Source organism: Oreochromis niloticus, linkage group LG13 (genome assembly GCF_001858045.2).
Source record: "Oreochromis niloticus isolate F11D_XX linkage group LG13, O_niloticus_UMD_NMBU, whole genome shotgun sequence".
In the NCBI taxonomy this organism is placed as follows: domain Eukaryota; kingdom Metazoa; phylum Chordata; class Actinopteri; order Cichliformes; family Cichlidae; genus Oreochromis; species Oreochromis niloticus.
Window position 1 is genome coordinate 5,626,159 of NC_031978.2, and position 72,089 is coordinate 5,698,247.

Here is a 72,089-nt window from a genome sequence, read left to right on the forward strand (position 1 = left end):
ATACTGTACAACACATCCCTTTTTTAAACTCAAATGATATTCCAATTCCTTAACCAAATGAAATACACTGTATAAATGAAATAATTCCCTTTCAAATTATATTAAAGAACCCAACTTATGTTATCACCTTTTGGTAAGTGACTCACTAATATACACTCCAAAACACGTTATATAAATCCACTAAACATACAATATTCACACATGGGCCCCACACACGCTCACATTCACACTTGTTGCAGGCCTGTTTGCTGCTCACGCCGGACGATGGAGAAAAATCCTCTTCTCCCCAGTAAGAGCACAAAAGTCTGACTTACAGTTCCGTTGCTCGGTAGGTCGCCGTTCACCAGTCCCACACTAAATCCACTCCCTGCGGACCCGATGCTGTCTCTGCTACAGCGTGTTAGCCAGTCACTGTCCAGCTCTCCGACAGTCCTGCCTCCGTGGCGCAGCCAAGCAGTCCGGGCTAGCCTTTAGCCTCGGTGGTCATGGCTGGAAACACAGTTTTCCACGGTGGTGCGACCGTTGAAACAAAAAGTCACTTCACCCACACTCTGTTGCGAAGATCTCACACGGCTAGCTTTCTAGTCACACACTCTTTTGTGCTAGTTAACCTCAGTAAAACTCTCACTTTGGTTCAGCTAACCTCGTGCATCTCTCCATGCTGTTCTCTTCTGTGAACTGTGAACACCTTATGTGGCGTTCAAGTCCATGGGAATTATGAGTATCTACTCCCAAATTCCCATCCGGGCTACATTAGTATCGGTTCATGGTATCGGTTGACTTTTACGAGTACGAGTACGCACACATTTTACAGTATCGGCCCGATACCCGATACCAGTATCGGGATCGGTGCATCCCTAGTATTGTGTGAACTGTTTTCCCAATAAAAGGCAGCGAGAGGAGGCAGTCGTTGGGGTCATTTTGTGGTAGATACCGAGGAGGCCTCCCTTGCAAGTAAATCGATCGATCGCTGACTGTCTTGTTTTCTTCATGATGAATAAGTCTCTAAACCAGCGGGGCTTGTGGAAACACAGACCCAACAAGTGATGTTTTATTTTTGTGAAAAAGTGAAAGATACCGCTCAGTTCGTGGGTTAAAACAGAAAATTATACTTTTAGCATTCTCATGAGGTATTGGGCGGGGTTAAATCAACAAACCAAGGACTTCTTGACAAATAAAAGAATTATCACGTCTGTGTAAAGTCTATTCATATAAACTTTAACGCTCAGCATACCACATTCTCAACAAGTAATTTTCAGTTAATTTTCAGACATCCTACAAAAATACTATTTGCTCTGATTGTTGCACAAAAAGTGTGCCTGCTGGAAACAAAAATACACCTTTCTGAGTACATTACCAAAAACTATTGTCTTTTTTATTATTATTATAAAACACATTTCTGCAGCTGAAAGACAAGAATATGGGATACTGTTTGGCCATGATTTTGACAGGGGGAACAGATTGTGGCAGGGTCAGCCTGATATATTCTGTAGGGAATAACTACGTTGGCATGATACCAGCACAACTGCAGCTTTGTCACAGTTCTGGGTCATTTTGACCCAGCTTTTTCTGTTTCTGTTTTGTTTTTCTAAATTATGATTTGTTTGGGGTTTAGAGTTGTGCTGGCTTGATTTTGTATTAAGAGTTATTCTTGGTTTTGTTCTCTTTACGTCATTTGTTATTCTGACCTCTAGTTTAAGTCACTGTCTTCTCTGTTTCTTGGGTTATATTCTTCTATCTGTCAGTGTCATGTTTGCGTTTTTTGTGATTTGTTTCTTATTTCCTGTTTTATTTTGATAGTCCCAGTCCTATGTCAGTGTATTCAGTTTTACCTGCCCCTGTCTCATTAGCCCTAATCTCTCCCAGCTGTGTCTCCCTCCTGTTTCCCATTCCCTGATTAATCCCCGGTGTATATAAGCCCTGTGTTTGCCTTTGCTCTCTGTTGTGTTGTACCGTCTACATGCTGTGTGTTTGTCATGTTCCAGTATTCCAGCACTTCTGTTCAGAGATTTTATTTTGAGGAGTTTTTCCAGCAATAAGTGTGCTTTGAGTTTACTGGGCTTAAGCCCGGGTCATTTTTTCAGAAGCATGGGGTCTTTTGGAGTGTAATTTGTTTGTTAGATGCCTGACTGACAACTGTATAAAACAAAAGCATCACACGAAGCACAGAGCGCAACGCCGTAAATTCCCCCTAATTTTGGTATGATCCGAGCTCAGGCACTAGACGACTGAGCACAGCACCCATGTAAGCGAGGGGGGAGAAGCTGCTGCCTGCGAGTTTGCTGCAGACAGAGGAGAGCTTAAGTTTGACCAGGTACCAAAGCAAATCATTCGTACTGAACTAATAATGTAAATATGACGGTGTATCACAAATGATTGATATCAAACTGATCACTTGGTTGCGTTACTTGCTCTTCGAGTGAATCAACAAATGGATAAATAAAAAGCCGAACAACAACATGCTGATTTTTTAGAGAGTCTTAGCTTACATTTCATATTTTCAGTTGTTACCCTCCACGGCTAAACAAACTCTCTAAATCGGTTTCAATTGTGTACTGATGAACACAACAATGGACATAAGGAGCTTCTTTCAAAGAAAAAACTCAGGTAGATGATATTTTATATATTATGCTTTGTATGTTGTTCAGTATATTTCTATGCAAAACAAGAGGAATTTCAATACACAGCAGTATATTCACAGCTGAAACCAGATATTTACATACACTTTAGGGAGAAAACATAAAACAGTAAACTTGTTTTGTTTTAGATAAATAAATGTTGAAATATCTTTTGAATTAGTTAAATGTCAGAATAAAAAGAGGGAGCTGTCTATTTTAATCACTTTCATCAAATTTAGGAGTACATATACACTAAGTTTATTGTTAATTAATAAGAAAACTCCAGACGATTCCATTCTGGGCTTAAGAAGCGTCTGATAGGTTAGTAGAGTCCATGTGAGTAAATTGGTGGCACACCTGTGGATGCATATAAGGCAAAACACAGAGCCTGTTTCTTTGACATGGGAAAAATCAAGAGATATCAACCAAAACACCAGGAAAAGAATCGTGGAGCTCCATAAGTGTGGCTCAATTTTGAATACAATTTGGTGCCATTTGCAATTAAGAAATACAGATTGTTTCTCTCTTTACTCTTAAAGTTAACAAATATGTTTTTTTATATTTATCAATTTAAAAAAATAAACATTTAGTCTGATTTGATGTTACAATTAAAAAAGTGTTTGTGTTTTTTCTGAAGAGTATGTAAATATCTGGTTTCAACTGTATGTTTGATGATGTTGGTGTTTGGCTTGATTGTCAGCACAAAGAGGGAGAGAGAGGAACAGAGATGGAACAAGAGCAGGTGAGACACACATGTTAGTCAAATGGTTGTTTGCCAAAACTCATCAGAACATGTATCTAGTGCCTGTTTCTTTTTAGATACCATTTGTTACTTTTCAAATTCTATATTTATTAAGTTATGCAGGCTTGTTTGCACAACAAGGCTAAATAATTATATAAACTTTTCTGAATCTAAATAGTGTACTTCGGTAGAATTAAAAAATAAGTGTAGTGCAGGTCTATGGTGATTTTTAGTGCTACTATCATCTAGTTTTGATTCTGGTTCTGTTTTGGTTAAGTCCTAAGTAGTCCTGATTTTGAACTGTTGTAGTCCTGTTTTAATTCCGGATCAGTTCTGGGTCTGGTTGAATTGGGGTTTAGTCCACGTGTCTTGATACAGCCCCGAATTTGTTCTGCCTTGCTGCTTAATTAAAAAACTAGTTTAAGGTGTCCTGCATATGTGATATTTATTTTTCCCTATATGAAGTCATTCTTTTTTGAACAAAAAGCCTAATAATCTTTCAGTCATTTCTACCTTCACTTAATTTCCTTTCGCTGCTCAGCTCTCATACAGTGGCTCAGCTATGCTCAAATCCCTCCATATTGTGGCCAATCACATGCGAGGATATAGGATAATATCATTATGTGAAAAACAGAGAAGGTGAGAGACGCAACAGTCAAGTGGAGCGTGCGTCTGTCCTCTCAGTAAGTGAGTGACACAGACAGCGGTGAGGAGGGCTGTGCGAAAGCAAAAACACATGCCTGACACCCGTAAACGAAGCAGCATCTGGCTGCAGTTTAAAGACTTTTTTTGTCTCGACTTGGTCTCGGTCTTGGTCTCGTCTCAACTTGGTCTTGGTCTTGTCTTGGTCTCGGATTAGGCGGTCTTGACTACAAGTCTATGACCCAGCTCGGCAAAGGATGTGCTGGCCGGCCTGCCGGACTTGGAGCTGCTCAGCCCATCGGAGCCATCACCGAGGAGGAAGCAACGGCCGCGTCACCGGTGCATCACCCCACAGCCGGACTCCAGGATGTCAAAGCAGCCGGCTGTGGTGAGTGAAAAGGACACTTTTTCTGTTTCTTTGGACCTTGGGACTATTTATTCTGGGGCTATGTTTTTTGTATCAGCTGCCAAGCCAGAAACTCAGTTAGCTGCCCAGCTGTCCCCAGTTCAGTCTCCTGCTGCTCAATCATCCACTAATTCACCAGCTCCACCTTCACCACAGCTGCCACTACAATCTATAGCTCAGTCGACCTCAGTTCACTCTCCTGTTCGGTCGACCTCAGTTCACTCTCCTGTGTTGCCAGCACCTCAGCCGTTAGTACAGCCTGTACCTCAGCCATTAGAACGGTCTGTACCTCAGCCATTAGCTCCATCCCCTGCTTAGCAGCTAACAGTGCAACCTGCAGTTCAGTTGTCAGCTCAGGTTGCAGCTCCACCGTCTATTCAGCCACCATCTCCACCCACTCTTTTTTAGGAGGAGGATAGCCCCACACAGAGTTTTGCTGTGCCTCAAGACCTGGCCAACTTAGAGACTTTTATTCTCTCCAGGGTCTCAACAGAGGCTGAATATCAGCATTCAGTTAACTCTGGACCCCTGGACCAGAGGATCATATGATTGTTGGGTTTTTCTCTGTATCTATTATTGCACGATCTACTGTACAATATAAAGCACCTTGAGGCGACTGCTGTTGTGATTTGGCGCTATATAAATAAAACTGAATTAAATTGAATTGAATTGGACATAAAGAAGCCAACAGAGCTGTCTCAGAAACTGGTCCCTGCTGAGAGCTCAGAGGAGTTAACTCTGCCACCTCCGTTCAGCTAAGGACTGCATCTTGCTGTTACTGCCTAAACAGAACCACTGTCCTGCGCAGCTCCAACCAGCTTCGGTCCTGCCAGAGATCTCCGTGCCTGCTGGTTCTAATCAGTCTCTGCCAGAGGTCCCCGCACCTGCTGGTTCTGTTCTGTACTCTCCAAAGACTCCATGCCTGCTGGCCCTGAGCCTGTCTTCGCTGGAGGTTCCGAGGGGCCCGTTCAGCTGCCTTGTCTCTGCTGGAGGACCCGAGGGGTTGGTTCAGCCGTCTGTCCTCGCTGAGCGGCCAGAGGAGCCGCTTCAACCGTCCATCACCGCTGAGCGGCCAGAGTAGCCGCTTCAGCCATCCGTCATTGATGAAGGGGCGGAGGAATTGCTTCAGCACCTTGTGGTCGCTGATGGCTCTGAATCCAATCTGCCACCTCTTGCGTTGCCTGCAGTGCCTCCATCAGGGGCTTCCACGCCATTGCCTGCAGCGCCACCACCCGCAGCTTCCATGCTGCCGCCTGGTTCCGCAGCTGCCACGCTGCCGCCTGCTCCTGCCTCGTCTGGTCCTGCGGTTGCTACACCGTTGTCTGATCCAACTCGGCCTGAACCACCTCACCTCTGCCAGCCACTTTCCAGGCCTCTAGCTGCACGTCATCGCCGTCGAGGGCGGCCCCCTGAACGAGGTTGCCGCCGCCACTGCCTGCCGCGTGGTCTGCCTTCGGACCTGCTCTATCGCCGCTGCCGTCAGCGTGGTCGGACACCTGAACTGCCTCGTTGCCGCCGCAGCCTTCCCTGCGGTCAGCCTCCGGACCTGCCTCGTCGCCGCTGCAGCCTTCCCCACGGTTGGCCTCCAGATCTGCTTCGTCACCGCCGCTGCCTTGCGCGCGGTCGGCCTCCGGACATGCCTCGTTGCCACCGCTCCCTTCCGTGCGGTCAGCCTCCAGACCTGTTTTGTCTCTGTTGCTGGCCTCCAGGTGGGCCACCTGAACTGCTCGGACTCCTGTGCTGTCAGCCCCCAGGTCGGCCTCCTGAACAGTCTCAGTGGACTCTAGTTTGGTTAAGCTCTGTCTGTCTGTCAGTGTCAAGTTTGCGTTTTTGTGATTTGTTTCTTATTTCCTGTTTCTTATTTTGATAGTCCCAGTCCTATGCCAGTGTATTCAGTTTTACCTGCCCCTGTCTCATTAGCCCTAATCTCTCCCAGCTGTGTCTCCCTCGTGTTTCCCATTCCCTGATTACTCCCCGGTGTATATAAGCCCTGTGTTTGCCTTTGCTCTCTTTCGCGTTGTACCCTCTGCATGCTTTGTGTTTGTCATGTTCCAGTATTCCAGCACCTTTGTTCAGAGTTTTTGTTCCGTTTTTGTGAGTTTTATTTTGAGGAGTTTTTTCAGCAATAAAGCTGCACTTTGAGTTTAACCTCCCTGTTTGAGTCCTGCTCTTGGGTCCACCTTCTTGCCTGCCTGCCACACAGCCCACCATTACAAGCTTATGGACATCTTAAAAAAAACAACAACGAATAAGCCCTGACTATGGTACACGCTTTGCGCCCTTCATCTATTTTTATGCAACATTTCCTGGTGATTAATCCATGAATAGAATTGCCTTTCATGCTTTACATTCCAGGCTCAAATCGGTTTGACGTTTGGCCGTGGCTTGAAATAATACCCTCAATTCTGTGAAACTAAAAGTAGCAAGCCTGTTCTGAAAATGTAAAGAGTAGAAAGTAAATATTTGTTTTAAAATATAGGGAGGAAAAGTCAAAAGTAGTCAGTAAAATAAATGCTCAAGTAAAGTACAGCCTAATTGAAAATTCTGCTTCATTACTTTCCACCTCTGTACTTTTAGTCCATGTCAGTTCATGAGCAGCAAACAGACATGGGGATTTACAAAAAATATCAGATGAGATAAATACATTACAAATTCTAATTTTTCACCAATTTTGTTTAATACTAATTAATTATATACATTAAGATTTCTGATGCTTTGTTAATTATTTGCTCTACAAACCAACAGTATTTATAAATGCTTTAGTATTTACAAAGATAATAATAAGTTGCACCAACCTCTATAAATTTGATCCATCCCAGATATATTCTACTACGTCTTAGATGCTCTACCCAGTGAACAATGAAACAACTGCTTGGTTGAGTTTCAGTTTTTCATCTCAACCATAATGAGACACACTTGTGCCAATACAAGAAAGGTTTGGTTGGGTGGTTGGTTTGCATCAATAGACACTAAACAGTTTTTAATGTTAACAAACTAGTGATAGAACCAATGATTCAGAGGAAAATAACTGCACACATCAGTTTATAGGTGTCACTTGTACTAATCATGGGTGCAACAACTATTAAGAAAGGGTATACTGTCCACTTTCCCTCTTTCTCTTTTTTTGTTATGTTACTCAGCAGCTTGTTTGTTCACTGTACATTTCACCAGAATCATTCACAATGATTATTGATTGCTGCCCTTGTTACCCCCTCACAACCCTGAACTGGAAAAGCAGGAGAACATCGATGTCATCTTATTTTTTCTACTGGATATTTTAAACATGTGTTCCACTTTTTTCCTACCTCAAACATTTTTAATGTTAAGTGTAAACTATGCTGTGAAAGTGGGTATTTTACACTCATATGCAAATCTACTGTATTCATATGTATTATTCTTTTAATCTTTATTATTAGCATTTTGCATAAATTTTCCTGGTGCTTATTTTAATCAGTTATAATTACCAGGATATTTAATTGCTGCTTATTACATAGAAACACCAGGAGGTGAGCGGAGCTCACGGGCACGTTACTGCAACACCCTCTGGCTTCTGCTCCACGGCTGCTGGGTGACCCCTCATTTGGGACTCCCATCAGCTCTTTCTGGGAGAGTGGCATGGTTGCCCCCCCATTGGTCTTCCTTGGTCTCTTGTGCTCTGAGGTTCTCTGGATGTCTGGAGCCTGGATCTCCTCCATTCCTGCTTCATGCCCTGGAGGACGGGTCTATGACTCCCCACACCCTTTAGCAGATCGTTACATGAAGGAACCTTTTGAATACAAGCGTGCTCGTGCTCACAGGTGTACACACAGTTGCTCACAGATACAAACTACACCCTTTTTGGCTCCTACCTCAAAGCACACTGTGTGCTGTCGATCTTACATGCTGCACAATAATATTCAATATTTAGTATTTACTGTTATATACACATAGAAAAAAAGAAGAGAAAACGAGCAAAAAATAACAATATAATAAACAACATCATTGCAATAATCTATTTATGTATTTTTTGTCATCTACCTCTTTTTTGTTTTGTGTTCTTTATCACAGTTCCTCTTCCGCGCTGTTTTTCTTTCCCTGCCTCTCTTTCTTTCTCCCTTTCCCTTCCCCCAGTCATATCTGTCCCGTATGTAACAACTGAAAATAAAATGAAATAAACAATAAAAACTAAGGTCAATCAAATGGACCAATACGGCAAGGCCGGGATGGTCCACTTGGTAAAGTAAATCCGTTGGGCATCTTCCTTAGCCTTTAGACAATAATTCTGATGGCAAAAGATCCAAACGGGACAGGCAAAAAAGAAAAAAAACAAACCACCAGGAGGTGTTTCCTGGCAGTCATCACTATTCTTTACAGTTTTTTTTTTTAAGGTTTTTAACATGGTTATTAATATGTTATTAAATAGAAATGGGCAGTTTTGCAGTAGTGTGTTAAGTTTGCATTTTGCAGCTCTGTTTGCTGCCTATTGCACAGAAACCACTACAGGTACTTGAGTGTTAATAACTTAGAAATTACCACATCATTACATTTGTATTTCTGCCTTGTTACTGTACTATTACTACTTTATTACTGAGCTGAATTTCCACATTATTACTCCCAGTTTTGGGGCTCTTATTATCCAATTACATAAATTTCAGTGCAATATTACTCAAATGTAACCACTGTTGCTACCACGATATTACTTGGATTTTAAGTGGTTATTACTTTGGTAATTGAGTGGTAATAACTTAAACATTACAAAATTATTACATTCATCTTTCTGCCTCATTACTCTACTATTACCACATTATTACCGAATAGAAAATGTTACCAAACTTTTTTTGGCACTACTGTGTTGTATTTCGAGTGCATGTGTTTTAACTCATTGTATTTCTGCTTTTGTGAATGCTTATTCTGATTTGCCATGTGTCTTTTGAAGTCAGATAAGGAACAGATATCAGGGAATGTTATATTACCTTCATAGTACAGCCCTGGCTGCAAATTACATTTGTAAGACTACATCATTCTGAAAATATTCATAAATCAGATAAATCCAGCCTAACATTTGCCCACACTTGCCACCAGACTTATATTGCATACTTTCACTTTTAGTATACCACCACTATGACCTGAATGATCAACATGCCTTGTTCAACAAAACATTTCCTGTCAAATGGGCCAAAAAAGGCCTACATAAATATTCTTGGGAATTTTATATTGTAAAACTGTGGCACGGAACATGATCTTGCTACGATGAATATTTTCATATGCTCACTACATGTTAACATATGGGCAAAATTATAGACTGTGGATTAAAGATTCCTTTACACTATAATCAGATTAATTTTTTCAAGCAACAAGTAAAGTAAGGGATTACTATTGCAAAAAAAGTAATTAGATTACCTTTTTAATTAGATCACTGTTACGCAGCTGCGTTAATGTGTTACTAAACCGTGATTTTGTTTGCGAGAGTGCCGCATGACAATGACGTAAGTTCATGCGACGTTTGTGGTAATAGATCTGTTGTGAAGCTCAACAATGGATAATATATCGAGTGCGGGAGAGAGTACGACTGTGCAGCGTTTAAAGTGTGGAAGTACTGACCTTACTTTGAGTTTGATTCCGTAAAAAGAGACTAAAACATTACCGTCCGCCGTACACTGCTTGGGAAGAAACCGTATTACATTGAAAAAAACCCTAAACTTCTGAGCAAGTACTTAGCACACTGCCACAGGAATATGCTCCATTTCTGTTGCTGGCCTCCTGGTCAGACCCCTGAACTGGCCTGTTATAGACTTTTGTGCCAGCGACTGTGTTCTATTCCTTGAAGACTTCCTCCGTGTATTTAAGCCCTGTGTTTCTTTGTGTCTGTGTCGCGTCGTACCCACAGATTTGCCTGTGTGTTTCTGTGCTCAGTGTCGTTGTTCAGTTCATGTTTTGTTTTCTGCCAGCAATAAAGCTGAGGTTTTTGAGTTGTATTCAGTCTCCGAGTCCTGCATTTGGATCCTCATCTCCGCCTGCCCCGCATACAGAGCCCTGAAAGAACGACGGGACCACAAAATGGATCCAGCAGACTCACGTTTTGCCTCAAAGGAGGAGTATCTCGTGCAGCTGAGGGATTATTGCCAGCGCATACTAAACACTGTGGATTGCTTCAAGAGGGAACTGGAGGTAGTGTTTTTTGATCACTATTTGTTGTCCACTACCTCCACTGTCAGTTTTATGGACATAAAAAGATTAAAACAAATAATAATTGATCTGAGAGCGAGGCTCAGCTTTGAACTGTTTGGCATGGGCGGTTCAGGGAAGGACAATTCAGCTGCCCTCCTGGAAGCCCTCACCGCTTGGTATTCTAGGCATCAGCGGCCTTTCCTGTCACATTTATTGCCAAATCGCTCGATCCTCCCTTAAGGATTGTATTCTCACCCAACTACAGGGAGTGCAGAATTATTAGGCAAGTTGTATTTTTGAGGAATAATTTTATTATTGAACAACAACCATGTTCTCAATGAACCCAAAAAACTCATTAATATCAAAGCTGAATGTTTTTGGAAGTAGTTTTTAGTTTGTTTTTAGTTTTAGCTATTTTAGGGGGATATCTGTGTGTGCAGGTGACTATTACTGTGCATAATTATTAGGCAACTTAACAAAAAACAAATATATACCCATTTCAATTCTTTATTTTTACCAGTGAAACCAATATAACATCTCCACATTCACAAATATACATTTCTGACATTCAAAAACAAAACAAAAACAAATCAGCGACCAATATAGCCACCTTTCTTTGCAAGGACACTCAAAAGCCTGCCATCCATGGATTCTGTCAGTGTTTTGATCTGTTCACCATCAACATTGCGTGCAGCAGCAACCACAGCCTCCCAGACACTGTTCAGACAGGTGTACTGTTTTCCCTCCTTGTAAATCTCACATTTGATGATGGACCACAGGTTCTCAATGAGTTCAGATCAGGTGAACAAGGAGGCCATGTCATTAGTTTTTCTTCTTTTATACCCTTTCTTGCCAGCCACGCTGTGGAGTACTTGGACGCGTGTGATGGAGCATTGTCCTGCATGAAAATCATGTTTTTCTTGAAGGATGCAGACTTCTTCCTGTACCACTGCTTGAAGAAGGTGTCTTCCAGAAACTGGCAGTAGGACTGGGAGTTGAGCTTGACTCCATCCTCAACCCGAAAAGGCCCCACAAGCTCATCTTTGATGATACCAGCCCAAACCAGTACTCCACCTCCACCTTGCTGGCGTCTGAGTCGGACTGGAGCTCTCTGCCCTTTACCAATCCAGCCACGGGCCCATCCATCTGGCCCATCAAGACTCACTCTCATTTCATCAGTCCATAAAACCTTAGAAAAATCAGTCTTGAGATATTTCTTGGCCCAGTCTTGACGTTTCAGCTTGTGTGTCTTGTTCAGTGGTGGTCGTCTTTCAGCCTTTCTTACCTTGGCCATGTCTCTGAGTATTGCACACCTTGTGCTTTTGGGCACTCCAGTGATGTTGCAGCTCTGAAATATGGCCAAACTGGTGGCAAGTGGCATCTTGGCAGCTGCACGCTTGACTTTTCTCAGTTCATGGGCAGTTATTTTGCGCCTTGGTTTTTCCACACGCTTCTTGCGACCCTGTTGACTATTTTGAATGAAACGCTTGATTGTTCGATGATCACGCTTCAGAAGCTTTGCAATTTTAAGACTGCTGCATCCCTCTGCAAGATATCTCACTATTTTTGACTTTTCTGAGCCTGTCAAGTCCTTCTTTTGACCCATTTTGCCAAAGGAAAGGAAGTTGCCTAATAATTATGCACACCTGATATAGGGTGTTGATGTCATTAGACCACACCCCTTCTCATTACAGAGATGCACATCACCTAATATGCTTAATTGGTAGTAGGCTTTCGAGCCTATACAGCTTGGAGTAAGACAACATGCATGAAGAGGATGATGTGGACAAAATACTCATTTGCCTAATAATTTTGCACTCCCTATACACCTCCACTCTCTCCTGTGACATTGGTGGAGGCAGCTGTCATGGGACCTGCAGCACAGTTAATGGACACACACAGAGCCCTGACAATTTTTCAGAATCCTGGCAATCCACCTGCTGCCCTGTGGGCCAGTATGATTCCCTTTCTATAAGTTATGCCCTTTATTGTCACATACTGTGCAAGGTCGACCTCTAGAATGTAGTGGTGGGTGGAATGACCCAAATATCGATTGTACTGATACCAAGTCGGCATCGGTATCAGATCAATACTTGCCTGGTGAGATCAATTCTTTACTTCAAGTTCTGCTCTTGTCTGCAATGCTGTGCTTTCGGCAAATATAAAACAGCCAGGTCGCCGGACTCGCCACTCCTGTGTCAGCGCAGAGCAGGCACACTTTGCTCCCCCTCCCCCCTCTTGTGTTTAGGTGCTGCGCTGTCACGTGACTTGGACGCTTTGGGGGTTGTTAAGTTGCTTACATATTAATTATATTTTCACCAGTTGTTTTTGTTATTGAGGATTTTAATTGTAATTTTTGTATTATAGTTTCTCAACAGTACTTGTTTTTATTTGTTTACTGGTTTGTGTGCACTTTAAGATTTTTCTAAAAAGAAACAAAAAACTTGATAACTAAGCCACCAAGGCAGATTCTATGGCATTTTCATGCTTTGCAGCATCATTTATTCTTACATTAATCACATGGTTGCTGTAACAATACATTCAATGGCTGCAGCTCTCTTGCTGCCAGCTGTACATCACCACCAACGACAACAACACAAGCAGAGCACAGGTTTTAAGCTGGCAAGGCGTGATTATAGATGCCGTGCAAGTGAGTCCATCTCACCTGCAGTGGTATCTCAGATCACGCCCCACCACAATATTAAAGCATTTTCTATTTAATTATAAACTTTTCCCTAATTATGTTCTGGGTTTTAACCATTTAATAATACAAAAGAAAACATCACAAAAAAATACGTAAGGTCATTTCAATGATGCATCCACCTTATTTATTGAAAAGTATCAGTATCAGCGATACTGGCCTGTATTTACTTGGTATCGGATTGATACCGAAATGTGCAGTATCGCACACCACTACTAGAATGTCAGGGAATCTCTGCCCTAATGACTTCAGCTATCTCCTCTTTAAGCAAATCCACTGGAAAAGTTGATACAACTGAGACCTCTAGTTCAGACTTGCCAAGAGATGGGAAGCTCAGATGGTAAGCTATCGTCATCTGCACATAATATGTATAGAGGTAGCACAAAATCATACAGAAAGTGGCACACATCACAAGAGAGTACTTGTAGAAGGGGTTAACAACACACAGCGTGGCTGCCTATGGTAACCTGCAAGCATTTAGGGTTTAGCTGTGCCTGACTAAGACGGATATTTTCATTTAGATGTTTCTGAAACAAAAAAGGCAGAGTGAATGGAGTTTTGTTTCAGAAAATAAAGGGGGAAGGTAAATAATAGGAGACACACAAATAGAAAATGTATTAACCTTACTAACACACAAACACATGTAATGAAGCTCATGAGGATCAAACACCATTTTAAGCATGCGGTTCTGTTACCATCATCTTGTCCGGGTCACTGTATTATTTTTTTGTTATTTTTATTATTTCCATTTATTATTTCATTTTTATTAATTCTATTTTTATTATTTTGTTATTACTGTTGCATCATAATCATATAACAAGCATTTGCATTGACGCATTTATTGAAGTATTGATATTGTATTCATAGGGTTAAACATATTGGCACCCAATTAATTAGCCTTTAGTACAGGTCCAGTTAGAACCACTTTAATCAGAATCAGAATCAGAAAGGGTTTTATTGCCAAATGTTGAGCAGGTTTACAACATTAGGAAATTGCTGCGGTACTTAGTGCAAACATAATGTTATACAACGCTTAAATAGACATAAAAATAAGAATTAAAAGTGCTAAGAGGATAGATATGTACATGAGTGCAGGTGGTGATCAGTGCCAGACATGGAATGATGCAGTGAACACAGTGTAGGGTCATGTGTTATTGGTGGGAACAGTCATATGGTTATTGTTCATGAGTCCAACAGCAGAGGGGAAGAAACTGTTCTTATGGCGAGACGTTCTGGTGCGAATGGACCGGAGCCTCCTGCCTGAGGGGAGCAGGTCAAACAGACCTGTTTAAACTGTTGAGTTGAATCTATAATTCTAAAGGCTTTTGAATGTTTTTATATTCTTACACTGGAGTCCAAACTTCAGTGTGTGAAAGACTGAGTTGCAGGCTGACAGGAAACTACATGTTTGCAGGGCATGCTTTCTGCAGAAGTGAAACCGAAAGCAGAGTCTGTGTGCAAGTTATTTTGAGCAGGTTATGAATAACCAGGTTATTCTTTATTATCTTTATTCATTTATATCTTTTGATTAAGCTTTTAGTAGAGGTTCTTGATTAAAACATTTATTCAACATATTACATATATAGTTCCAGTTAGGTTATTACATGTAAGGATGAGCCTCTGTTCTGGTGAAAGGTCAGAAGTGCAACGGGTGAGATGAGAGAGCATTTAAGGACGAGACACACATACAGTTAGTGGGTTCATTTATAGGTAAGAGTTTAATCATGTTTTGCTTGCTACTGCAAAGTGTGCCTGCAAAAGTACCGTTTATTGCAGAACGTGGGCCTGATGTTCCAGAGAGATAAGCAAGCGTCCGGTGACAACAGTAAGACACCTGGGATGGACGAGGCGATGTTCTTTTAATTGTGTCACAAGTTGTCAAATAGAACATTTGTGGTTTTGAAACTGATGCATGTGACTGACGTAGAGAGGGCGTCAGTAAAAATATACCTTGACGGGATAAAACTAATGCTGTGTCGTTGTTGAGATGAGATTTTGATGCTGTCTGCGCACAGGGTCAGCTCATTCTCCCACGCGTGTGTTTCATTAAAATCATCGTTTGACTCCACCTGGCAGGGTCAGTGTGTTTTTCCGATTTCCTCCATCTCTCCTTGACCTAAAATGAACCTTAACAGTTAAGAAGTGATACATAAACTAGTGAATTAGTATTATTTGGGGGAAGATGATTGAATGATAGCAGGGGTGAACAGAATGCTGCAGCAAGGGTTTAAATGAGTGAAACTAGCAGATTTTTTGTTTTTATTTCTGATGTATGCGGGAGGTTTTACCATGGTACACACGTGGTGACAAAGGAAGAAACTGATTATTTAATAGAATATTGCAGTTGTGTGAATTTGGTTGATGAAAGTTTGGGGGATTTAATAAGCTGATGTGTGGTTTTTGTTTTTGTTTTTGTTTGTTTTGTTTTTTTTACCAAGTTTTTGATTTGGTGTGTTTCACTTTTTAGAGGAAGAATATTTTGAGACAAGTCATAAGACCAGGCTTCTATTTTTTTACTTTTCATTTTGATCTGTTATTTATTCATTTTTTTGAACAGTGCGATGAAGGTTTTGTTTGGTAATCTCTCTTCTCTGGAGAAAGTCACTTATTGAGGCGGCAATCAGAAAGTGAGTCCCTGTCTAAAAGGATTCAGCGAGGTAATCCAGTCTAAATTATTTTTTTCTTTTTTGAAATGACGTCATATTGCTGGTAGTGAGAAACGTAATGCGACGAGAGATTCTGCTATCAGCAATAAAAAATGGGGAACTGACGGACTGACAAAAGTTTGACTGACTTGACACCAGTATGTAAGATTGCACCTCCACCCAGATGTGACAACAGGGTGAATGTATGCATGTATGTTTCTTTTTGCAGGAGCAGAAAGATGACAGTAACATCCTAGGTTGCATGAGCTTTGGGCTGTGCCAACTTAACCTTTTAATTGCTACTTTCTGTGTCTGTTAATTTACCAGCAGTGTGTCCATGACCTTGTATTGCTCACAAAGAAACCAAGGGTATACTGTATACTTTCACTCTTTCTCTTAAGCAGTAAGTGGTTCTTTGTTGTTTGACTAGCTGCAAAGGTCTGCAAAAAAACCAGAGGAAATAAATCACAAAAGAGTGTTTCTGGAGAAACAAAATTGTGATAGAACAGAAGGGTAAGTGACAAGCTAATAGTGAAAAGCTGGCATGCATATAAACATGCAAACATGTATGTATGTATGTATGATATTAAATGAATTTGATTAAGACACACACTACCTTTGCTTGGTCATTCTCAGCCACCGTGGGAGACATGTTCTAGTTTGACCTCGGGACTCCCAGGCCATAATCAGCACCAATGGCTGTAGAAAAGGTTTACAACCTGGCTGCACTTCCTCCTATTGTACAAAAAGGAAACCAAAACTTCCTGCTTGTGGGAACTGCAATGTTGAACTTTTGGGACCAGTCTGCACAGTAGTGATGCAGTGTCTGCGTTATGCTCTTGCCCATACACCTGCTGAGCCTGACTGCAAACATGCCCCCCTACAGTTTTTACGTAGCCCGGCTGCTTCAGTTTATCTGCTGATGGGTTTACCACAACTGACGACTTGTTAGGTAAATACAATCACGTCGCTATTATGAAGCAGACACACAGCCTAACATCTTATAGTTCTACAACATCTAAAATCACTTGGTGCTACTTGCTGTAGGGGAGGCTGGATCTTTGGATGGTTAGGGAGCAATGATGAAGGTGGTGCAGGACGGTAATCCACTTTCTATCCCACTTGAAATATTTGTACCATATCATGTATTGTCATCCATCACAAACTGTGCTGTGAAAGAGGGTCATCTACACTCCTATGTGAATCTAATGTATTCATATGTTTTATTCTTTTAAACTTTATTATTAGCATTTTGCATCCAGTTTGTATCCAGTTCATTACAGACTTCCTGATGTATATATTAATAAGTTCTCATTATCTTAGAATTAAATTCCTGCTTATTGAAACTGCCTTAGATGTCTCCTGGCAGTCATCACTATTCTTTAAGTTTGTTTTAAAGGGTTATTAATATGTTATTAAACAGAAACAGGCAGTTTTTGCGATTTGCAGTGCTGTTTCCCAGTAATAACTTAGACATTACCACATTATTACATTCCTGTTACCCTACTATTACCACTTATTTACCAAGCTGTAAAAGAAAGTGCTACCATACTTTTTTATATGGCACTATTGTTTGATTCTTTTGAAGTCAGACAAGGAGCAGATATCAGCAGTGTTGGGACTAACGCGTTATTAAGTAACGCGTTACAGTAACTACGTTATTATTGTGGTAACGAGCACGGTAACTAGTTATTATGCCAAAATCAGGAACGCGTTACTCGTTACTGGGATTTAGATAGGCTCGTTATTCGTTACTTCATGTGGTGGCTATCGCGGAGCTTCCACAGATTCAGTAACATTAGCAAGTAGGTGGATGAGAGAAAGTGGAGGCAAGAGGAGAGACCCGAAGCGGCCGCCTGTCCGAGAGTGTCAGGTGAACGGAACTTCAGGTAAGAAGTTATGACCTGCAGTCTATCTGGGTCAGATATAAACCAAGTTTCAGTGGAGTTTATTTTCGTTATGCTGACTTTTTCGTACTGCGTGCTAGCTAGCATGACGGAGTTTCTATACAGCTGGGTGGGTGCTATGTTACTGATGTTGAACTTTATTTTGTTCATAAGATTAATTATTAGAGTTGCCAACCGTGCCCTAAAAAACGGAATCGTCTCGTATTCAGAGAAAACATTACGCGTTTCGTACTGAGGTGAAAAGGAACAGTTTGTCCCGGACTTCAGCTACAATGAAAAAGACACAAAGCTGGAGTCATTCTGTGTTTACGCTGTCAGCTGCCTCTTCTTCTCTCATTCTCTCCTCTCCTGTTTCTACTTCAATCATGAAACTGATCAATGATCAGCTGATCGGCTTTTCTGTCTTATTTGTTTATCGCCCACTTTGCGCCAGAAAGAGGAAACCAGCGGATGTCGCGTTAAACAAGAGCAGCACGTTTAAGCTTGATCAGCTGTTGTTAGAATTTATTTAATATTAATTTCTAGTATCAGCTGATGTTTGCTGGAGCCACAGCTGTAAAAGCTGCTGGTCATGATATCGGTTTGGATATGTGGTGAGAGGGAAACATGAAGATGAAACCAGGAGATGTTCTTACTGAATCATCAGAGCTGAACAGGTGATGGAGAAACAGGTTTACCTTTTAGGTGACATGAATGAGTTGAAGGGAAGTTATGAGCTGTTTCTGAGAGACAAATAACACCAGGATCCTTTTCTAAGTAGCTGACAGCTGGTAACTGTGCAGGGGCGGATCTAGCAAAGTGATGCCAGGGGGCCAGGTAGGGCATTAACAGGGAAAGGGGGGCACAAAGAAATACTTTTCATTCTTATTCTCATTTAAAATGTCTTGCTTTTAATAAATAATTATCTGAGTCTTACAACAAACGATTGATAGATTGATACATATATACCATCAGAACGGTGTACATCACTGTCACAACAGCGTTTGTTTTCATTCAAAGGCTTTATGATTTTTTCCTATAATGGTGAGCCGGTCTCTAGTCAAAATGCCCGGGACGATTGTTTTGTCCCAGTCCAGCCCTGTATGCAGCTCATCTGCAGTCTGGTGTTACCTACATCTTCCTATTCAGAAGGCAGAATTTCCAAGTTCTGAGTACAATCAAAAGCACCACGACTGCAGTTTTTGTGTTGGATGTAAAAAGCAGGCTAGAATCATGGCGGCAGTCGACGATGGTCCAGGCGTGGGATTTCTCTCGTGGAAATGTGCACATTATTTTTTCCTTTCTATTGGTAGGTGGCACAGTGCACTTGTGGCAAGTAAGCAAGCTAGAAGACTGGCAGTCTGGCTGGGTATCCAGTTACAGAAGCAACACATTAACAAGAGAAGTCTGAGTAAAACCAAAGTTACTTTCCCTAGTAACTAGTTACTTTGAAAGTAACGAGTAACTTGAAGTAACTGAGTTACTTTTGATGGAAGTAACTAGTAATGTAATTAAGTTACTAATTTAAAGTAACTTACCCAACACTGGATATCAGGGAATGTTAAAGTCCCTTTATAGTACAGCCCTGGCTGCAAAGTAAATTTCTCAGACCACATCAATCTGAAAATATTCATACAGCAGATAAATCCAGCGTAACATTCTCCCACACTTGCCATCAGAGTTATATTGCATACTTTTACTTCTAGTATACCACCACTATGACCTGAATGATAAACAAAACAAAATTGTATTGTCCATGACCTTGTATTGCTTACAATGCAGAGGTCACTGTGAGAAAGTGTCTATACACCTGCGCTGCGCTAACATCTACATTACTTTTCTACAGCAGAGGGTTAATCATGCGATTTGATCATTAGATTTACAGCAGGACACACCACTGGTTAATGTTTTTTTTCTACCATCTAGCTAAACATATGCAGTAGGCACTGAAAGTGTTGAATGATGACTGAGACGTGAAATTAAAGTTGTTTACTTGTTTGTCTTCACCAATGTACATTCTTACGCTAAGTCCAGATGAACAGAATCAACCTTTTGGGATTTACTTACCTGGATGATTGAGCATGCATCAAGACATTTTAACCCACTTTGGCAAGGACTGCCTAATGCTTGTACGTCAGTATAAGCAAACAGCACGTAAGATAGCTGATTACAGGAACCACCTGAGATTCAGTCTCAGATGCAGACAAAACAGGATTACTCCTAAATGTCTGCAAATGAGCTCTTCTTCTGAGCAACAAACATCCCCCAGGAGGCACAGCACCAGCTTCTCAATGAACAGGTGCGACAAACAAATTTTGCCATCAACGTGCTAAAATCCAAAGAGGAGCAGATCCAACAGATACTTACAATGCTTCTAGATTAGAATACTCTTAAAAACGTGTTTGAATTCACTGAACATGCTTGTCTAGCACAGCATGAGAAGTCTAAGACCAGACAACAAAGGAAGTTTGACTTACTTGTTGTGCATCGGAAACCACAGCAAAATACAGAGAGTTTCCCCAGCAGCAAGAAGAGAGAAAGATGCCCCACCGAGGATGTTGACAAGTGGGTGAATGCTTTTAATGACAGACAACTCATCCAAGCAGAGAAAAAATATCCTTGGAAAAGGGTTGAACAAAACTGTGCGCTGAGACAAATCCAGCTAGTGGAACTGAACACGGTGTTGTCATTCCACAAGCAAAGTAGCTGCCATCAAAAAGAAACAAGATCATCCACACAAATGCAGGGATGCAACAGTGAAAGAATCTCTTCGCATTGTCTGTGTCACATGAGCACTTTGGTCTTTGAACTGAAGCCATCAGCACACAGGCCAAAAATCCTGGAGCAATGAAGAATGTAGCTACAAAATCAGCATTCAAGTGTGTCCCTTTACAGGGGCACTCAAACTCCGTCTCCACTAACTTTTCCAAGGCCATCATAATAAAGGCAATCACAAGATTTGATGCAAATGGGCCATTTAGAAATTCCTCTTTTACTATTGCCAGACAGGATGTTTTTTCCTTTTGCACTTGCTTCTGCAGGAATAGACAAAACCAAAGATTAAAAGTCAGAGAGATAATAATTTGATCTAAAGACTTTTTCTGTGATATATTAATACTAATCATAAAATATAATCCCCAGTCATCTGACTGTAATGCTCATTAGATGTGAGTTACAAGTTAATTTCAACATCAGCTAGGAGCTCATACTCAGCTTGAGTCAGTTACGTAGAACATAAGGTGAGAAAAAGAAGGAAAGAATAGCTATATTTTCTGTTGTCTCTATTGTAGAGTGTGACTTTGCCTTTAAATGGGAAAATGAGTAGGGAGGAGGTTGAAGTGGGATTCAGCAAGTAGGAGAATACTAAAATTGGTTGTGGTAAAATTGGTAGTGATTCAGCGTGGGAAAAAGAATAAGAATTCACAATAATAATTTGAATAATTTGGCTTAACTCCATTCAGGGTTTATTTTACTACATTTGGGATATGATGAGTGATGGATTTTAACTCAGTTGACTCAAATGAGTATACCTCAGTATACTCAGTCTACTACTGATGAACTGCAACCACTATATTTGTCAGAAATCTTTATTTACTTACATTTAAATACAAAATCCCATCGAAAAACAAAAACAAAAGAAGCACAAATAATCAAACAAAAATGATCATTTAGTATGTTTCTGGTAAAATGAAAGGTTCATTGTCATGCCATTACATAAGGGTTTTAAGTTAAATGTATAAGATTGCAAAGCAGAAAAAAATATTTTTTTGTTAAAAATGGGCCTGACAGGACACAGATGACACAGACAATCAACATCCTAATAAGATATATAATGCTACAGATTAAACCACTCAAAAATGTATAAATCACATAAGTAACATCCAGCAGACACATAAAAGTTAAAACCATTTCACAAAGGTGAAAAAAAACAAAACAGTGGCAGTTATTTAGCTTAACATTTGGAATTTTAAATGTATAACTTTTCAGTGCTCTTGATACTTTTATTTTACAATTTATCTGCATGTGCAGGGAGATTCTCAGGCAGCGTCTCAGCCAAGCAGAGAGATGTGATAGGAGGGTCTGTGTTTACCACCGTCCAGGAGCACCACTCACTCATTAGTTAGATAAATAAAACTAAATTTAAAAAAAAAATGTTCTTTTCATTTCTATATTCTCTAAATAATCCTTGTTTCAATTCCCTATTTCACTCTCATATGTTGTGTTGTAAATAAACAAAACAAAAATTTAGCAGCTGTTTAAAAATCTTTTACCAGTCCCCCAAGAAGAGTCAATAGCTTGTCTATTTTCTTGCTGTTCTCCTCTCCATTTCTAAGCTACCTAAATCTAAAGATTTATCAAAGGTTTGTTAACTTGTAGGATGAAAAGACAATTTTAACTTGTGAACACACTGTTAAGGTTCAATATTGAGGAGGAGTGTAAAAACAACCATGGTCCAGAAGAGCTTGGTCAAACAATTGATTTTAATGAACACACGCAGCGTGGGGAGATGTACACTGCACAACATCAGCTGTAGATCTCCGCCCAATAATACACAAGACAATCGTTTTATAGCATCAGGGTATGTTTACCGACGCCCCCTCATACATCAAACAAATACCGGACATGGAGAATTTTCAAAACCACAAATGTTCTCTTAACAACTTTTAACACAATTAAAAAGAACATCGCCTCGTCTCCATCCCAGGTGTCTTCCTGTCGCCACCGGACGCCCGCTTATCTCAGAACATCAGCAGCATGTCTTAAGGCACACTGTCACTTGTGCAGACACAATTTTGCAGTTGCAAGCAAAACATGGTTAAACTTTCACCTATAAATGATTCTCTCTAACTGAGTGTGTGTGTGTGTGCTAACCACAATTGCACCCTATTTCACCTCGCCGACTAGCTCCTGACCTCTCACCAGACAGAGAGACAGAAGCCACTCTCATATATGTAATAACCGAACTGAAACTATGTATATGTAATCTACTGAATAAATGTTTTAATCAAGAACCTCTACTAAAAGCTTAATCAAAAGATATAAATGAATAAAAGATAATAAAGAATAACCTGGTTATTCAAATAGCATCATCCAAACAGCTCCTCAAAATAACTTGCACTTAGACTCTGCTTTCGGTTTCACTTTTGCAAAGCATGCAGTTTCCTGTCTTATTTTGGCACAGAGTATACTCAGCGTTAGGCCTTTCTTTTACAATGCAATCTGCATATAAACATTTAAGATTATATAAGCATTCAAAAGCATTTAAGATTATAGATTCAACTCAACAGTTTAAAGTGGTTCTTACTGGACCTGTAATAAAGGCTAATATAATACCAGTATGTTTGAACATCTGAATGCAATATCAATATTAATTATTAATGCCATGGTAATATGAACAATAGCAGTAAAATAATTTCCCTGATCCCCACAACACATACAGACTTTGCATGTTTTTAATCAAACAGAAAAAATAACAAAAGGTGAAGCAAGGTGGTGCCGATGCAAAATCCTGCAGAAAAAAGTAAGTAAAAGTTCATCAAAGTCCAAAACACAACCCTCCTAAACAGCATGAAAGTTACAATTTCCTAGTTAATATACGTCTGACCATTTCCACCTCCACATCTCAAAACGTGGACTTTTATCTCTCGGACTGCAATATTCTCTTGGCCACTGAATGAAGGATGATACACCTAAGGAAACTGGGGCCCTGTGGAAACGAAAATATATCACTTTGGGCCCACCGCTTTAATATTCCAAAATCAATATTTTCCTTAGATAAATAGATTTATTTTTATTTTTTGCAAGCTTGATGAGATATGTGCAAGCCATTTGTTACATATCTTTTTTGAACATTTTTTGATTTGTACTGTACACCAACTACAAATATTTTTAACTTTTAAATGGCATAAAACATCTTACTGAATTGTGCTAAATATATGCAAAACAATACACACTTGTCCAAAAATCCTCTGTGTGGGTTATAATGTATCATTATTATTATTATTATTATTATTATTGTTATTATTATTATTATCATTATTATTATTAAAACTATTAAAAAATAAATAAAGTTCCCAAGGGGCTTCCTGCCAGTTAGAAACATTGTTTGACATAAAAGAACTCACCTATGCTTTTTCAGTGGGTTTGGTGTCAGGAGTGTTGGTAGAGACGGGTTGGAGTTGGACAGCTTCATCTGTTTAGCAGCAGGTCGGCAGATGCAGGAAAAACTATTTTAGTATACATATGTACAAAGGGTCTGTCTGCACTGATTACATGTTGGCTAAAATAACACAAAACATTATTTTGCTTTAGAAATTAAGCAAACTAACACTAGGAAAGTCTTTCATGGAGACTTCCTATGAGTGTAATTTCCACCTGTCTCACTTTTCTTTTTTGAAACACAGACTTCAATTTGAATATAGCTATTCTATTGTCTCTTTCTCCTGCAGAGGTACAGGTCAAGCGCTCAGGGTCAGCTGAGTGACACTGTGAAGCAAACATAATTTTTTGGTATTAATTTTCATAATAATAATGAGTAATGGACTCTTACTCATGGTCCCTTAGAATCATCATCACCTTTCTCTCCTGCACCCCTGCCAGAACATGTGTGCACACCAAAGCATAAAGCACAATAATTTCTCATTATCACTTAAAAAAATAATATACAATCAGAATACTGGTAACAATGTCACTTAATTAATGTCAATTAATATCATATCATAACATTCCAATAATACTTTTTGTGTGTGAAATTCATGACATTTAAAGACAAAAACAGGCTGTAAATTGTTTTATTAATCATTGTTATCATTTCTACTGAATACAGGTTAAAGTGAACAGGTACCTGGAAGAGCATGGAGACTGGGTTGCTCTTTATTCATGATGCATATTATGATCAGGAAGCCTAATGCCAAGACAAAGACCAAGCCAAGTCCAGCCCACTAAAACAAAGAACAGAGATAAAGAATGGAAAAAAACCCCATTTAGAATCAAACCTGTCATATACGATGTATTACCACATTTTGTAGGGAGCACATTATTTCGTTTTACATATCAATTTTCCTTACCACTTTAAAAAAAGCAAATTTTATTTACCTGAGAGTGAAAGTACCAGTCCTGAGAGTCCTTCAGTCTCTTCCCATATAAGGTACCATTTTCTGGTTCACACCATTTCAGCGGGGCAGCTTTGTCCGCAGTTACATACCTGCCTGACCAATCAGTCATTCCACAAGCAATGTAGCTGCCATCAAAGACCAACAGGATCATCCACACAAATGCAGGGATGCAGCAGTGACCGATTCTCTTTGTATTGTCTTCATCATCTGACCACTTCAGTCCTTGAACTGAAGCCATCAGCACAAAGGCCAAAATTCCTGGAATGATGAAGAATGCAGCCACAAACCAACCATTCACGTCTGTCCCTTTACAGGGGCACTCAAACTCTGTCTCCACCAACCTTTCCAGGACCGTCAAAATAAGGGCAAACACAACATTTGATGCAAGTGGGCCATTTTGAAATTCTCTTTTCACTCTTTTCATCCATTCTTGTTTTCCTTCTTTACTCGCTTCTGCAGGCATAGACAAAACCAAAGATTATAAGTCAGAGAGATAATAATTTGATAATTCTAAATATACTTTTTTTGTGATATATTAGTACTAGTCATTTGACTGTAACGCTCATTAGATATGAATCACAAGTTAATTTCAATATTAACTTGATGATGAAAAAAATGTACATTACACACACTAAAAAAACACTACAGGAAACGTGAAATCCAATTTAATTAATTTTTTTAAAAACCTACTTAGAGGTTACTGTGGAAAAAGATTCAGAGCGCTTGTGAAGAGAAATAAAAAAAACACTGGGGAGGTTTTTAAATAAATTACATTATACTTAGAGATTTTGCTTTCATTTCCTTTGTTTACCAAAATTCTTAGAATCACCACTACAAATGTTGTTCCTAAATGGACATGAACTAAAAGTACAAAGAGCAGATATTGAATTTTAGCTGGCAGTGACCAGGATGGACAACATTAGACATGGAATAAATTATAATATTGACATTTTTGGTTCAAATAACATCCGTTGCCACTTCAGTCCAGTTTTTGTGTTATTTCTCTCAATTTGTACTGTATTAATCTCAAAGGATATTACGGAGCCTTCCTTTTCTTAAGAATGGCTTCTTGATGGCCACCCTTCAACTGAGACCATTTCTGATGAGGCTTCAGCAAACATTATGTATTGATTGGAGGGCACTCTGCACATTGAAAGTCAAGTCAGTCACTGCACCAGAGCTTCTCTCACTACAGGCATAGTTTGGAAAGGTCATTGAAAATGTATGCTACAAGAGGATATATACATAAATATTTTAAATGAATATCTAGACGTTTCTGGGGTATGGCTGACTTTTTGAGCAGATGGAGCAATATGCCCAGTTTTAGCCTGGCAATCCCCTCAACCAAAGACTGTACTGTTGTCCCTGATAGAATTTGTTCTGCAACCTGTTTTCTATGAATTAGAATCTGTGTTTATTCAAGTACAATACACCATGAGCATTATAGCTACTTTGTATACAAATACACCACAGGATGTAACGCCCTGCTGTTTGGAATGTTTGTCACAATATCCTCCAGCTGCTACAGACGCAAGGGAATTCATTTCAACCGTGGTGATAGAACCAGGTACAGATTTCACAAATTAATTTGCCTCTAGGCAACCTGGCGGACCACAGGCCCAAAAAAGTGTTTTTGCGCGGAAGTACAGACAAGTACGCATATTGAGAAACAGCCCCTTATGATCCCCTCGCTCGCTCACGCTGGGCAGGGAGAGCAGATCCAGTTCACCCCGCCTCCATTTCAGCAAGAGAGACGTGGAAGTAGTGACGTTTTTTTGTGAAAAAGTGAAAGATGAGTGTCTTTATTTTACCGCTCAGTTCGTGGGCTTAAACAGAAAATTATGCTTTTAGTACTTTCTCATGAGGTATTGAGCGGGGATATTTCAACAAACCACGACTACCAAACGACTTCTTGCCGAATAAGAGGATAGTCACGTCTGTGTAAAGCCTATTCCTATAAACTTTAACGTTCAGCATACCACATTCTCAACAAGTAAATGGCTTCCTAGTAATTTCCAGACATCCTACAAAAATACTATTTGCTCCGATTGTTCCACATCGCCAAAAGTGTGCCAGCTGAAAACAAAAATACACCTTTCTGAGTACATTACTGCTCTTTTTTTATTTTTATAAAACACATGTCTGTAGCTGAAAGAATGTGGGATACTGTTTGTTCATGATTTTGACAGGGGGAACAGATTGTGGCAGGGCGCTGATATATTCTGTAGGGAATAACTACCTTGGCATTAGGCACAACCGCAGCTTATGGACATCTAAAAAAACAAAAGAAAAAAAACACCAACCCGCTTTGAACCCTGAGTATGGTACATGTTTTGCGCCTTTCATCTATTTTTATGCGACATTTCCTGATGATTAATACAGAAATAGAAACTAGAATTGCCTTTCATGCGTTACTGTCCAGGCTCAAATCGGACGTTTGGCCGTGGCTTGAAATAACACCCCTCAATTGTGTTAAAAGTAGCAAACATGTTCTGAAAATGTAAGGAGTAGAAAGTAGATATTTGTTTTAAAATATATAGAGAAAAAGTCAAAAGTTGTCAGTAAAATAAATACTCAAGTAAAGTACAGATAGCCTAACTGAAAATTCTGCTTTATTACTTCCCACCTCTGTACTTATAGTCCATGTCAGTCCACGAGCAGCAAACAGACATGGGAAAAATCTCAGATGAGATAAATACATTACAAATTCTTCTTTTTCACCAATTTTAATACTAATTACGATTTTGATTTCTGAATAAAATTATATACATTACACTTTTCTAAGGCTTTGGTAATTATTTGATCTATAAACCAACAGTATTTATAAATGTTTAAGTATTTACAAAGATTAAAATAAGTTGCACCAACCTCTACAAATTTGATCCATCCCAGATATACTCTCCTACGTCTTAGATGCTCTACCCAGTGAACACTGAAACAACTGCTTGGTTGAGTTTCAGTTTTCAATCTGAGACACGCCTCTCTTCTTCTGTTTGTACTTTCTGTTTCTTTGTAGTTTTCTGTTTCTTTAGCTTTAAGAAAACTTTTCTATGCATAATCAAAGTGGACAGTACATGTATAAAGGCCAATTTACAGTATGTAGCCCTGCTCAAACAACTGACATAGATTTTATACTGTCTGTGAAGCTGGATTTTTTTTAAAAAGTGCTTAAAGTGTTTAGTACATGTTTAGCCCTTTCTTGTGCCAATACAGAACGTGACATCACCGGGTTGGTTGGGTGGTTGGTTTGTTTCATCAATAGACACTAAACAGTTAATGTTAACAAACTAGTGATAGAACCAATAACTCAGAAGAAAATAACTGCACACATCAGTTTAAAGGTGTCACTTGTACTGCTTCTGAGTGCAACAACTATTAAGAAACCAAGGGTATACTGTCCACTTTTCCTCTTTCTCTTTCTCTTTTTTTTGTTATCTTACTCATCTCCTTGTTTGTCCACTGTACATTTCACCAGAATCATTCACTCAATACTAGCACGATTGCTAGTATCGATACTTTGCTTTTATCCTTCAAGTTCAGTATGTAGCCCGCTGAACTGTGTTAACTATTTCTTTGGAAAAATAAACCTCAAACTTGTACTATGAAAAATGTCCAAAACTTTTTAGAGACAGAAAGATCCAAATTTCAGGTCTCCAAAAAACCCAGTTTCAAAACACATGAAAAGCTGAAAAGTGTTTTTTCTTGTGTTAACTAATTATTGTGGAAGGTAACAGTCACAGTGATACAGTGGTGATTAAAATGTGTTTATAATTTGCAAATTGAGAATTCATCTTGTAAGTCATGGCACACTGCTCTTCTCCAATTAACCGGCTGGATAACTTTGGTAATACTGGCCCTGTATTTACTTGCTACTGGATCAATACCAAAATTTGTAGTGTGGCACAGCACTACTGTGAATGAGGGAACGTGTGAATGTTGAATGTTATTGTTGAAACTTCCAGGCAGGTATATACATTTTAAATGAAAAGATATACATGTTCAAATAGCGTCAATTAACCACTTCAGGTTGTCCTGTAATCATCATGAAGCTATAACTTCAAATACAATAACACATTATGTTTTTGTACTAAGTATCGGTATCGGATCAGTATCGTTGATACCACCCTGAATTTTACTTGGTATTGGATCGGAAAGAAAATCAATGGTATCGCACATCACTAGCCTGCACCTGTGATCTTGCCTGGTGTGAGAGACCCCAGCCTCTACGGATCTTGTACTTAGAGCTTGTTCCTGTGCTCCCATGATTAGTGCCTCTGTGCTGTCTTTCAGTCCAGCTTTGTCCAGCCACTGGTAGGATTTCTGGATGTCAGCATAGCTGGACTGGTGATTTTTCGTTTTTATGGGCCGATGGTTTTCTTTTTTCTTTTTTTTCTTTTTTTTTTTCCCCGTAACGGTATAAACACTGAAAGGTGGTGGATTGGCCAGATGCTGGGAGATGTGTAAAAATAACTCATTTGTTTGGTGGTGGCTATTGCGGAGCTTCCACAGATTCAGTAACATTAGCAAGTGGTGGAGGCCAGCAGATGCAACACGCTGGCAGGTGGATGACGGAAACGCAGAAGGAGCAGAGACCCGAGGCGGTGAACTCAACTTCAGGTAAGAAGTTATGACCTGCAGTCTATCTGGGTCAGATATAAACCAAGTTTAGGTGGAGTTTATTTTTGTTATGCTGAATTTTTACAGTCAGTTACAATAACTCGCACTGCGTACTAGCTAGCATGACGGAGTTTCTATACTGCTGGGCGGGTGCTATGATATTATTGATGTTGAACTTGTTTTATCTTATTTTATTTATAAGGTTAGTTATTAGAGTCTCCAACCGTCCTGTAAAAAACTGAATCTTCTCGTATTCAGAGTAAATATTGCGCATTTTGTATTGAGGTGAAAAGAAACACAGTTTGTCCCGGACTTCAGCTACAATGAAAAAAACACAAAGCTGGAGTTATCCTGTGTCTTTGCTGCACAGCTGCCTCTTCTTCTCTCATTCTCTCTCCCTCCCTCTCCTGTTTCTACTTCAATCATGAAACTGATCAATGATCAGCTGATCGGCTTTTCTCTCTTGTTTGTTTATCGCCCACTTTGCGTCAGAAACAGGAAACCGGATGTCGCGCTAAACAACAGCAGCACGTTTAAGCTTAAACAGCTGTTGTTAGAATTTATTTAATATTCAGCTGATGTTTGCTGGAGCACAGCTGTAAAAGCTGCTGGTAATGATATCGGTTTGGTTATGTGGTGAGAGGGAAACATGCAGATGAAACCAGGAGATGTCCTTACTGAATCATCAGAGCTGAACAGGTGATGGAGAAACAGGTTTACCGTTTAGGTGACATGAATGAGTTGAAGGGAAGTTATGAACTGTTTCTGAGAGACAAATAACACCAGGATGCTTTTCTACGTAGCTGACAGCTGGTAACTGTGCAGGGGCGGGTCTAGCAAAGTTGTAAAAGTAAAAGTAAAATTGCTACAATAGTAAGAGTGGGGTTTCATAATACAGATGGACAATGAACAAAAACAAAACAAAAAAAGGTAAAGCAACCTAGTATCATGGTTCTAGGTCATTGTGACCCAGCATTTTGAGTCTCTCGTGTTTTGATATTTTATATTATGGTTTATGTTCTGAGTCCTTTGTTGTGCTTGTTTGATTATTGTAGTTTTCATTGTTACTCTAGGTTTGGTTATGGCTGTTACAGTTTTAGGTTTTGTTATGTGGCTTCCCTGTGTTCCATGTTGTGTCTACTCTGTGCCTTTCTGTCTCACGGTTCAGGTCTCTATGTTCTGAGACTTAACAGTCTCTGTTAAGTTTACGTGTTGTTGAGAATAGATTCCTTAATATAGATCAGAGTTAAAGAGAATATAGTTTGTGATTGCTTGCAACATTATTATATTGCGGTTAATGGGTGTAAGAATACAAAATAGAAAATAGGCCTCGGATGGGAACAAAGAACTGGGGTACAGGACAGAAGGACATTCAACCCCCACCCCCAGGGCAGGAAGCAAGAGTTACTGAGAGTGAGGGGCAGACAAAGGGCAAACGGACACTACCTTAAAAGGAGATGGGGTCAGGGTGTCAGCACCATTGGCCACTGTACTACTGTATTTCCATTGTGGGGGTGTTTACTGTAGGGGGGAGGAGACCAGAATAATGGGTAATAAAAGGATTGTGTAAAACATGGAAACATCTCAGCGTGATCTCTACCAGGACCAAAAGAATCGCAGAGACCGGCGTTGTCTCAACAGTGTCTAGAGTTCAGTCGGTGTGTTTCTTGTTTTACTTTAAAGGTCCGTGTCTCATGTCAATGTTTCTAGTTTTGCTTCCCTTGTTTCGTCCTGCCTAATTACTTCCAGCTGTGCTCTCCTTCTGTGTCTCATTCTCCTCAATATCCCTCAATGTATTTAAGCCTCGTGTTTCTCTTTGTTAGTGTTGTGCTCTCACTCATACTTGCGTCATAAGGGTGTCATCTCCAGCAAAGGATTTTCAACCAAGTATTAGAAATGAACATTTTATTTTCAGTTATTTAATTTTTCCAATTACTTTTAAGCCTCTGAAATGAAGGGAATGTGTTAAGAAATCCTTTAGTTCCCTTTATCAAATCTTTTCGTTCAACCCACTGAATTAAAGCTGAAAGTCTGCGCTTCAACAACATCTCAGTTGTTTCATTTGGTCTGTATTTACCAATCTCCAAGGAGCACCACCCACTCCTCAGTTAGATAAATAAAACTAAAATTTTAAAAATGCTCTTTTCATTTCTTTGTTTTCTAAATAATCCTTGTTGCAGTTCCCTATTTCACTCTCATATGATGTGTTGTAAAAATAAAACAAATATTTAGCAGCTGTTTAAAAATCTTTTACCAGTCCCCCAAGAAGAGTCAACAGCCTGTCTATTTTCTTGCTGTTCTCCTCTCCAATTCTAAGCTACCTAAATCTAAAGATTTATCAAAAGTTTGTTAACTTGTAGGATGAAAAGACAATTTTAACTTGTGAACACACATACAGACTTTGCATTTTTTTTGAATCAAACAGAAAAAAATGAGAAAAGGGGAAGCAAGGTGGTGCCGATGCAAATTCCTGCAGAAAAAAGTAGGTAAAAGTTCATCAAAGTCCCAAACACAACCCTGCTAAGCAGGATGAAAATTACAATTTCCTAGTTGATATACATCCATAGCTGGACTGGCCATTGGGCATACCAGGCATTTGCCCGGTGGGCCGATGGTGATTTTTCGTTTTTATGGGCCGATGGGGGGTTTTTTTCCGTTTTTTTCCGTAATGGTATAAACACTGAAAGGTGGTGGATTGGCCAGATGCTGGGAGATGTGTAAAAATAACTCAATTGTTTGGTGGTGGCTATTGCGGAGCTTTCACAGATTCAGTAACATTAGCAAGTGGTGGAGGCCAGCAGATGCAACACGCTGGCAGGTGGATGACGGAAAGGCAGGAGGAGCAGAGACCCGAGGCAGTGAACTGAACTTCAGGTAAGAAGTTATGACCTGCAGTCTATCTGGGTCAGATATAAACCAAGTTTAGGTGGAGTTTATTTTCGTTGTGCTGACTTTTTACAGTCAGTTACAATAACTCGTACTGCGTACTAGCTAGCATGACGGAGTTTATATACTGCTGGGCGGGTGCTATGATGTTATTGATGTTGAACTTCAATTTTCAACAATGTTCAACTTTCAATCATGAAACTGATCAATGATCAGCTGATCGGCTTTTCTCTCTCGTTTGTTTATCGCCCACTTTGCGCCAGAAAGAAGAAACCAGCGGATGTCGCGCTGAACAACAGCAGCACGTTTAAGCTTGATCAGCTGTTATTAGAATTTATTTAATATTAATTTCTAGTATCAGCTGAGGTTTGCTGGAGCCACAGCTGTAAAAGCTGCTGGTCATGATATCGGTTTGGATATGTGATGAGAGGGAAACATGAAGATGAAACCAGGAGATGTCCTTACTGAATCATCAGAGCTGAACAGGTGATGGAGAAACAGGTTTACCTTTTCGGTGACATAAATGAGTTGAAGGGAAGTTATGAACTGTTTCTGCGAGACAAATAACACCAGGATCCTTTTTTTATGTAGCTGACAGCTGGTAACTGTGCAGGGGCGGGTCTAGCAAAGTTTTGCCAGGGGGCCAGGTAGGGCATTAACAGGGAAAGGGGGGCACAAAGAAATACTTTTCTTTCTTATTCTCATTTAAAATGTCTCGCTTTTAACAAATAATTATCTGAATCTTACAACAAACATTTTCATCTGATGTAAAATGTATAGAAATCCATTATTGTACATAATAATGTTTTTTAGGGTCCCATCATAATTTCCTCAGAAGTAGCTAAGTACTGTATATGATGCCAGTATTTTCCCACATTTTCTAGATTCTGTACCAGTACTGTGTGTGAAATGCCATCAAAAAGTCAATTAAGTTTTATTCTTTCTCACCTGTCTTTCTATCTTCTTTCACTTTTTAAAGGTTGCCATGTTAGAAAAAATATTTTGCCCTGCCATGCTGTTTATTGATGTGGCAAATAAATGGTTTAGGAAAATATATATAAATCTGTCATCAGTAATCAGTAATGATTATGTCTCACCTCTAGTCTTCTCTGTCTTAATTTCAGGTTTTCACCATGTGTTGTAGATAGTTTAGGAGGTTAACTCGACCAAGCAGTCTACTTTCGGGTACTGTTTAGAATACCAGAATAGGGAGGATGGTGTAGGTTTAAGTTTATTAGACTGATACATATATACCAACAAGACAGTGTACATCACTGTGACAACAGCGTTTGTTTTCATTCAAAGGCTTTATGGTTTTTCCTATAATACCTGGTGGGCTGGTCTCTAGTCAAAATGCCCGGGCCGATTTTTTGTCCCAGTCCAGCCCTGTATACGTCTGACCATTTCCACCTCCACATCTCAAAACATGGACTTTTATCTCTCGGCCTGCAATATTCTCTTGGCCACTGAATGAAGGATGATACATCTAAGGAAACTGGGGCCCTGTGGAAACAAAATATATCACTTTGGGCCCACCGCTTTAATATTGCAAAATCAACATTTTGTTTTGATAAATAGATTTATTTTTATTTTTTGCAAGCTTGATGAGATATGTGCAAGCCATTTACTACATATCTTTTTTGAACATTGATTAGTACTGTACACCAACTACAAATATATTTAACTTTTAAATGGCATAAAACACCAACTTAAACACTTATTTAAAATAATAAAGTACTTGCAAATATAACTTCTTTGAATAACAATTTTTAAATGAGGTATAGCCAACTAAAATATGTCATTGTAATAAGACTTAGTGGAACTCAGGTTTTAATATGATTTATCTTGCTGAATTGTGCTACATATATGCAGAACAATACACACTTCTCCAAAAATCCTCTGTGTGGGTTATTAAAATAAAAAAAATAATAAAAAACGTTCCCAATGGGCTTCCTGCCAGTTAGAAACATTGTTTGACATAAAGAACTCACCTATGCTTATTCAGATATCAGTGGGTTGGTGTCAGGAGTGTTGGTAGAGCGAGGTTGCAGTGTGACAGCTGAGTCTGAGCCAGAGGTTTCATCGGTTTGGCAGCAGGTCGGCAGATGCAGGAAAAACTCTTTTAGTCTAAATATGTACAAAGGGTCTGTCTGCACTGATTACATGTTGGCTAAAATAACACAAAACATTGTTTTCTGTTAGAAATGAAGTACACCACATTGTTAAGTTTGACTTAACAACGTGGTGTATGCTGTACAGTGTAGCAAGGAATGCCCAAACCTCTACATTGGAAAGACCAAACAGCCACTTCACAAACATATGGCATAACATAGAAGAGCCACCTCCACGGGACAAGACTCAGCAGTCCATCTGCATCTAAAGGACAAAGTCACTCTTTCGAGGATACCAATGTTCACATTGTGGACAGAGAAGACAGATGGTTTGAAAGAGGAGTGAAAGAAGCCATCTATGGTCGTGTCGAAATTCATGGGCTGCATGCTCCTGAGGCCGCATTTGTAGACCGATTACGGCACAGCGACGCGCCGAAGGCTGTCCAAATTCGTAGACTCCTCCGAATGCAGCCGACAAATGCGTCCTCCTTTTCCCCGAATTTGAAGGATGGGTCGGGTGTGTCCTTCGTGGCCCACCATATCCCAGAATTCATAGCGCGGCCCAGCCAAACTCCAGTTTCCAACAATGGCGGCCGCTACTAAGTTTTAAAATTACTCTTACTAATCTTTCTGGGTCACAAAATAAACTTTTAACATATTTTCAGGCGAGAAAGTAGCTGTGTAAACGTCAAATATCTGCTTGGTTTATATATCGCATATTTGCAAAAGTGCTTCGACGTTTTCGGAGACTTATGTTACCCACCAGCTCGATAGCTAGCCGGGAGCTCGAGGGTCACTGAAGCCGCAGAGAACTCGCACAACTCCCGGCACATCATTTTCAGATCACCGCGGACTTTCGCTACTCAGGTTAAACGTAATATATAAGTCACTTAGACAACCTAAAAATGTTATTGTTGGGCTTTTTTCAGTGTTTTGTTTGTTTGTGAGTAAATCGGTTTGGCTGAGATTAAAGTTATTAGATTAGATTAGATAAAATAAAACTTTATTAAGCCCCCGGGTGGGTTCCTCCTTGGTTTTTACACAGCTGACTAAACGTCAAACAGAAAACTGATTAAAAAGAAGTATGAGACCATCGAGAATTTACGCCAGTGTCCGGTTATATTTTAGATAGCGAGGAGCAGACGGCCGAGTTTATTAAACTCCACCGAGACGCTAATCAGAAGGCTAGACCGTCCAATTTCCCCAGCCGTTTACTTCCTGGCCTACCCGACCTTCTGAGGACCCGGCCCACGTAGACTGCGAAGGGCAGGTCCTCAGGAGGATGCAGCCATCTATAGGGCTTTGGAGCGTGATGTCACAGGGGTGGGCGTGGAAAGGATTTTGGCCTGATGCGCTATTTCAGGGTCAAAACTTTTGCGAGATCTCGCAAAACTTTTGCGAGATCTCGCAAAAGTCCGTCTTAATTTTTTTTTCTCCCATGTTCCCTGCGGGGCTCCGTATGATCGCACGACCGGCAAGAGAATAAGCTTGAAAATGGTTTATCTTTTCATTCTTTCCCAACCTGGAAGCAACATGAGGCAGCTCGTGTATCGATGTTACCAAACGAAGGTGTCTAGCCTGGATAGCAGCTGTGAGACGAGCTGATATCCAGTTCTCTTCCATCTCCAAATATCTGCTGGTGTGCTTCAGAAATTTTCATTCCGGTAAGTTCTAAATATGTTGATATCACTCTTTATAGCCTATTAGTTTTATTTTCGATGCACTCTGAGGTCATAGCAAATTAGAACAAACATCCTACTGAGTCATTTTGCAGAACTATCTTCTATTTATAGACTTGCTAATTATTTGGCATTATTGCAGGCAAACCAGCCTATGAAATGGATGAAACACATCGTGACTGAGTTCCAGCACTACACAAGGCACCTGCTTCAAACCTACCACCATGCCAATCAGATTACTTTTTCCATGTGAGGGTGAAGAGGTGACCCTTCTGGATAAGATTTTGAAGGTTTGCTGCATTTGTTGAACAGTGTGGTAGTAAAACCAGGGAAAAATGAAACTTGCTCCTGTTAAATATTCTTAAGTCTTTTGCTGTATAAATAGCGGTATTTTTTTTCTCAAAAGATACCGTAAATAAAGTAATGTTAGTAGTGGGTGATATCATGTAAACACTGTCATGGTTTTATGTAAACATTTTGTCATTTGTAAACTAAATGACATGGATTCTACATTGTAACTGATGTGATGTTCTACAAAGTGGTTTTAATAAAAAAAAAAAAAAAAAAGAGGCAAAAATTAGTTTGTTTCTTTATTCAATTTTTGAACAATGGTACTCAGTCAGTACATATTCAGTAAATGCAAATTATTTACATGGCAGTGCACTACAGGCATAGATCTAGACCCCTAGATAAAACATTATGGCATTATAGCAGTGACAACTCCTCCATAGTAGCAGGTGGGATTTTTCTTTTTTGAAGACGGCTCCTTTTACCTTTCAATACGGATGGTCTGTTTATGTTTTGATCAAGAGCCTTTTTTTGGGCAGATGAAGAGGAGAAGTCCATCTTATGGCCAACCACTGACTGTATCTTGGTCATATTATCCAGCAAAACCCAGTATGCAGGTTCATCTGTAACAGTCCTTGTGCCACGGATCCGCACTTTTGCTTGTACATTAAACAGAAGAGCAGTGACATGGGTCCAGGTCTCCGCGACTCCGGCCATACAGGTGCAGTGGGCGGCTTAAACCTTCCCTGTGATGCTCACAGTGACCCATGGCTGCAATGCTGGTTCATTCAGTCTTTGGGAGTTCAGTACCTGAAACACAGACAAAGTTAATTTAAAGACAAGAACTAATGAGACAAGGCCAACACAAATGTGTTTTATCTACTTCATCATAAATGTAACAAAGTGTTTAGAAAGTTAGCACATACATGTAATTTTTCATTTTTTTATGTATCCATCTATAGAACACTGCATGTTATATTCTAAATCTGCCTGTTCTCTCTCAGAAAATGAACCTAAAGTATGTAATGTCATCACTTTCAAGATGGAGAAAGCATAAAGTGACAATTATGAATCACTTAATATGATAAGGAGATTCTGCAGGTCATTAATCAATGTATAAAATTAAAATAAAATGTGTTTTTAGTGACACAAGATACAAATATTGAAGCAAGATGTATAATTAGAATTATTTAGAATAAATATGAATAAATTAGGGCAATTTCTTTAACCATAGAGAATGACAAAATCCTTCAGGACAATGTCACATCAATGCACTGAACTCACTATGTTATCCCTCTAACAGAGCCTCCACATGTTCTCACTGTAATTTCCCCCTCATGAATGAATTTATGCTGCACTAATCTGAATGTTTGGAGGGAAATCAAACGCATTTCACACGCTGTACTTGAGCTGACTTATCTTTGTTTGAATGACGACTTGTACGCGCTGACTCCACAGATAAGGTACGAAAATATGTCAGGCTACGTCAATAGCGGTTGGTCTTCAGGGTTTCTACTCCACGGCTGTATTTCATACGGGTCCACATTTCCACGCTATTTTCTGCAAGTACCGCTGCTTCGCCTCTGAACGCAATCGGTCTCTATACAGTCCATTCTCTTGAGCTGCTTTTAAGCATCTTTCTTGTAGTCGTCATTCGAACACAGTGTGTTTGTTTTGATTTCTAGACCCCGAAAATGGTGCCGCGTTCCCACAATGCATTGCAGCGTGACGTCAACTCCAAAGCCCTATAATCCAGTTTTGAGATCCCTTCCCAGACGCCTTAATGCCCACTCACATCCTGGGCCATCTGACCTCAGGAAATCACATGATAGGGTGGGGCTAGGTTTCACAATGAGCTCATCCGAAACCCTGGCTGATTGTGACCCACACCTGTTTTCACACCTTGGCTCATGTGATTAGGTAGAGGATCATCAGGGGGTCCTTTTGTCCCTCTTTGGGGGGATACTCCCACTGGGTTTAAATCTGGGACTCTCCACCATTTAATCCTAGAACTGAAGAAGCTTTTCGGATGAGAGGTGAAACGTCTTCAAGCAACCTAAAGAAGTCCAGATGCTTTTCTTTCCAAGCTCCTTAGACTATGATAACTTGGATGACTGAGAACCATCCCAGACTTACTCATGGGCCCTTAGAATCATCATCACCTTTCTCTCCTGCACTCCTGCCAGCACATGTGCGCTCACCAAAGCATAAAGCACAATAATTTCTCATTCTGACTTAAAAAAAAAATATACAATCAGAATGCAGGCAACAATGTCACTTAATTAATGTCAATTAATATCATATATTAATTGACATTATTGACATTGACATTATTATTGTTATAACCTCAGGATAAAAATGCTCGGAAACTCAGGTGCCACTTTTAGGACATTTACTGACCACTTTTAGAAACAACCACAGCTAGTCACACACATACAGGAAACTGTTTCTCACATAACATTCCGATAGGGAAAACCCTGAAAAACCTCTGAAGGTTCTGGGGTGCAACGCCCCCAAACATACATTAACAACAACACTGTCTACAACAGTTATCATTTCTACTGAATACAGGTTAAAGTGAACAGGTACCTGGAGAAGCATGGACACCGGGTTGACTTTGTGCAGGAGAATTGTTTTGCTGTTCTTTAGAACATATACTTCCAATGCATTTTGTAATCCGGTCTTTGGCCCAGACAAAGAACTGGAACAAGGCCAAGACCAAGGCCCAGACAAAGGGCCAGAGAAAGGGCAAGGCCAAGACCAAGACCAAGCCAAGTCCAGCCCACTAAAACAAAGAACAGAGATAAAGAATGGAAAAAAACCCATTTAGAATCAAACCTGTCATAAATGGTGTATTACCCCATTTTGTAGGGAGCAAATTATTTCATTTTACATATCAATTCTCTTCATACCATTTAAAAAAAAGCAAATTTTATTTACCTGAGAGTGAAAGTACCAGTCCTGAGAGTCCTTCAGTCTATCCTGATATGAGGTACCATTCTCTGGTTCACACCATTTCAGTGGGGTAGCTTTGTCAGCAGTTACATACCTGCCTGACCAATCAGTCATTGCACAAGCAATGTAGCGGCCATCAAAGACCAACAGGATCATCCACACAAATGCAGGGACAAGGCAGTGACATGAGCATTTCGGTCGTTGAACTGAAGCCATCAGCACAAAGGCCAAAATCCCTGGAATGATGAAGAATGCAGCCACAAACCCACCATTGCATTTCTCTTTACAGGGGCACTCAAACTCTGTCTCCACCAACCTTTCCAGGACCGTCAAAATAAAGCCAAACACAACATTTGATGCAAGTGGGCCATTTTGAAATTCTCTTTTTACTCTTTCCAGCCATTCTTGTTTTCCTTCTTTACTCGCTTCTGCAGGCAGAGACAAAACCAAAGATTAAAAGTCAGAGAGATAATAATTTGATAATTCTAAAGATACTTTTTTGTGATATATTAGTACTAGTCATTTGACTGTAATGCTCATTAGATATGAATCCCAAGTTAATTTCAATATTAACTTGATGATGAAAAAATGTACAATACACACACTAAAAAACACTACAGGAAATGTGAAATCCAACTAAATGAATTAAAAAAAAACTACTTAGAGGTTACTGTGAAAAAAGATTCAGAGCGCTTGTGAAAAACACTGGGGAGGTTGTTAAATAAATTACATTATACTTAGAGATTTTGCTATCATTTCCTCTGTTTACCAAAATTCTTAGAATCACCAATAGAAATGCTTTTCATAAATGGACATGAACTAAAAGTACAAAGAGCAGATATTGAATTTTAGCTGGCAGTGACCAGGATGGACAAGATTAGACATGGAACAAATTATAATATTGACATTTTTGGTTCAAATAACATCCGTTGCCACTAATATTCAGTCCAGGTTTTGTGTTATTTCTCTCAATTTGTACTTTATTCATCTCAAAGTAGATTATGGAGCCTTCCTTTTCTTAAGAATGGCTTCTTGATGGCCACCCTTCAACTGAGACCATTTCTGATGAGGCTTCAGCAAACATTATGTATTAATTGAAGGGCACTCTGCACATTGAAAGTCAAGTCAGTCACTGCACCAGAGCTTCTCTCACTACAGGCATAGTTTGGAAAGGTGATTGAAAATGCATGGTACAAGAGGATATATACATAAATATTTTAAATGAATATCTAGACATTTCTGGGGTATGGCTGAGTTTTTGAACAGACAGAGCACTATGCCCAGTTTTAGCCTGGCAATCCCCTCAACAAAAGACTGTACTGATAGAATTTGTTCTGCAACCTATTTTCTATTAATTACAATCCGTGTATATTCAAGTACAATACACCATGAGCATTATAGCTACCTTGTATACAAATTCAGTGCATGTATAAAAGTCCTGAATCCCTTATCATCCACAACAGAAAATGGTTGGAAATCAAGTGCTATCATTTTTGCCAGTTCTTCATCAATTGTGTTCTGTCTTGCTGGGGTCACAGACTTCGGCAAAAACTGTCTCATTGAGTTCTGGCTTGGTTTAGGTGGTACAGTGGCTTGCAAAAGTATTCGGCCCCCTTGAACTTTTCCACATTTTGTCACATTACAGTCACAAACATGAATCAATTTTATTGGAATTCCACATGAAAGACCAATACAAAGTGGTGTACACGTGAGAAGTGGAACGAAAATCATACATGATTCCAAACATGTTTTACAAATAAATAACTGCAAAGTGGGGTGTGCATAATTATTCAGCCCCCTTTGGTCTGAGTGCAGTCAGTTGCCCATAGACATTGCCTGACGATTGCTAATGACTAAACAGAGTGCACCTGTGTGTAATCTAATGTCAGTACAAATACAGCTGCTCTGTGACGGCCCCAGAGGTTGTCTGAGAGAATATTGGGAGCGACAACACCATGAAGTCCAAAGAACACACCAGACAGGTCAGGGATAAAGTTATTGAGAAATTTAAAGCAGGCTTAGGCTACAAAAAGATTTCCCAAGCCTTGAACATCCCACGGAGCACTGTTCAAGCCATCATTCAGAAATGGAAGGAGTATGGCACAACTGTAAACCTACCAAGACAAGGCCGTCCACCTAAACTCACAGGCCGAACAAGGAGAGCGCTGATCAGAAATGCAGCCAAGAGGCCCATGGTGACTCTAGACGAGCTGCAGAGATCTACAGCTCAGGTGGGGGAATCTGTCCATAGGACAACTATTAGTCGTGCACTGCACAAAGTTGGCCTTTATGGAAGAGTGGCAAGAAGAAAGCCATTGTTAACAGAAAACCATAAGAAGTCCCGTTTGCAGTTTGCCACAAGCCATGTGGGGGACACAGCAAACATGTGGAAGAAGGTGCTCTGGTCAGATGAGACCAAAATGGAACTTTGTGGCCAAAATGCAAAACGCTATGTGTGGCGGAAAACTAACACTGCACATCATTCTGAACACACCATCCCCACTGTCAAATATGGTGGTGGCAGCATCATGCTCTGGGGGTGCTTCTCTTCAGCAGGGACAGGGAAGCTGGTCAGAGTTGATGGGAAGATGGATGGAGCCAAATACAGGGCAATCTTGGAAGAAAACCTCTTGGAGTCTGCAAAAGACTTGAGACTGGGGCGGAGGTTCACCTTCCAGCAGGACAACGACCCTAAACATAAAGCCAGGGCAACAATGGAATGGTTTAAAACAAAACATATCCATGTGTTAGAATGGCCCAGTCAAAGTCCAGATCTAAATCCAATCGAGAATCTGTGGCAAGATCTGAAAACTGCTGTTCACAAACGCTGTCCATCTAATCTGACTGAGCTGGAGCTGTTTTGCAAAGAAGAATGGGCAAGGATTTCAGTCTCTAGATGTGCAAAGCTGGTAGAGACATACCCCAAAAGACTGGCAGCTGTAATTGCAGCAAAAGGTGGTTCTACAAAGTATTGACTCAGGGGGCTGAATAATTACGCACACCCCACTTTGCAGTTATTTATTTGTAAAACATGTTTGGAATCATGTATGATTTTCGTTCCACTTCTCACGTGTACACCACTTTGTATTGGTCTTTCATGTGGAATTCCAATAAAATTGATTCATGTTTGTGACTGTAATGTGACAAAATGTGGAAAAGTTCAAGGGGGCCGAATACTTTTGCAAGCCACTGTATACTGCATGACGCTTCAGATACTTCAGTTAAGAAGGAGCAGCAATAGTTGCAGTAAATGGCCTGGTAAATGGCCTGTATTTGTATAGCGCTTTACTAGTCCCTAAGGACCCCAAAGCGCTTTATACATCCAGTCATCCACCCATTCACACACACATTCACACACTGGTGATGGCAAGCTACATTGTAGCCACAGCCACTCTGTGGTGCACTGACAGAGGCGAGGCTGCTGGACACTGGCGCCTCTGGGCCCTCTGACCACCACCAGTAGGCAACGGGTGAAGTGTCTTGCCCAAGGACACAACGACCTAGACTGTCCAAGCCAGGGCTCAAACCGGCAACCTTCCAATTACAAGGCGAACTCCCAACTCTTGAGCCACGATAAGAGTAGACACACTAGCACCTTCATTTATATCACCCTCAACTGACTGAATTTTTCTTCCCATTGCACTGATGGGTGGACAGTTCTCAGGTGCCTATGCATGTTGTTTGTGGAGCCGGCTCTATATGAAATTCTTTTCTTGCAGACTCTAGACTCTGCCTTTGTACTGTCAATAAAATTGAAGTGGTTCCAGATTTTGCTTGTTTTCTTGGTTGCTTCACTCATTTTCTTTACTCTACCTTTCTAAATTGACGATGTTGTCTCTTGTTGTTGCTCTCGTTCTCTCTCTCCCTCCTGCTCTGTTCGTGTGCTACTGCTGCTGCGAGTGTAACTACCGGTCCCTCCTGCCTCTGCCCGGAGGGGCACAAACGCATAGCTGTGTTTGCGCCCCTCCCCCCTCTGTTCGGCGCAAACACGAGGCTCACGTGTGGTGTGAAGTGAAAAAAAGTTAGAGAGAGGGCAAGAGAAAGAAAACAAACCCTCACGGCTCCCAATAAGGAGTCGGCTCCCGTCATTCACTTCAAAGATCCGGCTCTAAGAGCCATTTCGTTCGCAAACGACCCATCACTACACCAAAGCATAAAACACAATAATTTCTCTTTATCACTTAAAAAAATAATATACAATCAGAATATTGGTAACAATGTCACTTAATTAATGTCAATTAATATCATATCATAACATTCCAATAATACTTTTTGTGTGTGAAATTCATGACATTTAAAGACAAAAACAGGTTGTAAATTGTAATTTATTAATCATTGTTATCATTTCTACTGAATACAGGTTAAAGTGAACAGGTACCTGGAGGAGCATTGAGACTGGGTTGAATTTCTGCAGGAGGATTGGTTTGCTGTTGTTTAGGTTTATTCATGATGCAGTTTGTGATCAGGACTGAAGCCAAGACTAATGCCAGGGCCAAGACCAAGCCAAGTCCAACCCGCTAAAACAAAGAACAGAGATAAAGAATGGAAAAAAACCCATTTAGAATCAAACCTGTCATAAATGGTGTATTACCCCATTTTGTAGGGAGCAAATTATTTCATTTTACATATCAATTCTCTTCATACCATTTAAAAAAAAGCAAATTTTATTTACCTGAGAGTGAAAGTACCAGTCCTGAGAGTCCTTCAGTCTATCCTGATATGAGGTACCATTCTCTGGTTCACACCATTTCAGTGGGGTAGCTTTGTCAGCAGTTACATACCTGCCTGACCAATCAGTCTTTCCACAAGCAATGTAGCGGCCATCAAAGACCAACAGGATCGTCCACACAAATGCAGGGACAAGGCAGTGAAAGAATCTGATTACATTGTCTTTGTCACATGAGCACTTCAGTCCTTGAACTGAAGCCATCAGCACAAAGGCCAAAATCCCTGGAATGATGAAGAATGAAGCCACAAACCCACGATTCACGTCTGTCCCTTTACAGGGGCACTCAAACTCTGTCTCCACCAACCTTTCCAGGACCGTCAAAATAAAGCCAAACACAACATTTGATGCAAGTGGGCCATTTTGAAATTCTCTTTTTACTCTTTCCAGCCATTTTTGTTTTCCTCTTTCACTCACTTCTGCAGGCAGAGACAAAACCAAAGATTAGAAGTCAGAGAGATAATAATTTGATCATTCTAAAGATACTTTTTTGTGATATATTAGTACTAGTCATTTGACTGTAATGCTCATTAGATATGAATCCCAAGTTAATTTCAATATTAACTTGATGATGAAAAAATGTACAATACACACACTAAAAAACACTACAGGAAACGTGAAATCCAACTAAATTAATTTAAAAAAAATACTTAGAGGTTACTGTGGAAAAAGATTCATAGCGCTTGTGAAGAGAAATGAAAAACACTGGGGAGGTTGTTAAATAAATGACATTATACTTAGAGATTTTGCTTTCATTTCCTCTGTTTACCAAAATTCTTATAATCACTACTACAAATGTTTTTCATAAATGGACATGAACTTAAAGTACAAAGAGCAGATATTGAAATTTAGCTGGCAGTGACCAGGATGGACAAGTTTTGACATGGAACAAATTATAATATATATATTATTATATTGACATTTTTGGTTCAATACTAATATTCAGTCCAGTTTTTGCATTATTTCTCTCAATTTATACTGTATTAATCTCAAAGGATATTATGGAGCCTTTTCCTTTTCTTAAGAATGGCTTCTTGATGGCCACCCTTCAACTGAGACCATTTATGATGAGGCTTCAGCAAACATTATGTATTAATTGAAGGGCACTCTGCACATTGAAAGTCAAGTCAGTCACTGCACCAGAGCTTCTCTCACTACAGACATAGTTTGGAAAGGTGATTGAAAATGTATGCTACAAGAGGATATATACATAAATATTTTAAATGAATATCTAGACATTTCTGGGGTATGGCTGAGTTTTTGAACAGACAGAGCACTATGCCCAGTTTTAGCCTGACAGTCCCCTCAACAAAAGACTGTACTGTTGTCCCTGATAGAATTTGTTCTGCAACCTATTTTCTATTAATAACAATCCGTGTTTATTCAAGTACAATACACCATGAGCATTATAGCTACCTTGTATACAATGACACCACAGGTTGTAACGGCCTACTGTTTGAGATGTTTGTCACAGACTCCTCCAGCTGCTACATCACCCACAAATATTTGTTAAATTAACCAAGCTTGTATAGGCTGAATGTAACTACCAACTCTCTTCAGCTCTGTCGATCACTTGCCTACATTGGCCCCAAGTGTTCATTTTCAGAGAAAAGACACAGGAAGACTATGATAACAGGATGTGATGTTGCAACACTAGTCAAATATTAATGTCTAAGCTGAAGACATCTTTCTTTGTTTTGGAAAAAAATATTAAAAATCATCATGAACAACAGGAGTGGTGATTTCTAGAACTTGTGTATATAATTTGGCATTTCTTACCAGTCTAGGCTGAAAGTAAGTACACAATACCATTTCATTTAGTTTAAAGGTTTATGTGCAAGACACAAGGGAATTCAATTCAACCGTGAACCAGGTCCACATACGTTTCACAAGTTAATATGGCTCTAGGCTATGAAAGTTGGTGTACAGCAGGCCCAGGAGAGCGCAAGCACACACAAGTACGCACACTGAGAAACGGCCAGTACTCCCCTTATGATCCTCTCGCTTGCTCACGCTGGGCATGGAGAGCAGACCCATTTGACCCCGATTCCATTTCAGCCAAATAGACGTGGAAGTAGTGATGTTTTATTTTGTGAAAAAGTGAAAGATGAGTGTCTTTAAATTACCGCTCAGTTCGTGGGTTAAAACAGAAAATTATACTTTTAGCATTCTCGTGAGGTATTGGGCGGGGTTATATCAACAAACCAAAGACTTCTTGACGAATAAAAGGATAATCACGTCTGTGTGAAGTCTATTCATATAAACTTTAACGCTCAGCATACCACATTCTCAACAAGTAAATGGCTTCGTTTTAATTTTCAGACATCCTACAAAAATACTATTTGCTCTGATTTTTGCACATCGCCAAAAGTATGCCTGTTGGAAACAAAAATACACCTTTCTGAGTACATTACCGAAAACTATTGTCTTTTTTTTATTATTATAAAACACATTTCTGCAGCTGAAAGACAAGAATATGGGATACTGTTTGTCCATGATTTTGACAGGGGGAACAGATTGTGGCAGGGTCAGCCTGATATATTCTGTAGGAAATAACTACCTTGGTATGACACTGGGACAAGTACAGCTTATGGACATCTAAAAGAAACAAAAGAAAAAAAAACACCAACCCACTTTAAACCCTGAGTATACTACACGTTTTGAACCTTTCATCTATTTTTAATGCAACATTTCCTGGTACACGAATAGAACTGCCTTTCATGCGTTACTGTCCAGGCTCAAATCGGTTTGACATTTAAAGGTTGGCCGTGGCTTGAAATAACTAAACTAAAAGTAGCAAGCATGTTCTGAAAATGTAAGGAGTAGAAAGTGGATATTTGTTTTAAAATATAAGGAGTAAAAGTCAGAAGTTGTCAGTAAAATAAATAGTCAAGTAAAGTACAGCTAGCCTAAGTGAAAATTCTGCTTTATTACTTCACACCTCTGTACTTATAGTACAGTCCATGAGCAGCAAACAGCTTTGTAAAGAAATATCAGATGAGACAAATACATTACAAATTCTTCTTTTTCACCGATTTTTTTAAATACTAATTACTATTTTGGTTTCTGAATAAAATTATATACATTACACTTTCCTAATGCTTTGTTACTTCCTTGATCTACAAACCAACAGTATTTATAAATGTTTTAGTATTTACAAAGATTCAAATAAGCTGCACCAACCTTCAATCATTTGATCCATCCCAGATATACTCTCCTACGTTTTAGATGCTCTACCCAGTGAACACTGAAACAACTGCTTGGTTGAGTTTCAGTTTTTCATCTCAACCATAATAAGACATGCCTCTCTTCTTCTGTTTGTACTTCCTGTTTCTTTGTAGTTTTCTGTTTCTTTAGCTTTAAGAAAACTTCTCTATGCATTATTAAAGTGGACATGAAACTAGATGTATAAAGGCCCTGCACAAAAAAAAAAATTAGACTGTCTGTGAAGCTGGATTTTTTTAATAAGTGCTTAAAGTTTTTCGTACATGTTTAGCCCTTTCTTGTGCCAACACAGAACATGACATCACCTGGTTGGTTGGGTAGTTGGCTTGTTTCATCAATAGACACTAAACAGTTTTAAATGTTAACAAACTAGTGATAGAACCAATAATTCAGAGGAAAATAACTGCACACATCAGTTTAAAGGTGTCACTTGTACTGTTCCTGGGTGCAACAACTATTAAGAAACCAAGGGTATACTGTCCATTTTCCCTCTTTCTTTCTCTTTTAATGTTATGTTACTCATCAGCTTGTTTGTTCACTGTAAATTTTACTAGAATCATTCATCTCTGTTCACTTTTATACATATCTCTGTACAATTTTTCTATACATATTTCTGTACATTGTTACCTGTATATACGAACTTCAGTTCCTTATGTATATAGGACCACTTTGTGTCTTCCTTCTATATTTTATATTCCCCTTGCTATAAGAACTGTGTAACACCCAAATTTCTCATTCGTGGGATAATAAAGGTTTATTCTATTCTATTCTATTCTATTCTATTCTATTCTATTCTATTCTAAGCAGTAAGTGGTTTTTTGTTGTTTGGGTAGCTGCAAAGGGCCGCAATAAACTAAAGGAAAAAAATTCACGAAAGATGTGAAGTTTTTCTGGAGAAATAAAAACGTACTAGAACAGAAGCACAGGTGACAAGCTAATAGTGAAAAGTTAACATATATGTAAACATGTATGTATGGTATTATATGAATGTGTCTCCAAAAACCCAGTTTCAAAACACATGAAAAGCTGAAAAGTGTGTTGTCTTGTGTTAACTAATTATTGTGGAAAGTAACAGTCACAGTGATACAGTGGTGATTAAAATGTGTTCAGAATTTGTAAATTGAGAATTCATCTTGTAAGTCATGGCACACTACTCTCCCCCAATAAGCTGTCTGAATAACTTTGGTAATACTGGCCCTGTATTTACTTACTATTGGATCGATACCAAAATTTGTAGTGTGGCACAGCACTACTGTGAATAAGGGAAAGTGTAAATGTTGAATGTTATTGTTGAAACTTCCAGGCAAGTGTATACATTTTAAATGAAAAGATATACACGTTCAAATAGCGTCAATGAACAACTTCAGGTTGTCCTGTAATCATCATGAAGCTATAATTTGAAATACAATAATACATTATGTTTTTGTACAAAGTATCGGTATCGGATCAGTATCGTTGATACATCCCCGAATTTTACTTGGTATTGGATGGGAAAGGAAATCAGTGGTATTGCACATCACTAGCCTGCACCTGTGGTCTTGTCTGGTGTGATAGACCCCAGCCTCTACGGATCTTGTACTTGTTCTTGTGCTGCCATGATTAGTGCCTCTGTTCTGTCTTTCAGTCCAGCTTTGTCCAGCCACTGGTAGGATTTCTGGATGTCAGCCACTTCCTCTATCTGCCGGTGGTACATACCGTGCAGGGGCCTGTCCTTCCATAATGGCTCCTCCTCTTGCTCCTACCACATTCTATCTACTGCTGTAGGAGTGCACGATAAGTAAAACACTTTTTTATTATATTATTATTATTACATTATTATTATTATTATTATATTATTATTATATTAGTATTATTATTATATTTAGGACAGTGTCACTTGTAGTTATGAACTTACGCCACATATTATAAACTTACACCACAGACAGAGTAGCTAACAATAGGTTAGTAGCTAACATTAGCTTAGCTAAAAATACTAACTGTAGATATAAAAACTAAGGTTATGTAAAAGTAAGGTTGTCTTGAAATAAGCTGACCATTATTATGTAAATATAAATAGATAACTAGAAGTGGTTATTTATACTGTGAAATAAGACATGTTGTTAATATTATTTAGAGTATTCACCCAAAAATTAAGCACTCCAGTTTGGGCGAGGGGGTTGGAGGTGTGGTATACTCAGAATTTTGTAGTGGTTCTTTTCTAATGATAGACATTATGTTATTTTGGGCAGAAAAGAAAAAAAAGATGAATTTATTATTTTAATTCATACACAAATTATAATGGTGCATTTGTTTTTAAATAGGATAGTCTGTATCTGTGAAGTTGTTGCTCAAAGAACGGCCAATTACGTCACTCTTGCTTTATAGTTTTTCTTTCAAAACTTCAAATTTTTCAGTACATAAATAGGCACCTTGGTACTACTTGCTGAAGGAGAGACTGGATCTTTGGATGGTGTGACATCAATCAATGATTATTGATTGCTGCCCCTGTTACCCCCTCACAACCCTGAACTGGAAAAGCAGGAGAACATCGATGGCATCTTATTTTTTTCTACTGGATATTTTAAACATGTGTTCCACTTTTTTCCTACCTCAAACATTTTTACCATATTGTGTATTGTCATCCAAGTATAAACTATGCTGTGAAAGAGGGCCCTTTACACTAATATGCAAATCTAATATATTCATATGTATTATTCTTTTAAACTTTATTATTAGCATTTTCCATAAGTGTTCCTGATGCTTATTGTAATCAGTTATCATTACCATGGTATTAAATTGCTGCTTATTACACAGAAACACCAGGAGGTGTTCTTGTTCTTGTTGGAGTGATTTTATTAAATGTTGTCATTGTTGTGCTTCAAGTTGTGAACCTTGCCCTAAACAGCATGATCGAAGACATTTCTTTGTTTCTGTTCCCCTCCCCAGCCTGTTGGATGGTATATGTTTAACTTCCTGCCCTTTATGACCTCAACTGTGTTTGTGTATAGCAGACCGTTACAGGAATTAAGCCATGAACTGGGTGAGGGGAGTTGACCCATTTGTGAGCAGGAAGTCACACAGAAACGCACCACATTCACACACACACATACTACACACACGCCCACGCACACACACAGAATACACTGACGTTGGTCAGATATGCCTGCTTAGGAATGTCACATGTATTTGTAAATGCATATTCATGAGTGTAACCAATGAAAGCAGCCTGCAAAGGGAAGCTAGTTGAAGTAGTTCGGAGGCAGCTACTTCCCTTGCAGCAAGTGCAACAAAGAGCGCTGTGCGATCTCGTTCTTGAGTGAGTGTCTGTTTATCCAGCAGTTTCAGGAATATATCCCTGACAGTTCTTAACGTGGTTATTAATATGTTATTAAATAGAAATGGGCAGTTTTGCAGTAGTGTGTGAAGTTTGCATTTTGCAGCTCTGTTTCCTGCCTATTGCACAGAAACCACTACAGGTACTTGAGTGTTAATAACTTAGAAATTACCACATCATTACATTTGTATTTCTGCCTTGATTTCTGCCACATTATTACTGAGCTGTAATAGAAAATGTTACCAAACTTTTTTTTGGCTCTACTGTGTTGTATTTAGAGTGCATGTGTTTTAACTCATTGTATTTTTTTCTTTTGTGAATGCTTATTCTGATTGGCCGTGTTTCTTTTGAAGTCAGATAAGGAAAAGATATCAGGGAATGTTATATTCCCTTCATAGTACAGCCCTGGCTGCAAATTACATTTCTAAGACTACATCAATCTGAAAATGTTCATAAATCAGAAAAATCTACCACTGTGTGCAGTGGTGTAAGATAATTGCAATACTGACATACTTAGAATGTTACACAATGAATGGAACACTACATTTTATAAACTAGTACTCCTGCCCCATTCCCTGCCTGCCCAACGCCCACATTTATCTCAACCAGAGACAGATAGTGCAATGTACCATTGCAGAATAAACTAATGAGAAACATTTCAATGCTAAAACAGCATGGTAAGAACAGGAAAATCATTTTAATCTCCTCCACACAAAAAAAGAGGTCTTCAATGTAAAACCTTCTGGCTGAAATCTGACTGCCTTTGAAATTACTGTACGATCACACAGTATATGTCATATTTTAGTTTTTTACAGTATGGGTAAAAACTCCTACATCGCAAAACAAACCAGTTAAGGCAGTTTTTGCATCTGACTAGGATGTCTCCTGGATATTTCCTAGGTGAGACCTTTTGGACAAATCCTACTGGAGGGGCAAACCTAGGACGCACTGGAGAGATTACATCGCTTGATTGACTTGAAGAAGGCCTTCATGCCCCCTCTTCTAACAGAAGAACCAGAAGAAGCAACTCTGCTTTGATGGCTGGATGAAAGGAAGACTAATTAACTAAGAGAAATGCTAAAAATATTGCAATAGTTTCAGTTTCCTTTCTTTTGAATGTGCTTTTTTGCCCTGGACAATCTAGTGTCAGATACTCCAAATAATGTTTTAACAGTACCATATGGTTTAACATCACTGGCCACTTCATCAAGTATACCTCTGAAATGGAATACAATACATTCCCACAACTTTTATGTTTTTCCTTGAAATCAAGGAAACATTAACTTCCTGAATGTTCAAAAGTTTTATACAAAAATTTAAAGATAAAGTCAGGACAATCAGTGTGTTATCAGTGTGTTAAATCAGGACACCCCCCCCCCCAATCAATCATAACGAACTGAGACAGGACTCACATATTCCCATATCATGCCCGATCCTTCTGACTTCATTCCGGCACAAGCCACTTTAACACCTCATTCACACAATGTACATTCCCAAATTTTGAACTGTAAATTTCCAGATTGTTTTATTCTATTTAACTTAATGTATATAATTCACTCACTATTGCACATAATGTCGTCTTTGTACAGGGTGGGCCATTTATATGGATACACCGTAATAAAATGGGAATGGTTGGTGATATTAAAGTCCTGTTTGTGGCACATTAGTATATGTGAGGGGGCAAACTGCTCAAGATGGGTGGTGAACATGGTGGCCATTTAGAAGTCGGCCATCTTGGATACAACTTTTGTTTTTTCAATAGGAAGAGGGTCATGTGACACATCAAACTTATTGGTAATGTCACAAGAAAAACAATGGTGTGCTTGGTTTCAACGTAACTTTATTCTCTCATGAGTTATTAACAAGGTTCTGACCACTTATAAAATGTGTTCAATGTGCTGCCCATTGTGTTGGATTGTCAATGCTACCCTCTTCTCCCACTCTTCACACACTGATAGCAACGCCTCAGGAGAAATGCCAGCACAGGCATCCAGTATCCGTAGTTTCAGGTGCTGCACATCTCGTATCTTCACACCATAGACAATTGCCTTCAGATGACCCCAAAGATAAAAGTCTAAGGGGGTCAGATCGGGAGACCTTGGGGGCCATTCAACTGGCCCACGACGACCAGTCCACTTTCCAGGAAACTGTTCATCTAGGAATGCTTAGACCTGGCACCCATAATGTGGTGGTGCACCATCTTGCTGGAAAAACTCAGGGAACGTGCCAGCTTCAGTGCATAAAGAGGGAAACACATCATCATGTAGCAATTTCAAATATCCAGTGGCCTTGAGGTTTCCATTGATGAAGAATGGACCCACTCTCGTTGTACCCATATACCACACCAAACCATCACTTTTGTTGTTCCAACAGTCTTGGAGGGATCCATCCAATGTGGGTTAGTGTCAGACCAATAGCGGTGGTTTTGTTTGTTAACTTCACCATTCACTTAAAAGTTTGCCTCATCACTGAACAAAATCTTCAGCATGAACTGAGGGTCCTGTTCCAATTTTTGTTTTGCCCATTCTGCAAAATCTGTGCACCGATCTGGGTCATCCTCGTTGAGATGCTGCGGTAGCTGGAGTTTGTAAGGGTGCCATTTGTGAGTAGCTAATATCCGCCGAAGGGATGTTCGACTAATGCCACTCTCCAGTGACATGCGGCGAGTGCTACGCAGTGGGCTCTTGCTGAATGAAGCTAGGACAGCTACTGATTTTTCTTCATTAGTGACAGTTTTCTTGCGTCCACATTTTGGCAAATCCAACACTGAACCAGTTTCACAAAACCTAGCAAGGAGTTTGCTAACTGTAGCATGGGAGATGGGTGGTCTCGTAGGGTGTCTGGCATTGAAATCTGCTGCAATGACCCGGTTACTGTGTTCACCAGATATCAACACAATTCCGATCCGCTCCTCACGTGTTAACCTCTTTGACATGTCAATGGCTGTGAACAAAGAGAAACTTGTAAATAACTCATGAAAGAATAAAGTTACGTTGAAACCAAGCACACCATTGTTTTTCTTGTGACATTACCAATAAGTTTGATGTGTCACATGGCCCTCTTCCTATTGAAAAAACAAAAGTTGTATCCAAGATGGCCGACTTCTAAATGGCCACCATGGTCACCACCCATCTTGAGGAGTTTGCCCCCTCACATATACTAATGTGCCACAAACAGGACTTTAATATCACCAACCATTCCTATGTTATTATGGTGTATCCATATAAATGGCCCACCCTGTATATATCTACTTAGTTACTGTATATAATGTTTTTTCTCTCTCTATTTTGCACAGTCGAGGAGCGTATCAGGTCACATTTCACTGCATATACTAGTTACTTGTATAACTATGTACATGACAAATAAAAGGATCTTGAATCTTGAAGGTACAATTCTGCAAAAGACAGACAGATAATAGACAGAAATTGGATTTACACTAATCACCTGAATATGACATTATGGTATTTTCAACATATTTTTACAGAAAAATTTGTTTTCTCAGTAAAGGTTTGTGATTTCTACATTTTATGACAGTAAAAATGTAAATTATGTATTATTGTATGATTTATGGCAATTAAATGTTTCTAAAATGTTTCTAATTATTCCATGTTGATTTGAAAGTCTATTACTGTTGCAATTTGAGTTTTGTACCATAATCTTTACTGACTTTATTTTTTATATTCTAACTTCTACATATTATGATATATTTATTATTCATATCATAATGAATGTTGTGCATTTTGTCTGCTTTACATTTAAGTTTTAATATCTTGCAACCCGGGTACTTCTCATCAGGGTTCTCACAGCAGTAGTCCCACCAGGGTTGGACTTCTGCAATTCCTCATTATCAGTTAATCTAAAATGCTGCATCATAAAGAGTACTGACAGGGACTAGAAAGCTAGAGCACCGATTCACTAACAAAGAGGGAAAATGTTGAGATTTTCATCGAATCCAGGTTATTATGCAGCGGATTAACTGATCTGACCCACTTTACATCAAACTGAGCTGTTTGCCATTCTATAAAAATAGCAGATTTAAAAACAGATCCGATCAAAGAAAGATGAACTTCCATATTTATCTGATCAATATATACAGCTCTGATCTCACTAACATTTCCTTGAACTCTACTTGATGCTGATTTGTGACCCTTTTGTTAATCCAGATAACAGAAAAGTCTCATGGATATGTTGAATTTGTAGACCAGGCTCTGGGTGGAGAGACAGAGGAAGATCATGTGACTGAGAAACAGTTTAACATTCTTATCCAGACACTGCACATGTTCAGGAGACAGCAGGATCAAGCGTGTTGCTTTCAGTTATCATACCTTCACTAACCGTTCGATGATCCTTAAAAATCCTGAATCTTTTTACTGTAAGGACAAAAATAAATGCCACCTTCCCAAAAACTCTTTTAAAACCACCCTGTCTACACTCTTTGAGTTTCTGTCTTATTATAGTGGTTTTACCTTGCAATATGAATTACATTCCTGTGAATTTCTGTTTAAATAGTCAGCTCTGGATTGTTGGAGTGTTTGACTTCAATTAGATGCCATACACCATATGTGGTGTGACAGCTTGTTGGATACAGTCATTGTCCTGTCAATTGTTTCACCCCATTTGATTGAAGCAGCTTTATCAGCTGTTACATGTCTGCCTGGTCAATATGTTTTTCCACAAGCAATGTAGCGGCCATCAAAGAGCAGAATGATTATCCATGCAAAGAAAGGGATTAGGGCGAAACAGACCTTTTCACACATTCCTTTCTTTGCGTTGTTTCAAGCAGATGAATGGCAAGAGTGCCAAGTTTCTCAGCGCTTCTCTCTTTGTTGACAGGAAACTGCATCTGCTGCTCAGTTCCACATCCTGTCTTTGAAAAATGTGACCATAGAAACAACCTTAAATGAACTGTGTGACAACTTTAGCATTGACCAAACTTTATTTGTCTAACAGGTAAATTTGTTTTGTCATGATGGGGGTCATTCCATCAAAAATCAGCCAGTCTCCCACTCTACCCTTTCAGAATCACCTCACTTCTTTCCACAAGGACTCTAGAATATTTAACAAAGGCAACATTTTTAAACATTTATAAAATATTTTATTATTTTGTTTTATTTTAATGTGTAATATAGTTCATAGCATTTAAAGTATTTTTTTTCAGAACCCTTACTTTTTTGTAACTAAATGTATACCAAACATTACAACTTATCACACTCTAATCTCTCAGTACACAGTACAAATTCACACACTGTACTTTGCTGACACAAATTTTCTGAGACAGGATGTTTTCCTACATTCTGTCTCTGAGAACAAGATGCAATCTCAAATGAACTTACAGTAGGTCACTGTAGGTTTAACATTCATCATGGGTTTCAGTTTTGAAACAACTTGTCTGTGGTGTTGTCCCTGTCTCTGTCCAGATTAACACATTATAAACTTTTAAGGAGGATATGGTTCCAGTCTTATTGATCAGTGATGCCAGTCTAAACTGTGTGTCCAAGTTGTGCCCAGTTTTTATTTAGTATATAAATGTAGGACAAGTGAATTCTAAATTTGAAATTTCTGAAAGTGGAAACTTTTGCTTCTACAACTTATTTTAAATATTCAGTTATTCGTTTTATTTATTTATTTATTTATTGCTTTTTTCATAACCTCTTGTTATTAGAAAATTTGCATAGATTCCTTTTGACTGATGGAAACACCAACATTTATTCTTTTTTGGTGTCAAGCAATGGTTGTATAAGGATCTAATGGTAAATGGCAAATGGACTGATTCTTATATAGCGCTTTTCTACTCTCCCGGAGTACTCGAAGCGCTGTATACAACATCTAATGGCTCATAGCAATGGGCCAGACATGCCATAAATGTGAATTTGAAGGGGCCAACCCTAAACTTTACACTTAGCACAGTGCAGTCAGGCACCTGTTCTCCTGGCAACCACCAAATACAGACTCCGCTCTATACCACCATATATGATGCTTTGCATTGCACTTTGTAAGGCTAGGAATCAGCTACTCAGCCGTGGAAACCCATTCCATGAAGCTCTCTCGAGCAAATCTGAAGGTTACATGAAGTGTGGAATTCTGTAGCAACTGACTCTGCATAATGTGGGTGACTGCACATTATGTGCCGTACAATGACTGTAATTGGTGCCATAGCATCTGTTGACCCTGCTCTGTGATTTTACATACAACTGAATGATTTGAATGGTGGAGTGAATACTTTTGACAATATAGTTTATATTGCCAAATAATAATGCGTATGATTTCACTTTACTTTTGCTATTTATTTTTGAGGTCTTTTTCTTTTGATCAGTGCCCACAGAGGTGTTTTGGGAGTTAAATTGTGGTCGCCTTTTCCAGTATCAAATGCTTAATGAGCCACTAGGCACTATGGTCTGGATCCATATCCAGACTGACAGCGTGATACATTTTAGATTTCACTACAAAGCCATCACGTTAATGAATAAAGTATAACTTGTCATTTAATATCTCTCAGAAATTACCCTGTTTCACCAGATGGGAATGCTGTCCCTCCACTGTTTTCCAACCCTGCCATCTTCCATAGCAGAAGGTTGGCAAACTTTACTATCAAAACATAGTAACAAAAACAAACAGCTACAAAATCTATTTCATATAATGAAGCTGACCATGCATAATAAGTGGGACTTATGCAAGATTTTTAAATGCTTCTAAAACACAGAAGCAACACCTTTACTCTCACAGTGACTTGTGATTTATTTATTACTCATAACATTATTTAACAATTCCTTTGAAATATAATATATTGATGATTTTCATAATGGTCATTTATTGCTTCACATCTCTTGCAACAACCTATTGTGATGGGATCACCCCACAATGAGTTATCTGTAAAGAGGCACCTGTATTCATAACTTAACTTGGATTTCAGTTTGATTTCAGCAGTTTCCCAGCTACACACCTGTGCAGTTTTGTGACTGCATCCTGCACCGTTGTGACGCTACAAGTTTGTTATAAGCAACAGCTTACAGCATCTACTTTCACTTCTAGCTGTGGTGTGGTTATGTTTTTATTTAATTGGTCTTTATTTGTTATATTATTAATATATCTTTAAGTTAAACAACTTATCACAAAGTAAACATGGCTGCCACAGATGGGACAAGAGAAGAGAGGGGAAAAGAAAACATGAACCTTTTCTTTTTTTGCAGTTCCCAAACATTCCTGGACCCCAGATTACCTTAATGGGAATTCTCTAATCAGCTCCTGTCCATGCTGGAAGTTGGCCATGGGAATCAGGACAAATTAATAAAAGTGCCCCTTCCTTAAACTATCTACCATTTCTCATGTATGTTGATGCGTGTTTTGTCCATCGTCACTGTTCTGTCTTTCATGGGAAGAAATCAAGTCAGCTGGCCCAAAGTGAAAACATGAGCCAAACAGGGCTCTAGACTAACTTTTTGCCACGGTTGCACTGGTGCAGCTAACTTTTTTTCTTAGGCGCACCAGCACAAAAGTTATGCGCACCCAAATTTTTCAACCACATCGCTTAACACTGCAGTTTTACATGTAAACTTTTTTTTTGGGGGGGGGGATGCTGTCCATATGGACAATATTCATTTGTAAATCATTAACTAACAATCTTGTGCTTGTGCTTAAAGTGCTCTGGCACTCTTTAGCAATATTGTAGACAATGTTAAATTTAATCATCACATCGGCCTCCTCTGACGACCTGTTTGCTGCTGCCTGCCGCTGAAAGGCAGTGGGGAGAGAGAACACTTGGGCAGCGCATTTATCACGACATATAATGTGTTTTCTGGATACACTGTGGTTTTTCAGCATTCAAAGATTGATGGCTCCGTGTCAGAGCACTGGCTATGAATTTCAGAAAGATCAGGCCTTAACTTAACAAAAAAGTTATCAATAGTTCTTTTCAATAGAATCCATAGTTTCTTTTCAGGCTACTCACTAGATATCATCACTGATTTCTACAATCCATTCGAATATAATTCACAATTCACGGTTTGAGTCAATTCAATTTTGCGACTGACAGTCAGAAATATTATAATTCTGATTATTCATCAGTACTGATACATGTGAGACTTCATCAGAATTGTGAACATCACAGCAGATGCCTTTGTGTCAAAGTAACTAAGGATAAAACACCAAAAAAACACGAAGGAGATTTTCCTGGCCTGGCTTTTTGTAGCAGATTACCTTAAACATATTCTGCAATATTCTGCAGTTTTGCATAATTTTTAAAAGTTTACATTTCTTCAGTATTGAACAGCAGAAATTAGGCTTTCTTGTCCCAGGTCATTTAAGTAAAAAGAAAAAAAAGGCAGAGGCCGATAGCGCTGTAAACAACGGTAGACTGATGGGTAATAAGCGAATGAATAATGCCGAAAAAAGACATTTGAGATGGGAAACTGTTCTTGAAGTACACACACACAGGGAGAGAGAGAGCTGTGCATGAAGTGTGATTTTTTTCGTGATGGAAGCAAAACAGCAAAAGTAAGAGGGAATTCATGACGATGTTTATCAAATGTGAAGCGTAGTTTGAATCTTCTTTTGCTGCTGGTTCAGTGAATTTTGGTTGGAGAGAGATAAAACCTACAGCTCAGAATCTAGCGCAAAAACAGATGTAAACACACAGCACGGACCTGCCGATGCATCAGAATCAGTGAGCTGTCGGCTTTCAGCCACAACGGCTTGTCCATGTACTGCCGTCGAGTGAGAAAGAGAGCCGAGAAAGAGAAAGCTGATTCTGATGTGTCGGGTCTGCGCTCTGTGTTTACGTCTTTGTGTGGAATCCATTTACTTGCTCTCATTTACTGTTTGGTGGTTGTTGAAATAGTTTTGAGAGCTTTAACCTGAGATTTTGGCGTTTCTGGCAAAATACCTGTTAGGTTGAAATTAAATGTTGTCATTGTGTTACTTAAATTTGTAAGCTTTGCCTTAAACTGTAGGATCAAAGATATTCTTCTGTTTCTGTTTCCCTCCCCAGCCTGTTGAATGGTGAGGGGGGCTATAGTCAGGAGCGGATTTAGAAGGGTGGCATGGGGTGGCAAGTGCCACCCTAAAATGATCCCTTGCCACCCCAAGTGCCACCCCAGTTTTGCATATGACAGTGTTGTTTATTGAAATAAGATAGCATTAACACTTTGAGCGTAGTTACAGTCAACAGTGAATGTAAATGCTAAAACTGAATATATTGCCTAGTGTCCCCCCTCCACCATTAACAAATGGTTCAGCCCATAGCGTGGAGCGGCTTTTTTCTTGTTTTCAGTCGCAACCGACGCCTATGATTGTGCCAGAGCACATTTTGAACAACACCATAGGAATTTCAGATTTCACACAGGTGTTGGTTGTTACACTCTGGAAATGGAAGGAAGGTGAGTGTTATTAACCCTCTGTGGTCCACGGACGCGCTGCACCTCCAAATCACATGACGGATTTAAGCTGACATAGCAACAAGCTGCAGCCACGCTGAGTCTCTATTTCAGCCCATATTGAAAGTTCAGACTTCAAAGTTTTTAAATTTTAATTACAGGCCAGTAAATCCAGAGATATGATAATATATATAAGCCACGCTTTTTTCTAAATACTGTTGTCATGTTTTTTGTTTGTGTGTGTTTTTTAATCGTTTTCAGCGCAAAAAGGGTAAAGAAAGGGGGAAAAAAAGCCACCTCTTTCCTATCGGTGGAAAAATGTACCATGTCGACCAATTAGAAAAAAAAGTCAACACATAGGATTTGGTTTGTTTTGAAGGGGAGGGGAAAGTTTGGGAAGTGATGGTAATGGCAGCGAGACAGAGCGAGCGAGTGTGAGAGAGAGAGAGCTTTTAGATGTGGGAGATTTGTGATGTTTAGTGTGGAGTGCAGGGGATGACTGGCCATCGGGCATAGCGGGCATTTGCCCGGTGGGCCGCCCGTGATTTTTCATTTTTATGGGCCGATGGGTTTTTTTTTTTAAAAAATTCTTTTCTTTTTTTTAACGGTGTAAATGAATGGTGGTGGATTGGCCAGTTGGTCATGATCGACTCTGGGCTAGACCAATTACAGCCGAGGAGGTTGAACTTTAAAGTTGAGGTTAAAAGGAACGCGATTTGTCCCGTACTACTTCAGCTAGAAAGTTGCTAATTCAATCATGAAACTGATCAATGATCAGCTGATCGGCTTTTCTCTCTGCACCAGAAAGAAGAAACCAGCGGATGTCGCGCTAAACAACAGCAGCAAGTTTAAGCTTGATCAGCTGTTGTTATAGAATTGATTTAATATTAATTTCTAGTATCACCTGATGTTTGCTGGAGCCACAGCTGTAAAAGCTGCTGGTCATGATGTCGGTTTGGATATGTGGTGAGAGGGAAACATGAAGATGAAACCAGGAGATGTCCTTACTGAATCATCAGAGCTGAACAGGTGATGGAGAAACAGGTTTACCTTTTAGGTGACATGAATGAGTTGAAGGGAAGTTATAAACCGTTTCTGAGAGACAAATAATACCAGGATCCTTTTCTATGTAGCTGACAGCTACAAGTGCAGGGCAGAGTGTTGCCAAGGGGGCAGGTAGGGCATTAACAGGGAAAGGGGGACACAAAGAAATACTTTTCTTTCTTATTCTCATTTAAAATGTCTCGCTTTTACCCTAGTAAGTTATAGTATTCTGTCCTTTGGGAAGGTACCATCTGTGCAGTCTGCAATTCTGTTGAAGAAGGATGTTGAATCTGTTTAATTACTGGAGAAAAATAACAGATTTCTGTGCATTTGTTTTTTACGTGCATTAAATTAAAATCAGTTTTGTCAGTTAAGCATCTTGAGGCAGAGGGTGGGGGAGTGGTTCCCTATTTTTTTATTCTTATTGCTGGGAGTTGGAAACCCTAGTAGTTAGGTATATATAATTATAAATTAGGTTGTTTTATATTTTTGTTAAGTACTGTTTAGAATACCAGAATAGGGAGGATGGTGTAGGTTTAAGTTTATTGTAAAGGCTGTATGGCTTTTCCTATAATACCATGGTGGGCCGGTCACTAGTCAAAATGCCCAGGCTGATTTTTTTGTCCCAGTCCAGCCCTGGTGGAGTGTATAGTTAGTGTGTTGTGTTGTCTTGTGTAGTTGTTCTGTTGTGTAGTCATTGTTTTGTGTGTCAGTGGGGGCACTAATTAAAGTCACTAAGGCACATTTGCAATGTAAACACTGTCAGTAAGTAGAAAACGAGAGTGATACACCTCCTGTTGTCAGGCCTGCAGGTTTATCCTTGTGGTGTTCTCCTCTATCTTTTGGTGTAAAAACATTTTTTTTACTGGCACACATAATTTGTGGGGCATCTTATTGCAACACCTGATTGTTCTCTGATTTTAGTTTTAGAATAGAATAGAATAGAATAGAATAATCCTTAAATTGTCCCACAAGGGGAAATTTGGTTGTAACAGCAGCCAGAAAGACAAATATACAACAAACAGTACACAGGACACAGAACAGAAACATACACAATTTTTCTTACATGTTTACATTTTTACATTAAGGACAATGGTTACTATAAACAGAGTACTGTACAGTTATTAAATTAAATAATAATTAGTAATATTTTAAAATGGTTGTACAAAATGAAAAAAACAGCAGTTAGTTGGCTGCGTTCTTAGATAAGTAGTTGTATATGTTTACAAAATGTACAATTTATATTTGCATTTCAAGTCATAAACATTTACTTAACTTTCAACTCGTGGCTCAAGAGTTGGGAGTTCGCCTTGTAATCGGAAGGTTGCTGGTTCGAGCCCCGGCTTGGACAGTCTTGGTCGTTGTGTCCTTGGGCAAGACACTTCACCCGTTGCCTACTGGTGGTGGTCAGAGGGCCCGGTGGCGCCAGTGTCCGGCAGCCTCGCCTCTGTCAGTGCACCCCAGGGTGGCTGTGGCTGCAATGTAGCTTGCCATCACCAGTGGGTGAATGGGGTCCTTAGGGACTAGTAAAGCGCTATACAAATACAGGCCATTTGTCTTTGGTTTTTTACATTAAAAAAATACTACTAGGATTTTAAGTTCTTTGTGTGATTTCAGATCGGTAATACTAATGCAGTATGTCAGTGAAAAAAACAACTAAGTTCAGTTGAGCTGAAAAGAATGATACCAAACAAGGCAAGGGGAAAAATAAAATGAAACAATTTGAGGGTGAAATACAAACATAAACTCAAACGGAGTCAAAAATGGCCGGTTGTATTTCAGACCTCAGTGGGTTAATCCAACAAATCATGAAAAATTAGGTTTGAATTTTTGTTCATGACAGTGCAGATTTCTGACATTTTGTGTAATTTAAGCTGTAACAATGTGATTGTTTTCTAACAAAAAACTGTGTGAAACTCAAGTTAGACTTGTGTTTGTAAATGAACCGCCCCAAGTTGTGTAGCTTTCTGGATTTTATACTTATTGGGCTACATGTTTATTTATTATACAGGCTATACAGTACATAAAATCAAAACTCACATGTTTTATGTAACTAAAGTGTTTAATTATGTGGGCTACAGAAGTTATAGACTATATTTATATTTTAAGTTATAGATTATATTTATATGAAAAACGTGTATACTTACTGCATTTGAATTATTTTAACCATATGTAACCACCTGCATATGTGTTTTAAAAAAAATAGGCTTTGATTTTGCCACCCCATTTGATTTCTTTGCCACCCTAAGAAAATTTCTCTAGATCCGCCCCTGGCTATAGTGTAACTGTAGGCACATCCTCAGCAGTAAGTCACACAAGCGCACCCCCATCCACACACACTCACTCATGTCCACATGCATACACACACAGTGTTTTAACCTTTTGTGACCATAGGGGGGTTTACAATGGGTGTTTGTGTAAACTGTGTGTCACACAATAAAAGGCTCCAGTGGGGTGCTGGTTCTTCGGAGTGATCTGAGATCGAGGGCAGAAGGGCTGCCCTGAGAGCCTTCCCTTGCTATATAGCATGTGAAAACCGATCGATCACTGTTCTGTCTTGCTTTCTTCACGGGAATAAGTCTGAACTAGCGGGTCTGCTGATGCGCAGACCCAACAATACATTTATATTTAAAAGTCAATTCAGGATTTAATGAATCGATATCACTTTATTCAAGCTACTCACCTCTCTCTATCCACCTGCACTTTCAAACGTACACACGGTGACACGGACTACAGGAATATCTGGACCACGACCAATTAGAGAGGTCCCGCTCCTGACCATGTCTGATTGGTTTAGACCACGATAGGGCATTATGTGTGTCTGTTGTTGACCACACAGAGACTTTCAGCTCATTTAGAGTAGAGCTCTTTTTTCTCCTCCTCTCCCCTCATGTATTGTGTATTAGTGATGGGTCGGTCGCGAACGAAATGGCTCTTAGAGCCGGATCTGTGACGTGAACGACGCGAGCCGGCTCCTTATCGTGAGCCGTGGGGGTTTTTTTTTTTCTTTCTCTCACCCTCTCTCTCGCGCACTTTTTTTCCGCTTCATTCCGCACCTGAGCCTTGTGCTTTCCGCTGGGCAGAGGGGGGAGGGGCGGTAGTTACAGTCGCAGTAGCACAGGAACAGAGCGGGAGGGAGAGAGAGAGAAAGAGAGTCAGGGACAACAACGTCACATTAGAAAGGTATAGTAATCATCCACAACTATTTTCAGTTGCAGATGATAAAGGATTCAGAAAGTTTATTCATGGACTCCACGGAAAGTTTCTGAGGAGTCGGGTAGCAAAGGCTACGCATTCCGGGTAAACAGCGAGGATGCAGCGTTCCAGTCAGAGCATGGCATCAACAAAAAGGGTCTGATGGTGGACACAGGGGCAACTATGCATATTGTTACAGATATAACGAAGTTCAGAAGATTCGACGACAGTTTCCAGCCCAAGTCACACTACGTAGAGTTGGCTGACGACACTAAGTGCACTGGAGTTGCAGAGCAAAGAGGGGAGGCAGAGTTTTGCTTGATGGACAGCAGGGGCAGTGCCACAAAACAACCTTGAAACAGGCACTGTACATCCCATCGTATCCACAAGACATCTTCTCTGTGAAAGCAGCTACCTCAAATGGAGCAACTGTGATCTTCAAGCAAGGAAAAGACACCCTGCGACACAAAGACGGTACAAGGTTCCCAATATATGAGTACAACAGACTGTACTACCTACAAACAGTAAACACTGAAGGTAAAGACCAGTGTAAGGGTTGCTATGACATGCAAACATGGCATGAAATTTTTGGTCACTGTAATTATGATGACATTCAGAAATTACAGGGTGTTGTTGATGGTATGGCAATCAAAGGGAAAACAGATAAATCTGTCTTGCATTGTGAAGTGTGCACACAGGGAAAGTTTGTTCAGACTAGAAACAGGGACCCCGATGCACGAGCCAAAACCGCCTTAGAGCTGGTACACACAGATCTAGCTGGTCCAGTAGACCCAGAGTCCAGAGATGGATTTAGATTTGCACTATCATTCACTGATGACTATTCCAGTGCAGTGTTTGTGTATTTTCTGAAAAATAAGAGCGACACAGCAAAAGCAACACAGAAGTTTTTGGCTGATACGGCCCCGTATGGGCAAGTTAAATGTATCAGGTCTGACAATGGAACAGAGTTTATGGGAAATGAGTATCAGGCACTCCTTAGCAAAAATGGAATCAGGCATGAGACCTCAGCACCATACTCACCACACCAAAATGGTACTGCTGAACGCAATAGGCGCACTCTTTTTGATATGGCCAGGTGTATGTTAATAGAGAAAGAGTTACCTAAAGAGTTGTGGACTTATGCAGTGCAAACAGCAGCTGTAGTGAGGAACAGATGTTTTAACAGACGCACAGAACAGACACCATATTTAATGCTGACAGGAAGAAGGCCAAACCTTTCAAGGATGCAGACATTTGGGTCAGTATTGTAACGGTCTTTTTACGTGTCTCAACAAATCAGCTCTGGATCGCCTTCAGTCTGTACAGAATGCAGCGGCAAGACTTTTAACTGGTACAAACAAGAGGTCTCACATTACTCCAGTTTTGGCTTCTCTTCATTGGTTGCCAGTAAATTTTAGGGTTCATTTTAAAATTTTAGTTGTAACTTTTAGAGCTCTGCACGGTGAAGCTCCCCAGTATATCTCTGACCTGTTGAAACCTCATGCTTCATCCCGAGCACTTAGGTCTTCAGGTCAGAGGCTACTGGTGGTCCCACGTACTAGGTTTAAAACACGTGGGGATCGGGCTTTTCAGGCACTGGCACCTAGGCTGTGGAACTCCCTGCCGTTGTCTTTACGCTGTCTAGACTCTACTGACTCCTTTAAAAAGCAGCTGAAGACATTTTTATACAAACGGGCTTTTAATTAATTTTAACTTGTATGTCTGATCTTATTGTGAAGCACTTTGTGATTTTTATCTGTGAAATGTGCTATATAAATAAATTTTACTTACTTACTTACTAGTATGTTATGCCTACAGGCAGAACAAGAGAAAACTAGACTCAAGGTGTGAGAAAGGAATTTTTGTTGGATATGACAAGAACAGTCCAGCTTATATGGTCTACTACCCAGACAGTGGGAAAGTACAGAAGCATAGACTGGTGAAGTTTGAGACCAAAACAAGAGTAGAGAGACAAACACAGACTGACATGGTGCCAGATGATGAGGGTGATTTTGAGACACCAAACAGGTTCACCAAGACCAGAGAAAAGACTGATGTGAGTACAAAACACACAGATACTCAGGAACAGATCTCACTAAGCATGTCTGAGATGAGCAGCCAGTCACAGGAGAATGAACTCGACTGCGAGGCTGCAAGGTACCCTTTCAGAGTGAGAAAGAGGCCTGGGTATTTAAGTGAATATGTTACTGACAAGGAGGATTGTGATCAAGTACTCACAAACATGGATTATTGTTACAGAGCAATGTGTAACATTCCCCAAACATTCAAGGAAGCAATGACTTCATCTAACTCGGAGAAATGGGTCAGTGCAATGGATGAAGAGATGCAATCACTAAGAGAAAATGACACATTTACCTTAACTACTTTGCCTGAGGGTAAGAAGACAGGGGGGGGGGGTAGATGGGTGTACGCAGTCAAAACAATGTTGATGGATCTGAGAAGTACAAGGCACGTTATGTTGCTAAAGGATACAGTCAGAGGATAGGTGTGGATTATGAAGAAACATTTTCCCCTACTGCTAACCTGACTAGTATCAGAGTGTTGATGCAAAAGGCAGCACAAGAAAACATGCTTTTACATCAGATGGATGTTAAAGCTGCCTATCTTCACGCACCAATAGATTGTGAGGTATTCATGGAACAACCTGAGGGCTATGAGGTAAAATCCGACACAAATGAAAAATTGGTGTGCAAGTTGAAAAAGTCGCTATATGGGCTAAAACAATCAGGCCGAAATTGGAACAAGTTGTTGCATGAATATCTGAGTGAGAACAATTTTGTGCAAAATCCTGCTGATCATTGTGTTTACACAAAGATGACAGAAAATAAGAAGGTGATTCTGATTATATGGGTAGATGACCTGATCATTAAGATAAGATAAGATAAGATAAGATAAGATGGCCTTTATTAGTCCCACAGGTGGGAAATTTGTTTTGTTACAGCAAAAGTGCAAAGTTATGTAGCAGAAATTAGAAAACACTGGAATGCAATAAAATACAATAAAATAAAATAAAATACTATATACAATAGAATAAAATAGAATAGAATAATATATACAATAGAATAAAATAGAAATACAAATACTATATACAACTGAGTAGGAAAATACAAAAACACAACTTCGTCAGAAGAAGAATTGCACGTATAGCAGTCTTATTGCACATGTGTGGGTTTGTGTGTTTGATCAGCTGCAAAAGTCTTTATTGTAGAGTCTGACAGCAGTGGGGAGGAAAGACCTGCGAAATCTCTCCGTCCCACACCGTGGGTGCCGCAGTCTCCCACTGAAGGAGCTGCTCAGTGCTGTCACAGTCTCATGCATGGGGTGGGAGATGTTGTCCAACAGTGATGACAGCTTAGCCACCATTCTCCTGTCACTCACCACCTCCACTGGGTCCAGAGGGCATCCTAGAACAGAGCTGGCCCTTCGGATCAGCCTGTTCAGTCTCTTCCTGTCCCCAGCAGAGATGTTGCCGCCCCAGCAGACCACACCATAAAAGATGGCTGAGGCCACCACAGAGTCATAGAAGGTCTTCAGGAGTGGGCCCTCCACTCCAAACGACCTGAGTCTCCGAAGCAGGTACAGCCTGCTCTGCCCTTTCCTGTAGAGGGCGTCTGAGTTATGAGTCCAGTCCAGTTTGTTGTTCAGATGAACACCAAGGTACCTGTAGCTGTCCACAGCCTCGATGTCCATATCTTGGATGTTCAGTGGTTGCAGTGGAGGATGCTTGTGCCTGCGGAAGTCTACCACCAGCTCCTTGGTTTTACTGGCATTGATCTGGAGGTAGTTCAGCTGGCACCAGTCCACAAAGTCTTGAGTCAGTCCTCTGTACTCCTTGTCGTCCCCATCAGTGATGAGGCCGACTATTGCAGAGTCATCAGAGAACTTCTGCAGGAAGCACTGGGTGGAGTTGTGGGAGAAGTCTGCAGTGTAGATGGTGAAGAGGAACGGAGCCAGAACCGTTCCCTGTGGGGCCCCCGTACTGCAGACGACCCTGTCCGACACACAGCCCTGAGTCCTCACATACTGTGGTCGGTCGGTGAGGTAGTCCAAAATCCAGGTAGTGAGGTGATGGTCCACTCCAGAGTTCTCCAGCTTGTCCTTCAGAACCGAGGGAAGAATGGTGTTGAAGGCACTGGAGAAATCAAAGAACATAATTCTCACAGTGCTCCCAGCGGTCTCCAGGTGAGCGAGGGAACGATGTAGGAGGTGAATGATGGCATCATCCGCTCCAATGCCAGGCTGGTAGGCAAACTGAAGTGGGTCCAGTGATGAGCTCACAAGGCGCCGAAGCTGAGCCAGGACCAGCCGCTCCAGGGTCTTCATCAGGTGGGATGTCAGAGCCACCGGCCTGTAGCTGTTGAGGTCCTTGGGGCGTGAAGTCTTTGGCACTGGAACAACACAGGAAGTTTTCCAGAGCTGTGGGACTCTTCCCAGCCTCAGGCTCAGGTTGAAGAGGTGCTCCATCACACCACACAGTTGGTCCGCGCAGGACCTGACGACCCTCGAGCTGATGCCATCTGGACCCGCTGCCTTCTTGGCTTTAATCCTCCTCAGTTCCCTCCTAACCTGGGTGGTTGAGAGAGACAGGCTGGAGCCTTGTGTTGAGTGTGTATTGGATGCTGTTGTTGGGGGTGGGGAGGAGTGAGCAGGGTGAATAGAGGAGGTGTGAAGTGTCTGAGGTGTCAGAGGTGGAACAGCAGCAGTGGGGGTGGGTGAGTCTGCAGCCGATGTTGGAGACTGCCTCATGGCTGAATCAAATCTGTTGAAGAAATGATTCAGTTCATTTGCCCACCTCACATCCCTCCCAGGCAGGGAGGGATGCTAGTGATGAAAGTGAACTAACTGTTGTCAAGAAAATGCTTGCAGCAAAATTCAAAATGAAGGATTTGGGTAAACTGAGACATTTCATTGGTATAGATTTTGACCAGAGTGATAACTGTGTAAAAATGTCACAAAAACAATATGTGGAAAAAATACTTGAGAGATTCAACATGCAGGATTGTAAAGAAAGACAGACCACCTTGTGAGCAAAAACTGAACTATGCTGATGATGCAGAAAAGATGAGTGATGTCAAAAGGTACAGAGAAGCAGTTGGTAGTCCGATCTATTTGGCTACATGCACAAGACCAGACTTGAGTTTTATAGTCAGTAAACTTTTACAGTATTTTACTGAGCCAACTGAAGACCAATGGACTACAGTAAAACATGTACTGAGATATCTGAAAGGGACAACCGAGAAAGAACTGTGTTACAGGAAATGTGACAACAAAGAACTGAGATTTTGGGCATACAGCGATGCTGATTGGGCAGCTGATGTAACAGACAGACGGAGTACAACTGGTTATTGCATAAGCTTGTCTGTAGATGGTCCTTTAATCTCATGGAAAACCAAAAGACAACCTACTGTTGCATTATCTACCTGCGAAGCTGAGTACATGGCTTTAGCTGCAACCCTACAAGAAGTTTTGTACCTAATGCAACTGTTACAAGGTATTGATGGACAAAAATATGCACCGCCAAAAGTTCATGAAGATAATCAGGGTGCAATTGCGTTGGCGAAGAATCCTGTGACGAGACAGAGATGTAAACATGTTGACATAAAGTACCACTTTGTGAGGTCAACTGTGAGTGCAGGAAAAATAACTCTGGATTATTGTTCAACAGAAGAGATGGTAGCAGATGTAATGACAAAACCTGCAACAAAAGTTAAGTTGTTCAAGTTTGAGAAGTTTATGTTTGGACATTAACATGGTATACGGACAGGTATACAGTACTGAGGAAGAAACCCTATCTGTGTTTTTTTGTTGTTACTTAGAGCATCATAATATGAGAGCAAGTGGGGGTGTTGACATGAGGAGAGAAAATGCTCTCAATTATGGAGACAGTCAGATGGTTCATCTATGTTTGATGTGTGCTTTACATTTGTGTGGCTGTTAATAAAGTTGGCACAATCTAAGGGGCGTATGCGTTCATCAAAATGGCCGAAGGCTGATATGTGTTTATTCCTCCCTAAGTATCGTCGGTGAAGTTTACCATGCCAGTCAGATTTTCCTGCGCATTTTCATATCTCTGCCAACATCATGCAGGCCCATATGACAGAGAATATGCATCTTCTTTTTCATATTTTAATTTATATGTAATTGTGTTGTGGTTTGCAGTGTTTTGTGTTGTTTCATTTGAAATTTGTTTAAAAGGAAAAAGCTGAAAATTTAAATAGTTAAAAGTTGAACTGTGACTACTTGGTTTTTGTATTATATGATTTATTTATTACATTTTATGTGGAGTGAATAAAAGTATATTTACGGTGGCCCCTAGAGACAAAGCAGCACATACAAACTTCAAAACACGTACAAACCCTGAAGCACGTACATACTCCAAAACACTTAAAAACTCAGAAGCACGTAAAAACTCCAAAACACATAAAAACTCAGGCTACGTCCACACGTACCCGGGTATTTTTGAAAACGCAGATTTTTCTATGCGCTTGCACCTTTCGTCCACACGTAAACGGCGTTTTCGGTCACTGAAAACGGAGATTTCTAAAAACGCCTGTCAGGGTGGATATTTTCGAAAACTCAGTTTTTGCATTTATGCGTGGACGAGGAAAACGGAGAAAACGCAGCGTCAAAGATGTGCGCCTTTTTTGACGTCACACTGTGCGCCACGTTTTGTTTTGGTGAAATGAATTTCTACAATACTGTTACTGTTAATTGTACTCTCTGCAGTGTTTAAATGCTTACATATACACACACAGTTACTGTCCCTCCACACATACGACTCGGTTCTGCTTCTACGCCCCATCTTTGTTTACTATTTCCCACCGAGGCTTCTAGACTTCTGATTGGCCAACATTTCTACACATTTAGGAATATATCGCCACCTGTTGCTTTGGCATGCTCCTAGCAGCGTTTTCCTTCATTTCTGCATTTACGTGTGGACGGGATTATTTTTTAAAAATGAAAACGGAAAATCTGTTTTCAAAAATACCCATGTACAGTAGCGGTTTTAGATACGGGCGACAGGGGGCGGTTCCCCGGGGCGGCATCGTGGTGGGGGGCGGCATCACGGGCATCGGCAAAAAAAAAAAATTGCTCGTACTCATGCTGCCCTGACGGCAGCCAGCGCATAGTGGGAATGGCATAGGCACCGATCGCTTTTCTATCGCACATTTGCTGGGAGTAAGGGCGCCCTCCGTTTGCAAGGTGCGCCTGCTGCTTGCGGCAAAGGGAGGAGAGGAAGGGGCTGCGGGGGATTCTCTGGCTGGCTGGAGCAGCATCTAATAACCAACTCGCAAAATAAAACAAAATGAAAACAAACACGAAAACACCAGACATCATGATACAGACTTATAATTTGCACCGATGTTTTTTCAAAATTCTATATGGGAAAAGTGAGCGCGAGAGCCCTCGGTGCGCCTGCTCGCTGCTGAAGTCAAAGTAAACTTTATTGTCACCTCCGCTACATACAGTCCAGTATATAGAGAGACGAGACGACGAGGCTCCAGTTACAGCAGTGCAAGTAAACAAACAATAAATATTTAAGAGTAAAAAAATAAATATACACTTTAGGACTGGGGTAAAGGGATCAATAACAATTTAAATGTATATTTTATATTTTGTTGATTTAAAGTCTTACACACAACCCGTTTTTAAAGTTTTAAAAAAAAGAGAAAAGAAGAGGAGTGTAGCGACTTCCACAGTCACTAGAGGCCGGGGATGGAGCCTGCCTATTTGCCTGACGCGGTGTCAACTTTACGCA

The 72,089-nt window shown here is 39.9% G+C and overlaps 1 protein-coding gene across 5 annotated transcripts; it reads right to left on the reverse strand.

Moving 5' to 3' along the window:
* Positions 1-22,250: 22,250 nt before the first annotated feature.
* Positions 22,251-47,410, reverse strand: LOC102082544 (uncharacterized). Of its 5 annotated transcripts, XR_003213601.1 has the most exons (8): positions 47,348-47,410; positions 44,111-44,583; positions 43,817-43,955; positions 39,424-39,866; positions 24,632-24,728; positions 23,913-23,980; positions 23,393-23,494; positions 22,251-23,296 (listed from the first exon to the last, which is right to left on the reverse strand). XR_003213601.1 is itself a non-coding variant. In XM_019367095.2 (7 exons), exons 1-6 carry the CDS (start codon positions 47,364-47,366, stop codon positions 23,913-23,915), a joined length of 1,239 nt encoding a protein of 412 aa, XP_019222640.1. In that variant the 5' UTR covers positions 47,367-47,410; the 3' UTR covers positions 22,251-23,296. The 5 variants fall into 5 exon arrangements, 4 of the variants coding, with proteins under 4 accessions (XP_019222640.1, XP_019222639.1, XP_025753557.1 ...); XM_019367095.2 differs by lacking the exon at positions 23,393-23,494; XM_019367094.2 differs by having other exon boundaries at positions 22,251-23,494.
* Positions 47,411-72,089: the final 24,679 nt, after the last annotated feature.

Coding starts and splice junctions, on each gene's coding strand:
- LOC102082544 (XM_013268429.3), bottom strand. Junction 39,867..43,816: donor CAGTCTCAATGCTCCTCCAG/GTACCTGTTCAC, acceptor CTCTGCCTGCAG/AAGCGAGTAAAGAAGGAAAA. Junction 39,269..39,423: donor ACTGGTACTTTCACTCTCAG/GTAAATAAAATT, acceptor TCTTTGTTTTAG/TGGGCTGGACTTGGCTTGGT.